This window comes from Malaclemys terrapin, chromosome 13 (assembly GCF_027887155.1).
Source record: "Malaclemys terrapin pileata isolate rMalTer1 chromosome 13, rMalTer1.hap1, whole genome shotgun sequence".
NCBI lineage: Eukaryota > Metazoa > Chordata > Testudines > Emydidae > Malaclemys > Malaclemys terrapin.
This window is the reverse complement of record NC_071517.1, coordinates 38,838,760-38,906,937: the sequence shown is the minus strand read 5'-3', so window position 1 is coordinate 38,906,937 and position 68,178 is coordinate 38,838,760. Positions and strand designations below refer to the sequence as shown.

The following is a 68,178-nucleotide window of genomic DNA, read 5'->3' as shown; positions in this document are numbered from 1 at the left end:
GGTGGGATGGTTGCAAAACGGGAGGGATGGGGTTGTGGTGGAAAACACTCCTGGTCTGCTTCCTCTGGGGGATGGTTGCAAAACGGGAGGGATGGGGTTGTGGTCGAAAACAGTCACGGTCTGCTTCCTCTGGGGGGGATGGTTGCAAAACGGGAGGGATGGGGTTTGTGGTTGAAAACACTCACACTCTGCTTCCTCCTGGCTAATGTGCCAAATTGATCTATTGCATGATTGATGCATGCTGTTTCACTTTTTTTGTGTGAATCCGTGAAAAGGGATTTTTTTGACTTTACTCTTCCAATTTGCATGATATACAAAGCAATTTTTGGGGCCCCTTCCATAAAAAAAAGTTGCAATACTCTAGTAACATGTATTTGGAAATGTAAAAAATAACCAGTGAAATACATTCAAAAATTAATTTGTAATAATTTGAAAATACACTAAATCCAACATTTGAAAACATTAAATGCTTTAATGGGATGTAGACATTTGCAGTTACATAATGGGCTCTCGCTGGGTGATGGTGATGGTTGGTGCAAATGGGCTGTCGCTGCCTGGGGGTGGTGCTGCTTGCCCAGGGCTCCGTGGGAGCTGGGCTCTGGGTTGGGGGGCGCCCGGCTCACAGGGGCTGGGCTCAGGGATGTGGGGAGATGGGGTCACGGGGGTGTCCGGCTCAGAGGGGCTGGGCTTGGAGCTGGGGGTCATGGCTGTGGGGGGATGGGGTCAGGGGGTTGTCCGGCCCCTCCCTTACCATGCCGCTTACCCCCTCTACCGGAGCCTCAGCGTGCCACATTCAGGACGCCGGGGGATGGGATGGGGGAAGACGGAAGTGTGGGGAGTCTCCGACATACTCCGGGCCTGGGGCAAATTGCCCCACTTGCCCCCCCCCGGCGGACCTGCTGAATGGTGGTGACTGGGAATGGGCAGGGCGGGGGGAGTGTAGCAGATGACAATTTGAGGTGAATATTCTCTTGGCCAGATTCTACTGGGTTATGGTGCTGTGTGCTATGGACTGGAGTGAATAACCAAGAATCTGATTAATAATTATTCTCTAAATTCAGCTTTCTTCTTTCTCTCTGTGTGAATTATCACTAATTCAAAATAGTGGTGTGCAAGTTGACTGGATAATGATAATAGCATAATCTCTTGTTAGAACATTGTAAACCCTACTACCTGATTTTTATATAATACACTCACTATACATAATACAAGAAATCCCTGATGTTAGAACCTGGCTATGCCGCTGCTGTAGGGGGCTCATCACCCAGCAGCTGGGGGCCACCATGTGGGCTCGGCAGGGCTGCTGGCCACGGGGCCAATGGCTGTGGGTGGGATCTCAGGAGTCATGTCCCAGGGATATGCCCCACTCCCCAGCACTGCTCCAGCTCTGAGCTGTCTCCACTGCCTGGGACCTGTGGGGCCCCACCTGCCTCCCCAGGGAAAGAGCCACCTGGGATTGGTGCAGAGGCTGGGCCAGTCTCAGCCAGTCCCAGAGGACGGCTGGGGGAGGGGGACAGTGTGGGAGGCTCAGCTGGGTCCTGCCAGGCATGTGGGTCCTGAGGGAGCCTGGCCTGGGTAGGCCCTGCTCCTGCTCCAGCCTGGCTGATTGCACCCCCAAGGGCTGGAGTTATCCTGCCCCAGGACAAGCTCTGTCTGCGCTGCCGGCTCAGCCTGGCAGACACAGTCACTTCCCATCAGGGCCGGGTATTGTGGCTGGGGGTTAGGGTGTGGGAGAGTAGGTCTCTAGTGGGTCTGGGGGGGTGCTGTGCAGTGGGGGGTGGAGAGATCTGTGTGTGTTGGGGCACTGGGAAGTGTGCAGGGGTCTGGGTGGGGCACTGTGCAGTTGTGGCAGTGGGGCGGTGGGGGGCACTGGGCAGTGAGGGAATCTGTGGGGGGGCTCTGGGCGGGGAGGGGCAGGGCACTGTGCAGTTGTGGGAGGGCTGTGGGGGGTCTACAGCTAGGGGGCACTGGGCAGTGAGAGGATCTGGGGGGGATTCGGAGTGGTCTGTGGGAGAGCACTGGGCATGGGGGATAGTGGGGGTCTTTTCACGTATTCACACACAAAAACGTGAAACAGTGCGCCTCAATTGACCAATAGATCAATTTGGCACATTAGCCAGGAGGAAGCAGACCGTGAGTGTTTTTGACCACAAACCCCATCCCTCCTGATTCACAACCCCATGGACCAGTGACAGGTGCATGAGCAGACAAGTCATTGGAAATAAGGAAGGCGGAAGCCAGTGGAAAAAATGAAAGGGGCCACTCTGGTATGACCTTGGGCTCAGGGGCATGCTCCGTACCCCCAAAGCTTACCTCCCTTTTCACGGACTCACACACAAATACGTGAAACAGCGCGCCTCAATCGTACAATAGATCAATTTGTCACATTAGCCAGGAGGAAGCAGATCGACCAAAGGGGCCACTCTGGTATCACCCTTGGGGTCATGGGCCCGCCCCGAAGGGGAAGAAGCATGATGGGAGCACAGGGCCGGGCTGGCCAGTGTGCGTCTGGCAGCTCCCGGTTTGTAAACAGTGCCATTGTACTGGGCTGGGTGGAGCAGGGTTGTTCCTGCCGTGCCATGACCCATCTCCCATTGCCCCCGGACAGCCCGTCGCTCTGAGGTCTCTGCCCCCCATGCCCCATGTCCCCATTTCCCCCCTGGGGGACCACAAATATGTTTAGCACCAGGCCCACAAAAAGTTAATCCAGCCCTTTTTGGGGTGCAGGCTCTGGGATGGAGTTGGGGTGCAGGAGGGTTGCAGGCTATGGGTAGTTTGAGTGAGGGGTGCAGACTCTGACCTGGGGCATGGGATTGGGGTACAGGAGGGGGTGCAGACATGTGGGCTCTGGGAGGGAGTTAGCAACTCAGCACATTATACAAGAGAAATGAACTGCAGTGATTTCATATAGGCATAGAAACTGATAGAAGACACTTTTACATATTCAAAATGTGAGAGGCAGAGTTGGAGGGAGGGAGTGTCTGTACAATATTTCACCGCATTCAGTCTCCTGGCTGGATCAGTAACGTAGCCGTGTACAGGGCTGCCCAGAGGATTCAGGGGGCCTGGGGCAAAGCAATTTTGGGGGCCCCTTCCATAAAAAAAGTTGCAATACTATAGTAACATGTATTTTGAAATCTAAAAATAACCAGTGACATATATTCAAAAATTAATTTGTAATAATTTGAAAATACACTAAATACATTATTTAAAAACATTAAATGCTGTAATGGTATGTATACATTTGCAATTACATAATGGGCTGTTGCTGGGTGATGGTGATGGTTAGGATGGGGTTGGGGGGGTGCCCCACCCCTTACCATGGCGCTTACCCCCTCTCCTGGAGCCTCAGCGTGCTGCGACCAGGAGCGGCCCCGGACAGCGTTGGAGCCACCCCGCTGCAGTGCGCCAGGGCCGCTCCCAGACGCGGCACGCTGAGACACCGGGGGAAGACAGAGGCGGGGGCAGCATCCGACATATTTGTGGGGGCCCCTGCGGAAAATTGCCCCACTTGGACCCCCATCTGGGCGGCCCTGGCCCTGCAACACTTGTATAGGATAGAGAGGAGCTGCGTTGATTAAGCTTTGACAGGCTAGGAATTGGAGGCCTGTGCCTTTAAGACCCCAGCCCCAGGAACCCGCCCCCTGCTCCGAGGCTGACATGCACCATCCCTGTGAGAACAACAAAAACAGCCTCTGCCCCCCCCCACCCCACCCCTAGATTAGCGAGCACAGTGGGTGGCTCATCCCACGGGGTCACTGTTCCCCCCCCTCCCCCTCCCTAAACGGGGGTTTTGTACCCGCACGGGGTCTGGCAGCGTCTCCCCTCCCCCGCTTAACCCCGGCTCCCACCCCCCACCACCGATTTTTGCCCTTCAGCCCCTCTTCTGCCGCTAGCTACAGTAGCTTGAACCCCCCAGGCCAGTAAAATTCTGCCCCCTGCTCAGACCCTGACAGCCCCCCGCTGCGATTTGCCCCCCTTAATCCTTTTAAACCCCCCCAAAGAGGAGGCAGCAAATCGTAAGTAGAAGTAAGGGCAGAGAGAGGGCAGTGGCTACAACGAAGGTTACTGGGCATGCTCAGTTCGAGTGAGCATGCTCAGAACACCCAAAGTAGCAAAACGGGAGCGAGAGCACTTTGTGCTGATCCACCGGCTCTAGGCACCAGCAAAGCAAGCAGTTGCTTGGGGCGGCAGATTTGCAAGGGGCACAAGAATCCAGCATGGGAGCTAAGAACCAACAGGGGCCCCTGGGAGCTGTAGTTCCTTGGTTAGCTCCCTGCCTATAGAGCCAGCCCTGGAGCAGGGAAAGAACTACATTTCCCAGCATTCCCTTGGCCACTAGCAACAGGAAGGGGTGTGGGAAAGGAGTATGGAACTGAAATCTGCAGCTTGCTGTGAATGGTAGGAACAGAGTCAGCTCTAGGTTTTTTGCTGCCCCCCCCCCCCCCCGCTGCCCCAGCTCTTCCCCCCACCTGCACCTCCTGCTGCCCCAGTCCTGGACTCTTCCCCTCTCCCCCGCACCTCCTACCACCCCAGCTCTGGCCCCCACCTGCACTCCCCTGCTCCCCCAGCCCTAGGCTCTCCCCCGACCGCACTTCCTGCTGCCCCAGCTCTTCCCCCCACCCACACCTCCTGTTGCCCCAGTCCTGGACTCTTCCCCTCCCCCCCCCGCATCCCCTGCCACCCCAGCTCCCCCAGCCCTAGGCTCTCCCCCGACCCGCACCTTCTGCCACCCCAGCCCTGGCCCCCACCTGCACCCTCCTGCTGCCCCAGCCCTGGGCTCTTCCCCCCACCCGCACTTCCTGCTGCCCCAGCTCTTCCCCCCACCCACACCTCCTGTTGCCCCAGTCCTGGACTCTTCCCCTCCCCCCCCCGCATCCCCTGCCACCCTAGCTCTGGCCCCCACCTGCACTCCCCTGCTCCCCCAGCCCTGGGCTCTCCCCCCATCCACACCTCCTGCCACCCCAGCCCTGGCCCCCACCTGCACTCCCCTGCTCCCCCAGCCCTGGGCTCTTCCCCCCCCCACCCGCACCCCCAGCCCTGGGCTCCCCCCCCACCCACACCTCCTGCCGTCCCAGCCCTAGGCTCTCCCCCGCCCACACCCCCTGCAGCCCCAGCTCTGCCCCCACCTGCACTCCCCTGCTCCCCCAGCCCTGGGCTCTTCCCCCCACCCGCACCTCCTGCTGCCCCAGTCCTGGGCTCTTCCCCTCCCCCCCACACCTCCTGCCACCCCAGCTCTGGCCCCCACCCGCACCCCCTGCCGCCCCAGCCTTGGGCTCTTCCCCCCCCCCCACCCGCACCTCCTGCTGCCCCAGCCCTGGGCTCTCCCCCAAAGAAGGAATTGGGGGGACTAAATGGACGGTGCACCTCTCTATCTGAAACCTAGCAAGGGAGGTATGTGGATCCCACTAGAATTTAAAATGAAAAGTAAGGGAGGGGAGGCTCTGGACCTGGGCAGCTTTAGATACAGTATCAGGCACGTAGGAGGATTTACACTTCTGAGCCATGGAAGCAGAAATTGACTTTTCCTCTCCAGATTTAGCTAATATTCAGAAAGGGAATCTAGCACCTGCCTTCCAGATTTGAACACCCTCAAAATTGAGTGCTCAAGCTCAATTTGGGCAGCTGTTACTTCATTTCCCCCAAATCAAATATACTGATCCACTGTAACTTGCTGTAGAAAAAGTAGGATAAAATTGAGCAAGAAATGCTTCCCGGTGGTTATTAGGACTGGAATTGCTATTTTCAACAGCCATTGCTTTTGGTTTTTTTTGTTTAAAGTTTTAGTTTTATTTGTTTAAAAGAAAGACCATGATATTCCCCATAGAAACAAAGAATGGGGCAAAAGAATGATAAAGGCACCTCAACTTTTCCTCATTTATGTAGGACAGTCTTATAATATGCATCCAGATATCCTCCAATCACACAAGCTGAAAATGGTTCCACTTTACTGCAGTTCTGTAACCATATGGGAACCAATCCTGTCTGTGTTCTGTGCACATCCAAAATTCCTGCTGAATGACCTGCCCTGGGAGCAAGTTACCAGTGACTCAGGGCTGGGGCAGCAGGAGGGTGCAGTTGGGAGGGGGAGAGCCCAGGGCTGGGGTGGAGGGCAGCCAAAAATGTTTTGCTTGGGGCAGCAAAAAACCTAGAGCCGGCCCTGGCAGCAGCAGTGACAGCATCTGTCCTCCCCCGGGGCAATGGCCCTGCAGACCGGGGTGCGGCTGGGAGGGATTCACTGAATCTGGAAATAACAAGGGGGCGGGGGAGAAACCATTCCCTGTGAATAGTTTGCACCATAATTCCCCAGGTCACTCACCGAGGCTGCAGCCCCAGTGCCGCACACGGGGTCATGCCGCCGGAGGGGTTGAGACCCGACCCATCATCGTTATTGTTGTGCCATTTGTAGCTGAAGTGACGGGGCCGAGCCCCCCGCCTGGGCCTGACACGCGTCTCAAAACGGGAAGTACAGAAGGGAAAGTGAAAGTACCGGTCTGTGTCCCGGCTGGTTGGGGCGGAGCAAATTCCTCTGAAATAAATAAATAAATAAAGGAAGGAAGGAAGGAAATAAAGAAGCACCAGCAAAAAGCATCACCCCGTTTGCACCACCCGGCCCCTGCCCTGCGGGGGGGCAGAATGAGGAAGGGGGGGAGCTGAAACCCGGAGTGACTGAGTGGGGATGGGTGGAAAGCAACAGCTGATCAATGGGGGCGGGGGAGAGAATCAGAACGGACTGGATGTGACTCGGGAACTGCCCGGCTGGAGCTGGCCCCTCCTTGGAGGGAGTTTTAATGGCCAAGTCTGAGCTTCACTGAAATCTCGGAGGGGGGCTCAGAGCTGGTGCTGAAGGCGAAGGCTGGGAGAAGGCGCCGGGGGGTCCCCTCCTTACTGTTGTGCTGTAATCAGCAGCCCGGAGAGGAGGAGGAGTCCGTGGGGCTCCCTGGGCTCTGAACCCAGTGGCTGGATTTTGATAAATCACATGAGTTCCCCTCCTTCCAAAACAGGAGCAGGCGGGGGAGCATCGCCCAGATCTGGTGCCGTGTCCCTGCTGCTCAAAGCAGATGCTCTCAGTGACCGACACCCCCTGCAACCCCCCCCCCATCTCCCCAGCAGCCCTTAGTCACAGCAGCAGTGACTCCAACATGATGTGTGAAATGGGAGGGTTTGCAGGATCAGGCCCTCGTCGGCTCTCTCATATATTATTGCGCCATATTCCATGCAGCAGGAGGAGGGATCCCGGAAGGGATCTGAGCGAGGTGGGAAGGGGAAAATTCCAGCTCAAGTGGGGAAGGGACTGAGATCCAGGCAGCTGAAGCTGGTCAGCGTGTCAGGAACTGCTTCCCAGAGGAATTTGCTACCAGTAGCAAGAACCGAAACTCACTTGATTTGGAGCCTAAATTTTCGCAGTAGCAGTCCTCTAACTGCCTATGTTTTTGCCTGTAGACATGTGCCCAATGCCTCCCACACACCTGTGTCCTGCCCAATCCCTAACACTCATGAACCTGGGGAACATAGGTGCTCCTCCGCTTTTATCTTCCCTTCAGGACCCAATTCAGGAGATCTGCTCAGAGGCAGACCAGCAGAACTGGTCCCATTCAAAATGCGGCCAGAGGAGGCACTACCTGTCTCATTACATTCAGGCCAATGATTAGAGCACTCACCTGCAGTATGAAGGGACCCAGGTTCACTTCCCCTCTGTGTGAGGGAGAGAAAGGACTTGAACTGGGGTCTCTCACATGTCATAGGAGAGTGCTCGAAATATAGGTTCCAGCAACTGAAGTTACGCTGACTGGTCTCTAGTTCCCTGGGTCTTCTTTGTTCCCCTTTTTAACGATAGGTACAATGTTTGCCATCCTCCAGTCCTGGGTCCTCATCTCTCCTCCATGAGTTCTCAGAGATAATCATTAACAGTTCTGAGATTGCATCAGCCAGTTCCTGAAGTGCCCTCAGGTGAATTTCATCAGGCACCACCAACCTGAATATCTAACTTATCTAAATATTCTTTAACCTGTTCTTTCCCTATTTTGGCTGGTGTGCCTCCCCCCTTGCTGTTAATATTGTGTTGAGTATCTGGTCACAATGAACCTTTTTAGTGAAGACTGAAGCAAAATAGGCATTAAACACCTCAGTGTCAGTGACTGGGACATGGGTGATCATGCCTAGTGGTCAGAGCAGGAGTCAGTAGCCAGGAGTCAAAGCCCAGGGTCAAAACATGAGTCAGGGGCTTGATGCCAGAGCCAGGCATCAGAGCTGAGGTCAGACATCAGGAATCTGAATCAAGGGGCCAGAATTGGGTTAGCTAAAACAAAGCAAAACGGGGCAAGGCTAGAACAAAGCAGGAGGTATCACCATGCTGCTGGGCTTAAGAGCCGATCTACTGAATTTGGCAACCAATCCAGTGCTGTAGACATTCAGGAGCCTAGTACAGGCCAGCTGCACTTATTAGGTTGCCCAGAGACTGGCTCTGCTGTAGGCCTTGATTCCTGACACAGCCTGCTTGAGGTTGTCAGTTATTAGCTCTCCTTCTTTGCTAAGTAGAGGGCCTGCACTTTCCTTCATCTTTCTCTTGCTCCTAACATATTTATAGAACCTTTTTTGTCCCTAGCTAGGTGTAGCTAATTTTCTGACTTGGCCTTTTTCCTTTTGTCCCTATGTGCTTGTGCTAGTCTCCTGTACTCATTCTTAGTAACTTGTCCATGTTTCCACTTTTTCTAGGATTCCCTTTTGATTTTCAGGTAATTAAAAAGCTCCTGATGGAGCCATATTGGCCTCTTACTGTTCTTCCGATCTTTCTTTCACATCAGGATAACTTGCTGGTGCACCTTTAGTAGATTCTCTTTGACAAACTGCCAGCTCTCCTGAACTCTTTTTCCTGTAGATTTTCTTCCCATGGGACCTTAGCTGCCAGTTCTCTGAGTTTGTTAAAGTCTGCCTTCAAAGTCCATTTTCCTTATTCTGCTACTCTCACTCCTTCCTTTCCTTAGAATCATGAAATCTATCATTTCATGGTCACTTTCACCCAAATTGCCTTCAACCTTCAGATTCACAACCAATTCCTTCAACCCCATTAGTCAGAATCACATCTAAAACAGCTGGTCCCCACCCCTTACTTCCTCCATCTTCTGAAACAAAAGGTTGTCCCTGATACATTTCAAAAATGTACTGGAACCTTTTGTGTTGTGCCATATTGCTGTTCCAATAGGTATTTGGGCAGCTAAAAGTCTCCCATTACTACCAGGTCTTGCGTTTGTATATTTCTGTTATTTGTTCTAGAAATGCTACACCTACCTGCTCTTCCTGATTTGGTGGTCTATAGTAGACCCCTCTCATGACATAACCTCTGTTTTTTCCCCCTTTTATCTTAACCCATTGTATGGGACCAAGACATAGTTTTGCCTGCCAGTTTTACCTAACAGTCACAGCTGGGCTGAGGTCTGCCCATGAGGGAAGGGAGTTGCTGTGTCAGAATTAGAGGAATCACAAGGCCAGGTTCTGTCAACAAGAGTCAGGGTTAGAATCAGGCCAGGTCAGAGACCAGAGGCAGTACCAGGTTAGGATCATGAGTCAGGGTCAAAGTCAAGCTGGAATCAGCGATCAGGAGATGCATTATAGTAGTAGCCAGCTAAGATCTATGTGGGTGCCCAGATATCTTCCTAGGCCAGCCCCTGGGGTTAAGTAGGGGCACCTGTCCAATCAGAGGGCTGCAGGGTACTGTCATTCTGGGTCTTGTGGGCGGTACTTTCTGCAGCACCTATTCTCCATAGTGCTCCCTGGCCATATTTCTGCAGGGCCTTCCAGTGGCACTGTGGGAATATCAACTGCCCCAGGTGCTACAGACCCACATTCTAATCCCTGGGTCCTTACACTCATAGACTTACAACAGGTCTGCCTCTCACCTCCTTCTAGACCTCAGAACAAGTGAATATATTCTTGATGTATTACATAGCACCTCATGGGCAGCAGGTGGATCCCCCCCTTTGGGGAGGCTAGCCCCCAGCTCCACCCCTTCTGCCCATTCCCTCCTGCAGCCAGAGCCCCCAGACCTCCTGTCCCCGCTGGTCAGAGCCACAAGCCCCTCCCCCCCACTAAGCCCTGAGCACCACCCCCCTCAGCCAGAGGAGCCCCAGGCCAGCTGCACCTCCCCTCCCCAAACTGCCCCAGGGAAAAAATCTCTTCCAAAACACTTTTATATGCCCAATGCAGGTTCCGGGATGGTTGAGGAGGTGCTATGTGCTACACGGTTTCCTGGGTTCCTCAATAATCCCCCTGGAGTCCTTGGAGATTACTGAGGAACCCAGGAAGCTGAATAGCACATACTGCCTCCTCAGCCACCCTGGAACCTGCATGGGGCATAATAAAGGAAAAACTTTGCCCTGAACCTCGCAATGTGGGTCCTGCGGCAGCACCAAAGGAGGCAGAAGCTCCTCTGGCCTATTACACCCACCGCCCATGTAACACCTCATCCTTTTTTCTCTGCCTGTCCTTCATGAACAAGCAATACCCCTCTATACCAATATCCCAGTCATGAGATTTATCCCACCAAGTTTCTGTGATGCCAATTAAGTCATCGTTTGGCTCATGTCCTAATACTTCCAGTTCATTCCCTATACTCCTTGCATTTGTGTATAGACATCAAAGACACTGGATAAATTCTCCCACTGTTATCCCTCTCGCTGCTCCTAGGCCCTCTTGTAATTTTCCATTTCCTGAACTGTGTTCTAATACCTGAACTCTACACAGTATTCTAGTATCTGTCTCTAGTATCTGTCCCATAGGCAGAGGTAAATTCAGCTCAATGAGAGGTAAATTCAGTGCCATAAATTCAACTCCAACTCACTACGCCCCTGTTTATACATCCAAGGATCACATTAGCCCTTTTTGCTACAGCATCGCACTGGGAGCTCAGGTTTAGTTACTTGTCTTCTAGGACCCCTACATCTTTTCCAGAGACACTGCTTTTCAGGATACAGTCCCTCATTCTGTGGATAGGGCCTACATTCTTTAGGATAAATTTTCAAAACTATTTAGGCACCTCAAGATGCAAATAGGTGCCTATAGGGTTTTCAAAAGTAACTAAGCAGGTTAGACAAACACCTGTCAGGGATGGTCTCTACTGAATCTGCCACAGCACAGGGAGATGAACTCGGTGGCTTCTTGTGGTCCCTTACAGGCCTACATGTCTATGACATCTATGAAGTCATAGGCGCCGACTCCGTGGGTGCTCCGGGGCTGGAGCACCTACGTGGAAAAATTGGTGGGTGCTCTGCACCCACCGGCAGCTCCCCGCCCCACACCCCCGCCCCAGCTTGCCTCCACCTCCGCAAACAAGCTGCGTGCCCACTTTTCCCCCCTCGCTCCCAGCGCTTGCCGCCGCGAAACAGCTGGGAGGGAGGGGGTGGAGGGGGAATGCGGCGTGCTCGGGGAGGAGGCGGGGCTGGGATGGGGATTTGGGGAAGGGGTCCAATAGGGGCAGGGAGGGAGCGGAGTTCGGGGCGGAGACTTTGGGGAAGGGTTTGGAATGGGGGCGGGGCCGAGGGGCGGGAAAGGGGTGGAGCTGGGGTGGGGTGAGCGAGGAAAGTTGGCGCCTATGTATGAAATCATATGATAAAGAAAAAACTTGTGCTAGAGGAAAAATAAAAAGAAAAAAAATTGTGAAATAACAATTGTAAATTACAAAATCCTGGTAAGAACACAGGAAATGTTCTGCTACAAGCAGGGTAAGTGATTGCTTAAATACTAGCCTCAATTACTATTTTCTGTGATTATTTATTATTAAACTGTACACTCAGCAGTACAATGACATCCATGTGCGCCATGCTGACTGAGGTGTGCTAAGGAAAACAGGAGTAACCAAAACACTGCTTTTAAAAGTGAATTAAAAATAAATAAATAAAATGGAGTGAAATTGCATTTACAGTGGCTTATAGGAAACAGTAATTTTCAGGCAATCGGAACAGACCCACATCAAGTGACAATGAATTATTTTATGTAACAAAGACATATGGGGCAATGTGCTTTAAACCACAGCCCTGGGGAGGGGGTGCTGAGATGGGTCAGCAAGGAACACAAACCTCTCTGCCACTCAAGTCCTATTTTAGCATCCACTGCAGCAGACGGCTCACCCCATTGTGGTAACTTTTATCCCCTCTGCCCCTTGCTATCCCTGGGTTTCCCCTTCTGCCCCTGTCTGGCAGCGCATCTCCCTCTATCCTAACTTGGGTTCCTGTGCCCTCTCCCTGATGCTGTCTACCTGTCTCCCTCATTCCCCTGTCTCCACCAGCTGTTCCACCCACCTCTGGACATGTTTTGGACCCTGCACAGATACTGTCTATTCCTCCCACCCACCCCTCCGCCCCATAAACAAGGGGCCCCTCTGCAGCCCTTCAGCTGGGAGGAGATTCTGATGGCAAGTGTGAGCAGCAGTTTCAGCAGATGTTCCTGAACATGTTCAGATCACTCCAGCCTGCTCAGTGACAGCTCAGCAAGGTGGGGAAATTCCTGCAGGGTCTCCTCCGCCCCTTTCCTGGGTTACAGGCAGGGCCAGCTCCAGGCACCAGCAGAGGAAGCACATGCCTGGGGGGGCACATGCTAAGGGGTGGCATTCCATCCACTCTTGTGGCAGCACAGTTTGCGGGGCGGCAGTCCGAGAGGCTTTTGTTGTTGTTGTTGCTTGGGGCAGCAAAAATGGTAGAGCCGGCCCTGGTTACAGGCTGCTGCTGCCACCTCCATTGTGATCTGGGAGCCTGAGCTGAGCAGCTGCTGCTCCCCAGTGGGGTCTGTCCAAGCCCCCTCTGTGCCCAGCCCAGTGGGGGACTTTCTGTAGGCACTGGAACTAGCCCCCTGGGGCAGCCCCGGGCTCTGCCCACACCAGCCCCTGAGCCACAGCCTGCAGGTGAGGGGAGACCTGGGGGAAAGGGCTGGGGCCAGGCAGGACAGTGACTCTGCACAAACGGCCCCCAGGAGCCTTAGATCTCTCTGCCCCTAGGAGGCGACTGACTTGTTAAAGCTCCTGCCCTAGCTCTGCCCTCAGCTCCAGTCCAGATCTGCCACAGGGGACAAAGTGGAGGGAAGGGCACAGGGGGTGCAGAAGGACTATGGAGCGGCCCCAGCGGGGTTTCCCCTTTGTCTCTGGGCAGTGAAGTTGTCAGGAAGGTGAAGGCTGAGAAATAAGGAGGCTGTAGTCAGAAGGAGGGAGCAGAGGCAGGAGACATGATGAAATGTGGCAGTTAAACATCTCTGCCCAGTCAGGGCTAGACTGCACTAGCAGCACCGCATCTGGCTTTGTCTGAAACCCAAAATCTGACTCTCTGTGCCAATGAAGAGAGCTCTCCTGTCAGCAGAACTACTCCATCTCCACGAGAGGGGGAAGCTGTGTTGGCGGGAGAGCACCTCCCGCCAACATAGTGGCTGCTCTGGACAGCGCTTATGTGATAAATGAAGGGATGGAGGGTAGCTCCCTTTTATGGACTCCCAGCCAGCCAGTAGCTATAAAATCCCTCTTAGTGGCTGTTCTCTAATTGCTCTACCTGTAAAGGGTTAAAAAGTCTAACTGCATACATAGGTAAAGGAAGTAAGTGGGCACCTGGCCAAAAGAGCCAATGGGAAGGCTAAAACTTTTTAAAATTAAAACAGGACTCCCCTTTTGCCTGTCTGTTGTTGTTCTCAGGAAAAGGCAGACAGGGAGCAGTGATGCTGTGAGAAGCTTGGGCCAGGTATTGTTGTACTTAAAGTACTGCACAGGATCTTTTCAGGGGGAATAAGACAAAACGCCACATTTATTAGTAATACATGTATTCATTAACACTGTATCATATGCATATAATATATTACACTTACACTCACACACACACACAAACACACTCCGTCTTGTTGTTACCAATTAGTTGCTCCCCTTAACTTCACTGGCCAGGTGAGTTAGATGGGGGAGGGGGTGGAGCCGGGCTTCTGCCGATCTGGATCGATGCTCCCATGTTGACAAGACGAGACCCGGGGTCCTCTGCAAGACACCTCACAATTATAGCAGCTTTCCTCTTATGCAAATTTATACCAGATTCAAACTCTGTGTCTGTGTCCATTGGTCCTTTGTGCTGCTTTCTTTTGAGTGTTGTCCCAATGCTGCAAAGAGGGTGTTTCCAAAAGAAGGTGCTTGCTTCTAACCCCCCAGGCCGTCAGTATGTCTGCTTGTCTTTAATGAGCCCACTTGACATGTTTTATTGTCCTTGGGTCTGGCTCCCAGCCCCTCTCCAACAGTTGAAGCTGTCTGGAGGTGCTGCCTTCCATGCCTTGCTCATCCACACCTCATTCATTCAACAGGGCAATTGATTAAGGGGGGCGGGGGAGAGCTCTTGTTCTACTGCTAGCAAAAAGAAATTTTTCTTCTATCTTATTCTATCCTTAGGGGCTATAATATTATACCAAGGGCAATGCAAAGTTTCTAAATGAGGCTTTGATACAAAGTCCCATGAAAACAGAGGTCACACGTGGGTAGACCCACCACAAGGTTATATGAAGAGGCACAATGTAAAGTCATATGAAAATTATCAGAGATATATCTACAGTATGAAAAATCATCAGTATCATACCTAAAAACTACTCATCTAAAACCCCAGATATGTAAGTAAATCAGGAAATGTCTAGAAAGACACACTTAGGTTTATCCCTTTTATTTCTTTATGGCATGTGGAATCTTCTATGCTAACCTCAGGTGCTTTTGTTTTGCTTGTAACCTTTAAGCTGGACCTCAAAAAAGCTATTCTTAATGCTTAATCCTTGTAATTTTTTTTTAATCTAGCAAAAAGCCTAAATTCCCAGCTTTCTTTTTTCTTCTTTTTTGTTTATTAATAAAATTTACATTTTTTAAGAACAAAATTGAATTTTTTTCTTGTGCACATGTTGTTTAATTAACTGGTGGCAACAGATAATTTCCTTTTTTTCCCTTTTCTTTCTCAGTTCTTCCCGGGGTGTGTGTGTGTGAAAGGGCTTAAGGGTACCCCACAGAAAGAAAATCCCAAGTGAGCCTTCCTGGTCTCTCAAAGGGTTTCTGCACTTGGGTGGTGGCAGCAACTACCAATCCAAGTTCAGAAAAAAAAGCTGTAACTTTGGAAGTTTAATACAAGCCTCAAGTGGCAAGTGTTAAGTTTTAAAGTCCTTGCAGGCCCCCACCTTCTGCACTCGAAGTGCCAGAGTGGGAAATCAGCCTTGACAGCTTAGGTTACTGTAACGTGTGTCACTCAGGCGGGTGACGTCATTACACTCCTGAGTGACATAAGTTATATCGACTTAAGCAGTAGTTTAGACCTGCCCTTAGGGAAGTAACAGGAGAGAGGAACAGAGTGGTCAGCACAGAGGAGTCGGGAGAGCAAGAGCTTATTTTCTGATGTAAAAGTTTCCCCGCATTACCAACCCCCTCAGAGATAAGAGGTGGGGTCCACTTCATCAGGTAAATCTCCCCTGTATTAAAGTGCTGAGAGGTGCATTTTTGCTGCAGCAGCTACAGCAGGCCTGAAAGGACATGGACTGGGTGTATTTGTATGAACATTTTCAGACAAACCCTCTTTCTTATAACTAATGTGACACCCCCTTCAATGAGCCTCATGGAGCCCTTGGAAGGATTGGGGCACTTGATGTTTTTGCTCAACTTAGTGAAAATACCTATTTCTTACTGGGAGCTCTAGCCATATGCACAGAAGGGAGGATTCTTAGTTGGTTTTGCGGGAAATATTTTGTGTTTCAAAAAAGATTTTTGTTTTTTTTTTACAAAAATTAATAACTAGCTGTTAAACACTCCCAGGACTTCCAAACACTTTTTTTAAAAGGATGTTTTGCTAGGGAGAAAAGGCCTGTCAAATTTAATCCCCAATGAAGTAGATTGGATTCTCCATCATTGAAATGACCTTGGCACAAACAGTGGGAGTGTGCTAATAAAATTTGCGGATGACACAAAATTGGGAGTTATTTTCAACACGGAGGATGACCAGAATGTCATACAAGAAGATCTGGACAACATTGAGAGTTGGAGTAGTAGAAATTGGATGAAATTTAATAATGCAAAATGCAAGGTCATGCACTTAGGGACTTACAACAAGAATTTTTGCTATAAGATGGGAATGTATTAGTTGGAAGTGGCAAAGGAGAAAGACCTGGGTGTATTGGTCGATCACAGGATGACTATGAGTGGCCAATGTGATGCAGCTGTGAAAAAGGCCAGTGCAGTCCTAGGATATCAAGTGAGGTATTTCCAATAGAGACAGAGACGTTTTAATCCTGTTATACAATGCACTGGTGAGACCTCATCTGGAATACTGTGTGCAATTCTGGTCTCTACATTGAAGAAAGATGAACTCAAACTGGAACAGGTGCAGAGAAGGCCTGCTAGGATGATCAGATAAATGGAAAACCTACCTTATGAGAGGAGACTCAAAGAGCTTGGCTTGTTTAGTCTAACCAAAAGAAGGCTGAGGGGTGATATGATTGCTCTCTATAAATACATCAGAGGGATAAATACCAGGGAGAGAAAGGAGTTATTTAAGTTAAGTGCACATGTGGACACAAGAACAAATGGATATAAACTGTCCATCAATAAGTTTAGGCTTGAAATTAGAGGAAGGTTTCTAGCCATCAGAAGAGTGAAGTCCCAGAAGAGCCTTCCAAGGAGACCAGTGAGGGCAAAAAACCTAAATGGCTTCAAGACTGAGCTTGATAAGTGTATGGATGGTATAATGTGATTGCCTAAAATGGCCTGTATCCGATATGCGAGTGCTAGCAGCAAGTATCTCCAATGGCTGGTGATGGGACACTAGATGAGGAGGGCTCTGAGTTTTTCCAGGTGTCTGGCTGGTGGGTCTTGCTCAAGGTGTAAGTGATCACCATATTTGGGTACTGGAAGGAACTTTCCCCTGGGTCAGATTGGTAGATTCCTGGGAGTTTTTCACCTCTGCAGCTTGGGCATGGATCACTTTCAGGTTTAGACTAGTGCAGGGGTTCTCAAACTTCATTGCATGACAATCCCCTTCTGACAACAAAAATTACTTCATGACCCCAGGAGGGGGGAATGAAGCCTGATCCAGCTCAAGCCCCACTGCCCCGGGTGTGGGGGCCAAAGCCCGAGTCTCACTGCTCCGAAGAGGGGCCAAAGATGAAGCTCAAGGGTGTCAGCCCCAGGCAGGGGGCCTGCAACCTGAGTCCTCCGGGGATGGCAGCCCCCTCTCTCCACTGCTAGGTTGGGGGACTCTGGAAAGTCTGGAGGATGCAGCCACATTTGCCTCCTCCCTCTTCAGATGCAGTTGGTGGGGACAGAAATAAGGACACCCTTGGAAGGGATTCATACAGGATATCATGCAAGGCAAATGTCCTGCTTGGATTGGACTTAACTTTACAACCCCTGCAATGAAGTGAACCTGAGGGGATGGCTCCCTGTTAAATCAAACCCTTTGCATCTTTCCCCATGTTAAATACAGCTGAAGTGTTTTTAAACATTGGCCAAGCTAATTGTTTATCATTATCTGTATTTATTATTGCTGCACAATAAAGCCTCTAATCAGCTATAACAAGTGCATATGTGAACTAATGGATGACATAGTGCAGCAATGACTTCTATTCACCATTGTGCTGGCACAGCGTCTGGGGTGGCAGGTTTGTACAATTTTTGGTGGTGTCCAGAACAGGTCCAAGTCCCTCCCCCCACACACACACCTGCCTTGTAAGCCAATCTATATTTTTTAAAATAATGTAAAAGTGGACTGGAAACAGTGTTTAACAGTTTCCCTCTATTGCACAATATCACTATCATAAGAAAAATATATTCAACTAAGAATATCAGCTTGATTAATACTCTTTTGAATATGGAAACAACCAAGCACTCTTTGATCAATAACCTTCAGAAGCAAATATTTTCTAAAATTAAAACAAAATGTAGCCCCTTCTTTTGCGATGTTCATCAGGAGGCAGCAAACACTTTTCATGGTTGTTCAGTGGAGGATGGGGCTGCCCTGTACCCAGCCTGGGGCAGGACTGGTGACTGTGGGTGGGGACGGGGGGGGGAGGGTGTCACAACACTCACTCAAGATCCAGCTGCTCAGGTCCAGGAAGCCCCCTCGCCTCTGTGTTTTTTGGTGCAGGGGGGCTGCCCTCATGTGTGCACCTCTGCCCCTGCTGCTGCCCCTCACCATAGCCTCACTGGCGGTGGGGGATGGGGCTGCCCCTTGCCAAGCATGGGCAGGAGTGGTGATTGCGGGCAGGGGGCAGGGTATCACGAGTCCGACACTCAACCAAGTCCCAGCTGCTCAGGTCCAGCATCCAGGAAGCCCCCTCAGCATCGGAGTCACCTCCCAGTGGGTGCCAGGGGTGGGAATGGGAGGGGGCTGCCATTACATGTGCTCCTCCTCTCCCCCTCCCTCAGCCTGCCGCCGGCGCTGGTCCCTTTTTTGTAGCCAGCAGCAGCAGTGGCCGGTGAGGGAGCACAGTGCGGAGCAGCAGGGCAGCCAACTGCTTCCCAGGGTGCAGGAAGGGGCGTTCCTGGGGAAAGACCTGGCCCCGAACATTGGTGGAACCGGGCCCCTGGGCCCTGAATATTGCTGGAGCATGGGCATCACTGGCCCATATACCTCCCCGCCCCTGCACAGCGTATTTATGCAAGTTTTCAGTTGCAGACGTTCAGCCTGTATTTATTTACTTCTGAAAAACACCAAAAGTTAGATTCTGACTGTGTGGAGACAGCAACTATTATAGAAACCACATTATAACATTTACTTTGCTTACTATGTATGGGATTATATTAAAAATGTCATAGGGAAGATCCAAATGAGAATTCTAGCCTGTGTTCTTGCACATAGGTTGTTAAACCCTGGGGATTGCTGAGAGCAGATTTAATCAGGCTCTATCCAGTCCCACAGAAGCAATACCAACGTGTCCTGACAGTTACAGATGATTTTTCAAAATAGGTAGAAGAATTTCCACTTAGATCTATGACCGCACATGAGGTGGAGAAGAAGACGTCTGACATTATTTATCAACATGGCTGTCCAGAGCAGATCCTGGCAGATCTAGGTTCTGAATTGAATAATGAGGTAACAGTTTACACTTGTTATTATTTTCACTAGATGATCAATTTCACAGTCATGGCAGTGTGACAGGCAGTGAACCCTTTGGAAGCCGGCACCCTGGTCACTGAGCACACGTAGGGCACCGGGTGCAGTTAGAGTAGCAGGGACTGAGTAGTTTGGGTTTGGAAGGGCAGAGGGGATCACTTGCCCTTGTAGGGAGCCTGATGAGGTCACTAGCTCAGCACTGAGAAGAAAGCAGAAGTATAAAAGTCTGAATCAGGGAGCAGGAAGGGGGCTCCTTGTAACTGTGATGCACCATAAAAAGTCATAAAGACACTTGGTGGAGGTTCCCTGGCAGACCGCCTGCTGCTTCATTCACACAGAGCTCTGCCAGCCAGGGGTTGCAGGAACTGATGGGGGAGCCCTTTCATAGTTAGAAATTTAAAAATGAACATTGCCTGCAATCTCTTCATGATACTTCATGCTGTACATTGTGAGTAACAACACATTTTTATGTCTTGTCAGATAGTAAAAACCATGTTGTATATTAACCTATATGCCAAAATATTTTCCCAGTTAATAACACAATAAGATTGGATAAGAAAGCACAGTAATTACACATAATTCAGTGAGAAATAGGGAAAGAAACAGAGATATTTCTGAAGGAAATTTTAGTGGGAAATTATCTATTTTTAGATTAACATTTCCCTGTGTTAGAAACTAGGAGAAACAGATAGCTTCAGCAGCCCATGCCAGCTAGACCCCAGCAGACTGGATAAAAACCACAAAAGAATCCAACACAAGATAATTTTAGGGTATTTATTTTCAAATAATCAAGGTATGTTTAGGGCACTCTGCCATGAACGGCATATTGTGAATAAATCTTCAAAACTGCATTATTATATTGAAAATGTTCATAACACATCACGTTTAAAACAAAAAAATAGTCCTAGCAATGTCATGTGATGTTTAGATGCTTGTTTCTGAGATACTGTTGAAATGTAAATTAAAATATTCTTTTATTTACACTTTGTTACATTAATATTTTCTAAATTAGAATCATCTTGTTTCTTTCATATTTTACATTGAGATTTCACAGCATTAGAAAATTCTGACAGGAGTGAATGACCCCCATCCACCCGCATCTACTACCCCTGGGGCAGGAGACGGGGAAAAGTGAGGGCTGGGGGTTGCCAGGTGTCCGGTTTTCGACTGGAACCTCCACTTGAAAAAGGAAACTGGCAGCGTCCGGTCAGCACAAAAACTCCAGTTGTCGGCAGTAACTTGCTGTCACCACTGTGGGCAGGAAGAGCAGCAGCACTGGGAGGGGACAGTCTGTGCCGTGGGGTCACTGTCAGGGACAGAGATTCCCTCCGGCCTCAGCTGGGACCGGGCAGATTATCATGGGAGCCATGTTTTTACCCGAGCGACAGGGATGGAAATAAGGGCGAAGCATTCCGGAGAAGGTGTCAGTGAAAGTGAAGAGATGGGACCTGTCAGTCACATTGTAAAATGAGACCTCGCCCGCCTCATAGTCCAGGAAAATCCCCACCCGGTTGGGCCTGATGCTCACGGGGAAGGAGGTCCGGGGGGAGGTGCTGGCCTTGTATTCCCCACCCCTCAGCCACATGACCCAGTATCCATTCCTAGGTGTGTAGGTGACCTTCCCCTTCCTGCGCACAGTTTCCCTACAAACCCCCAGGTCCCATCTCATCTTGTGTCCCACCTCCACCTCCCAGTAATGCTTCCCACCCGTGAACCGCTGAGTGCCCAGGACACAGTAACAGTGATCAAATCTCTCAGGATTGTTGGGCAGATCCTGTTCTGTGTTTCCGCGTCTCACATGTTTCCGATCCTCAGACAGGACGAGTTTGGGATTTGCCGTGTCTGGATCCAGAGTTACGTCCACTGGGGAGAGAGTCACAGAGTCAGGGCCGGGGGCTGGTCACTGGGATCAAAGGAAATTAACCTGCGTCCCCATTAATCACTGTCGGGGGAGAGGCTGGGTTGTTGCCTGAGGGGAGTCAGGGCCCATCTGCCTGTGAGGAAACAATGAGGAGGAAAGGGAAGGAGGAGTGGGGGAGGGTGGGAAGGTGTCATTGAGGGTTGGGGATGCGACAGGCTGACGTTGGGAGAGGAAAGGGGAGGGGCAGGTGACAGGAGTAGAGGGAGGCGGGGCAGAAGGGAGGGGCAGAGGGGAGCAGCAGGCACAAGGGCAATGGGGGGGAAAGAGGATCGGACACCAGGAGGGCAGAGGGAGTGAAGGGAAGGGAAGGGCAGGTTCCCGGGGCTGCAGGAGGTGAGGGGAGGGGTGGGCACCATGGCAGAAGAAGGGGATGGACCCACAGGGAAGCAAGGGAAGGGGTAGGCAACAGGGGGCAGAGGGATGTGAGGGAATGGGGGGGCTCCAATGTGGCAGAGGGAATCAAGGGGAGGGATGTTGCTAGGGGGTGAGGGGGATGAGTAGTGGGGTAGGTGCCAGGACTACAGGGCAGGGGGAAGGAATTGGCAGGCACCAGGGGGATGGAGTGATACAGGAGCCTGGGGGCACAGGGTGTGGTTGGATGAGCGCAAGAGGATGGAGGGGCAGGTGCCAGGGGGTTGCGGGGTGGGGGGAGCAGAGGAGCATGTGCCAGGGCAGAATGGGGATCTGAGGGGCGGGCACTTGGGGGGAGCTAAGAGGGAAGAGGAGGGACATGCATCAGGGCCATAGACTATGAGTGAGAGGCAGGACTGGTGCCAAGGGAAAGAGAGAGATGAGGGGAGGGTGGGCTAGAGAAGGGGTGGGCAGCACTGGGGGATGGCGGGCTTGCAGCAGGGGATGCAAGAGGTGAGCAGAGGGGCAGGTGCAGGGCCAGCTCTGGCTTTTTTGCCGCCCCAAACAAACAAAAAAACCCTGTGGGGCGGCCGGAGCCACAGTGCAGGGGGACTCCCTGCGCTGCAGACATGCCCCGGGCTAGCAGCAGGGAGGGGGAGCGAGCAGGGGGGGAGAGAGAGAAGGGGGTCAGTCAAGGCTTCCTTTAGTGGTGCACTCGCCCCGGGCCCTCCCACTGCGCCGCCTGCCGGGAGGGTTCCGCGCCGCTCCGGTCGGCGGGGAGGGAAGGATGCGGGCTGCCCTGCCGGGCTTGCTGCAGACCTGGCACCAGCTGGAACAGACGGAGTGCGCAGCCCTCTCCCATAGGGCACTCCCCTCCTCATTGCCACTGCCCCCTACAGGATGGCTGGAGTGGCGAACCAAAAAGAAAAAAAACCTGCGGGGAGGCCAGAGCAGCAAACCAAAAAAAAGAGGATTGGAGGGAATGCCGCCTGTTAGAATCTTGCTCGGCTGGTGCCTGGTGCCGGCCCTGGGCAGGTGCTAGGCAGACAGGGGGGGAGTAGAAGGAGGGGCTGGCACCAGGGGAAAAGGAGGGGGTTGGAGAAGGCGCAGATGACAAGGGGACAAAGAGGGGTGAGCAGTAGTACATGTGTCAGAGGGACATGGGGGGGAAAGGGGTAGGGCAGACCCCAAGGGGCAATAGTGGAGCGAGGGAAAGGGCAGTCATAAAGCAGAAGAGAGGCATGAGGGGTGGGTGCTAGGAAGACAGAGGTGGGACGAGGGAAGGGGTAGTCACCAGGAGGGATTGTGGGGGAGGAGCAGAGGAGTAGATGCAAGGAGGGGAGAGAAGAGAGGGGCGGGCACCAGGAGGCAGAAAGTGGGCTGTAGAGAAGGGCAGGCCCTAGGGGCAGAGGGGTGTGGAGATGTGGGCACCAGGGGGGCAGAGGGAGGGTGAAGGGAGGGGCGGGACCCAGAGGTTAGGAGAGGGGGAGGGTAGGGCAGGGACAAATACCAAGGGGCCCAAAGGGGGGCAAGGGAAGGGGTTTGCACTAGGCAGGCAGAGGGGGCAAAGGAAGGGGAAGGCACCATGGAGGCAGATGGGGGCAATGGTAGAGATGGGCCTCAGGGGGGCAGAGGAGGAGTGAACAAAGGGGCTGGCACCAGGGGACTAGAGGGGGGTGAGGGGCACAGGTTTCAGGGAGGCAGAGGGCGAGGGGAGAGGAGGGGGAAGAACTAAGGGGAAGGTGGCAGTGGGGGGGTGCAAGTGAAGGGGCAGCCAACAGGGGGTGGAGTTGAGGGAAGGGGCTTGTGCTAAGGGGAGAGGTAGGGGCCAGAGTGGAAGAAGAAAGGAGCAGGAACAGGGGGCAGAGTGCGGGAGAGACAAATGCTGGGGGGACAGTAATGGTGCGTGAGAAGGGAAGGCACCAGGGGGAAATAGCGGGGGTGAGGTAAGGTGTGATCATCAGTGGGTGGGAGGGCAAGGCAAGGGGTGGGTGTCAGGGGGATAGAGGGGAGGGGTCAAGGCCGGGGGCACAAGAGGGAGAGCAGACAGGCAGGCAGCAATGAGGCAGGGGGAGGGGCAGGCACCAGGGGGACAGTGGTGCGAAATGGAATGGGGTGGGCACCAGGGAGAACAAGAGGCAAGAGGAGGTATTGGGGGTAGAGGGGAGCAAGGGAATAGGTGGGTGCCTGAGGGACAGGGGGAGGGGCAGGTGCTGGGGGAGAGAAGGGGGAAAGAAAGGGGCAGACAAAAGGAGGGAAGGGGGTGGGGAGGAGTGTGTGCCAGGAGATGGGTGGTGAAAGGAGGGGTGGTCATGAGAAAGGCAAGGGGTGCGAAAAGTCATAGGTGATGGGGGCAGAGGGGCATAAGGAGAGTGGAGTCAGAGGGGCAGAGAGAGTGAGGGGGGTGGGCACTAGGGAGGAAGGGGCCGAGGGGAGGGGCAGGTGCTGGGGTGCAGGGAGAGTGAGGAAAGGGGTTGGCACCAAGAGGATGCAGGGGGTTAGGGAAAGGGCAGGTGCCAGGGGGATTGAGGGGGTTGAGCAAAAGGGCAGACACAGGGAGGGCAGAGGAGCGGAGGGACAAGCACCAGAGGGCATAGTGGGACAAGGAGAGAGGTAGAACAGGTGGTAGAGGGAGGTGTTAGGAGAGGGGATTGAGGAGGGGCAGCAGACAGAAGATGAGAGTGGGGCTAGAGGAGGGGTGGGCACAGGGGGATGAGGGAAGAGGTGGATGCCAGGAGTCAGAGAGGGTGGGGAGAGGGACTGGTACCAGGCGGGGCTGAGGGGAGTGAGAAGGGTGGGAGCAAAGACAGCAGAGGAAGATGAGGGGTGGGGGGGCATGAAGGGGCAGAGGGGGTGAGGCAGGGGCCAGGTGGGCACAGAGGTGAAGGAAGGATAAGGGCGGAGCGGAATCCAGGGGGCAAAGGGCCATGAGGAGATTGGCAGGCGCCAGGAGGGCAGAGGTGGGTGGAGGGCAGCGGCACATGCCAGGGAGACAAAGTGGGTGGGAAGGGGCAGGGGTCCATGGGAGCAGCAGGAGTTTGGGGTGAGGAGGAGGGGACAGGATAGAGGCAGGGGTCAGGTCGGCACAGGGGTTGAGGGAAGGCTAAGGGAGGGGCAGGTGCCGGGGGATAGAGGGAGGTGAAGGGGGCAGGCCCCAGGGAATCTCTGTTGCTTTGGGGCCTTGTGTGGCTGGTTTGTTGCTAAGAGCAGGTTGGTGCCATCCCCACACACACTGGGAGTGCAGCCCTGTCCCATGGAGTGCAGCTGGGACTCTCCATGCTACGGCATGAGTAGGGTGTCTGGGCTTGCTGAAAGGGGGCAGGGTAGTGGGGGGATGGGACTTGAGGGGTGCTAGGGGGGAAAGGGGCCATTGCTAATGAGGCTGGGGCAGTGGGGAGGGGAGGGGGCATTTCACCACTTGCTGCCCCCTCCATCTGGGAGAAGCTGCACCAGGGGCCAGTCCCAGTTCACACCCACACAGTGCACCTTTACTAGAGGTTTGCATTGGGGCACTGACAAGCCAGAGACACTGCTGTGCCAGGGGCCATAACATCTCCCCCCACTGGTATTATGGATCAATAATTACAGGGTCACTGGAGCAGGGGAGCTGGACTCTGGGTTCCCAGGTCGGGGGCCGACCCACTGGGCTGCAGAGTCATTCTTACTGCCACGCTCTGGCCCAGTGCCCATGGCAGTGTTTAGACACAAGGGAATTTCTTCAGCAGGAGAGATTGAGGGAGCCCCACATCAGATACCCAGAGCCCAGCTATTCCAGCCCTAACCCGGGGGGGAGGGGGAGACCCACATTCCAATTCTTTCCCACATCTCCCAGCTGAGGACCTAGCCACTGGGCTAAAGGCTAGAAGGGAAGCAGCAGGTGGCACCTTTTTCTGTTCATTGAAACTATTCAGCAAACTCGACAGAGACTCAGGAATAGTTTCAGTCGACCCAAAATATAATTTTTCAGCAAATAAACTATTTACCCCCAAAATTACCCCCAGCTCTATTTCAAAGGTGTCCCAGCAACTTAGGAGCCCAAATCCCAGTGACTTGCAATGAGAGACTGTCAACATCCCCAGAAACGCACAAGTACGGGCAGGCCAGGCTCAGGACATCAGCTATGAAACACTCCAGAGCTGCTGTTAAATTTGCCCTTGGTAGAATAATTCCCCCTCGGGCTCCCATAGCTCTTTCACTGAAGGCTGTGGGAAAAAAGATATGACCAGTAGTAATTAGTGACAAGAACAAGGAGCTAGTCTGAATGAAAGAGACCTTGGAAGAGACTAGCTGCAGATTTATGTGAATTCAGGGGACATCTTTACCTGGTAGCCATGGACTATTTTTACAGGTATATAGAAATAGTGTATTACTAGCAGCCCATATTACTCACAAGCGAATGGAGGGGCTGAGAGCTGTACAGACAGACAAGAATATCCTTTGGCAGGAAGATCCATTCTTTGCTCTACTGAGTTATAGATCAACACCAATAGCAGCTACTGGATATAGTGCAGCACAACTCCTGATGGAAGACAACTCAGAACGACCCTCCCAACTTTGGAAAAGAATCTATCTCCAAAGTTGCCAGACATGTAGAGAATAACCAAATCAAATAAAAAGACAAAAAGAGCTTGCAAACACTTTTACAACAGACATCACTCAGAAAACTACCAGATCTAGAACCTGGTGACCATGTTTGTGTCAAACTGGATGGAGAAAAAGAATGGAATACTCCAGCTGTTGTAAAGAAAAATAATTCAACACCCAGGTTGTATGTGATCAAGACCAAGAGAAGAGAGTTGAACAGAAACTGTCAACATCTACAGTTTGTTCCTCAGAAAGAACAATCAACTGAGCAAACTCTAAAGATGGTGGATGCAGAACAAGAAGATGACTCAAGGATTCCAGACTGACCATAGTCAGTCAGTGGAACTAATGGACAACCAGATGACCAAGCTGTTACCTGTTTGGGTCATGTAATTAGAAGACCAGCACCATTCAGAGATACCTAACAGATTGATCCGCACTGAACTTCAAAGACTGTGATAATGTAAATATTATAAATGGTAGGAATGTAGAACTTAAAGGGGGAGATGTAATGGAACGCTGAACTGAATTATGCTGTTCAACCACTAAATAGCGCTGTGTGTAAAATACCATATTTAAGCTGACCACAGCCATATTTGGCAGAACATTAAAGGATTTTGTGATGAACACATCTGGTGTGTATCTGGCTGAGAGGGAAGCTCTGTAGCCAGCACATATCTGCTACAGGAACATCACACCAATAATGAAAGCCCAGTGCTATTGACTATCTCTGCTATGGCCAAAGAGTTGTTCTGAACTATGACATGCGGAAGACTTTGGGGGATTTTATCCACAACATGAGCTACATAGAGAGTTGGGGAATCAAACTCCTGGTCTCTTCATACTTCAGTGACAAGAATAAAATTATGGCCAAAGGCCTTGCAGATTTCCTTGAGGCAGCAAGGCAGGAAGTACCCCCCACCTCACCCCGGCTGCAGAACATAACCAAATATCAGCCATGGTCAAGCCTCCCTTTGAATACAGGTTGGCTCTTGGGGTCAGGGGAAATGTGTCAAGAGGGCTGGCCCTTTTAGGGGAGTTAGGGACCAGACTACTTGTGACAGGCTCCTGTAAGGGAGGATGAGACAACCCAGACCAACCTGCAAGTAATTAAATCCCTAGGTGGCTAGTTGGCAGCTCAGCTGAAGGGATCCTAGGGACAGGAAGCTGCTGATGAGAGGAGCTCCCAGGAGAGCTCACCAAAGGAAGGAGCCTGGAAGGGGAGCTCCTAGAGCAGTGGTACCCAATATGTGGTTCCTGCCCCCCTAGAGGGTGTGGAGGTACATTTGGGGGGACATGGCAGGGCCTGAACCAGCCCTCATGGGTGACGGGAAGAAAATGCCACCCAGCCCTGCTCTGCCTCCAGCTCCACTCCAACCCCATCCTAAGCCCCAGCTGCAGCTCCAGCCCCGGCTTCCGCCACTGACTCCTGGCCCTGCTCCAGTATATGACCCCAGCTGCAGCTCCAGCCACAACCGCGGTTTCACCCCCGGCTGAAGCTCCCAGCCCCAACTGAAGCCCCAGCTGAAGCTCAGGCTGCACCAGCGGCTTCACTTCTGGCTAAAGCCTGTGACTCCTGGCCCCAACTGCAGGTCCACTCCCAGCCATGCCCCCAGCTCCTGGCCCCAGTTGCAGCCCCATTCCTGGCTAAGCTCCCGACCGCAGCTCCCAGGGTTGGGGCACAAACCAAGTAAGGGAAGGCATGACCAAAAAAGTTTCTGGACCACTTCCCGAGACAGAGGAACTCCCTTGGGGCAAGAGCTGCCAGAGATGACAATGACAGCAGCAGCTGGAGCAGGACAGAACCCTGGGGAGCTGCCCCCGGCTGGAGAAAGTGGATGCAGAGAATAAAGGCACAGTCTGAAATGACCCCAGCTCTGGCAGGGAGGGGCTGGAGTCATCTGATTCCACAATGGAAACTAATCCAAGCCCAGCTCCGGGAAGGAGGACTGAGGACTCCTGACTTGATGACAGTGAGGAGCTTGAGTGAGAGCTGGAGGCTGGAGCAGAGTGAAGGAAAAGATTTTATTTTGGGGTTTACTTGGACTCAGAGCAGACCCCAGGAGGGGACTTTTCTCTCAGATCTTTTAGACTGTGAGGCGTAATTTAAGGAGTGCTGAAGAGGGTAAAGTAAGGCAGGATCCTTGCCAAGACACCCTGAAACGACTGAGGGTGGTAGGTGAGGGCGCCACCTCATGATGAGTCTACAAAACTGGCACCCATTTAATAGAACTGCTGCTCCTTCCCCATGCAGACAGAGCCGCTCTCTTCAGCCTGTCTGCATGGGCCCCTCACCGCAGCATCTGACCCCCACAGAGCCTGCATCACAGAGTGGGAACCTGGAGTGAACACAGCACAGGGTTTTGGGCACCCACCTGGCTTACAGGGTCCCTGTCCCAACTCCCAGGCTGCTCCTGCTCCCCCGCAGCCTCCAGCTCCCCCCGACCTCAGGCTGCCTCTGCCCTGTCCTGTTCCCTGGGGGGTGACCCAGGGCCCAGCATGGAGCCATCAGGGTCACTACAATCCTGTCTACCACACCCAGAAGACAGGCACAGGATGGGCTCAGGGAGTGGCTGGCCCCACAATGGGACCCTCCTGCCCCCTTCCCCAATGTTTGCTGCTGCCCTTGCTGGGCCTTGTCCACACTCAGACCAGGAGCCCTGTGGGGCCGACAGCCCCTTGTTCTGTCTCTGCAGCGCCTGGCTCACACATGGGCGCTATATCAATAATAACACTCACTGCCCAGTCCTTAAGGGCTGCATGACAGTGCGGGGCCTTCCCCATTGCACACGGGGACCCTGGGGCACAGGGAGCCCTGGTTACTCTGCCCCACACATTCACCCAGCGACTCCCCCGAGCTGCCAGACCCGGGTCCCTGGGGTCAGAGCGCGGGCAGTCGAGTGGCACTGACTGTCCGGGGCTGCTGGGGTGGGTGAAAAGAAAGGGTTAATCCCAGCATGGTGGCACTTTGCTGCCCAGCCCTGGCTGGTCTCTGCCCTCTGGGTGCAGCACAGGGTGTGTGTCTCTGAGCAGGTCCCTGCCCACTCACCCGCCATTTGCCCCAGACACAGAGAATCCAGGTGCCTGCGAGCGCAGCAGCAGAGGCAGCGGCAGAGAGAGGGGCTCAGCCATTGAAAGCAGCAGCGTCCCCACCGCAGGGGAGGGGTCAGCGCTGGGACAACAGGCCGGCCTGGGTCAGGGGCCGGGAGCTCTGGCAGCATGTGCGGTGCCAGCACCAACAGCCCTGCTGGAGACCCTGGGCCTGGCCAGCCTGGAGCAGCCAGCGAGTGGCTCAGTGCCTTGCCCTGCCATTCTGTTCTGATTGCTGCCACCTAACTCTGGCCCATCACATAAAAAACTATAGCTAACATTTTAGGTTGTTTTGCAAAAAATGATGTAAGTATATGAATATGCAGATAGACATTCTGTAGTATCTCTATCTAGCTTCCTGGGTTGGGATGTTTGTGACTTTGCTAAATATATTAATAAATGATTTGTAAATATAAAAGAGTTCCTATAGTTTGAGTGTTGCAGCTGTGCACATCGGGGTTCCCAACTATATAATAATTTAAATAATGCTGGGCCTGATCTTGGGACAAAAGCCTGTTAACCCTCAAAGTAATAACTAAAGATTCTTAAGTAATCAACATAGAACCTATAGATCGGATTACACACACCTGTGACGTTGCACTCCATATGCTTTATGGAAGTATGCTTATGCATATGACGTAACTGGCATATGCTTTACGCTAAATACCCCTTCTATGGTGTTATTAGAAAGCTTGTAATCTACTAAGTGTGTTCATCCCATCTGTTTGCATGTATTATTTCTATACTATATTCTGGAGTTAGGAGAATAAGATATAAACTTGTATCACTGATGTAAACATATTAAGTGCAGGCCATTAAGGATGCTCCAGAAACAGTTGTAAATGGCCTTAGTTATTTGAAAACCTTCTTGAGCATGTGTGGGCCAGCCCATGGGGAACAGAGACTAGGGGTTTTACAGAGACATGTAACCATGTCACCTGATAAGGAAATCCATCTTAAATCTGGTACTTTTCCATTTAGAAGGAGGGGTGAGGACCCAGAGAGACAAAAGTTTCCCACCTTGTGCCAAGGCTATAAAAGGGGGTGGAGCAGGACAAAGGAGGCTGCCAGTCATAAGAAAACCCCTGCTTACCACCTAAGATGTCTGCTGGACCTAACAAAAACTGAACCAGGGAAAGGAATGCGCCCAGACTAGGAAGGCATCTAGTCTGTGAAAGAAGCTTATTGGAACATCTTTGAGGGTGAGATATTACCTGTAATCAGTTTCTTAATGTATTAGGCTTAGGCTTGCATGTTTTGATTTATTTTGCTTTGTGACTTTGTTCTGTCTGTTATTACTTGAAACCACTTAAATCCTCCTTTTTATACTTAATAAAATCATTTTTGTTTATTAATAAACCCAGAGTAAGTGATTAATATCTGGGGGAGCAAACAGCTGTGCATCTCTCTCTCTCAGTGATATAGAGGACAAAAAAAATATGAATTTACCCTGTATAAGCTTCATACAGAGTAAAACAGACTTATTTGGGGTTTGGATCCCATTGGGAGCTGGGTGTCTGGGTGCTGGAGACAGGTGCTGAGCTGTTTTTAGTTAAAGTTTGCAGCTTTGGGGACATGGCCCAGACCCTGGGTCTGTGTTGCAGCAGGCTAGCTTGTCTGGCTCAACAAGGCAGGGTTCTGGAGTCCCAAGCTGGCAGGGAAAACGGGCTCAGAGGTAATTTCAGCACATCAGGTGACATTCCCAAGGGATCTCTGTGACCAAACTCATCACAGCCCCTTCACACCCATTGCCATACCCTTCATTGGCTCCAATCCTTGTCCCCACCCATAGGATCTGCCCGCCCACTCCTCACCTGACACCTCCTGCTGCTCCCTGACTACCAACCTCACTCACCACCTTTCTCCCTTTGTTCCAGGCCTAGTGGGAGCTGGTGGGAGAAGGGAACAAACTCCCTGCTGCTAAGCATCATCCAACCGCCGCCTCCTCCTTCCTTCCTCAGAACTCTCTGCTCTCACCTGGCTTCCCAGCATCAACTCCCCCCTCCTGTGCTGGTTTAATTCACACTGACTCACCCAGGCCCTGGGCACTAGCACAGTGCATATGTGCAAGGTCCATGTCCTATGGTAGCACATTAGACCCAAGCTCTGTGACAGTCCCTTGGCGTTACGGGGCTTCGCTCCCCAACCCCTCCCCTGTCACTGCCTCTCCATCCAGTCCAGTTCAGTGTCCTGTCTGTTATCGGAGCAGTGAACGGATGCTCTTGTTGTTAAAGTGCTGACCTAGGAACCAGCAGGACTAGGCACAGCTTTGTCACAGCAGAGGGTAGTCAGGGCTTGTGGGTCCCCGGGAGGGGACCTGAGGGGATGCTTCTCCTCTTTCCCTTGGGAGTAACTTTAAGGGCTCGTCTACATGAGGAAAAGCCCTGAGTAGCTAGTGCAGAACAGCTAGTCAGCACTGGCTGCCTGTGTGGACACTCTTATTCCATGCCAAGAGTGTCCTTGTCTCGTTTGTGTTAATCCACATTGGAAGAATATGAATGCAGAATATTCCACACTAGCTATGCTGGGCTTTTCCCCAGGAATTCCCCACGCTGACATGTCCTAAGTGTGGGGAGAGGAGGTTTAAATTCCTTTTTCCTCACCCCAGCAACCCTTCTAGAGCCACCAGCTGCCCCTCTGCCCTCCATCCACTCTGCCATTGCATCAATGATGAGAATGATAAGCTCATCAACTGGATGTTTCTGCCAAAAATGGTCAGTAGTGAAATAAACAACTCATTGACTGGAGGTTATATCATAGCAACAGAGAGCAGGAAAACCATTGTCTGTTTGCACCAGCTCCCCCTCACAGCAGGTACCCTAGCGGGGGTGTGACTAACCAAGCCCTCAGACTTTCACATGGACAATGACATTTTCCCCGACCCCTTAGTTACTGTGAGACCTGTACGAGGACTGAGCAGGGACCGAATATCCCAGGGGAATGGGACTGAGAGTGACTGAAGCAGTATCAGCGTTAGTTACCTGCATATCTTCGGGCTCTGATGAGTCCTGAAATAATCAGACATGAGAATTTACAGAATGGAAATACAGACTCGACAAGTTACATACTGTGAAAAACAAACTCCACAAACCAGAAACGGAGCTTACCCAGTTCTGCCAGAGGGTCCATGGGAATGAGAGGGGAGAAAAGAGAAAAAAGAACATAAATGAATCAATAGGAGAGATTCTCAATTACATAAGTGCCCCGTTCTAAACCCAAATTACATTGCTTCAGAGGGAATTTTGCCTGAGTAAGGACACCAGGATTAGGCTCCTAATCTGTAGTTAGGGCTTCTGCTTTATCGTACCTGACCCTGCAAACCCTCCCCCCAGAAATCAACGGGACTGCACCTGTGAGGCTCACTCATGTGAGTCAGGGGGGCAGAATGGGGCCCATAGCGATAAAGGGTCCAGTTCTCTCCCCTGCTCCGGTCACTGTGTGCAGGGATGGCACAGACTGGCAGGAACTAGGCCCTGGATACCAGAGAATTCCCCTGGTGTAGGGAGAGCTCAGCTGGGGTAAAGCAGCATATCTGGCTCCTGTGCCAACTCTCCCGGTGTAGGAGGCCTGTCAGGGTGGGAGGGGTTAGGAGGAGGTGTGCTGGGGCAGAGCAGAGCACAATCACCAATCTCAGGGACCACAGCCAGCTGCAGCACATTAGAGCAGCCCCTGGGGCAGTCTGAGACTAGGGAGCCATAACCTGCTCCCTCACTGCCCCCACCCCCTACCCCAAGCAGATCCTGGCACAGCAGAAAATCTGGGTCTCCAGCTCAAAGAACTCTTCCTTTAGAAGTGTTTCCATAATGTGGATGATGCAGGAGTAACACCAAGAGGTGCTGAGCGCCTGCAACTGCTGCTGGATTCAGTGGGATCAGACCCATGTGCCTGATCCTACAGCTGTTGTGTGTGGAAGCCAACAGGGCTCAGGGGCCCAGTCCTGCTCCAAGCAAACCAGTGGTGTGGGAGCATGTCAGTGGAGAACTCACACGGCTGGGCCCTATTGGTATAAATAATTATTGTTCTTGTTACTGGGTGTCCGTGGTGTCAGGGAGTGAAGTTTGTTTGTTCGTGTTTAAGAGTATTTCCAAGGGTTGATGTTGTGAAAAATAAAACTGTTAATATTCATATTTCAATACCACAAATTTTCCATCCATTATTTCTGGATAATATCTGGATTTCCCCTTGTTGTGTACGGTACCTGTGACAGTAACACATTAATTTTTTACACTAACATTTCTTTGCACACCTAGTTCTGAGTGTTCCTTTTCTAATATAAAGCATAATCAAAACTAGTAAAAACACACATCCCTTTCACTGCCTCATATTCCGTTGGAAAGTAAAAGATATCATGAGTTAAGGTTGAGTCTCAAAATTTAAAGCACAATAGTCAAGCTAACAGCAATGTCTTCCTCACTGGTGATACGAATGTTTTGCAAGATTTGTCCAGAAGACGCTAAGCAGAGCACAGCACAGGAGCTGGCTTCTTATGGAGGCAGGGACCCAATCTTTCTAGGGTTGCCAACTTTCCAATTGAACAAAACCCAACACTTTCTTCCTGAGGTCCCACTCCTTCCACAAGGCCCTGCTCCCCACTCGCTCCATTCCCCCTCTCTCCATTGCTGGTTGTCCTCCACCCTCACTCACTTTCACCGGGCTGGGGCAGGGGCTTGGGGTGCAGAAGTGTGCTGAGGTCTCTGGCTGGGGCTAGGGATGAGTTGTCTGGGGTGGGGGAGAGAGCTCTGGGCTGGGGCACGGGTTCAGGTGCGAGCTCCAGGTAGGGCCAGAAACGAGGGATCCATGGTGCGGGAGAGGGCTTCAGGCTGGGGCAGGGGATTGAGGTGTGAGGCGGATGAGGGCTCTGACTAGGGGTGCAGGCTCTGGGGTGTGGCTGGGGATGAGGGGATTGGGGTGCAGGAGGGGCTCCGAGCTTCAGCAGGAGGTTGGGGTTCGGGAGGGGTGTGCGCTCCGGCTGCCGGTGTGGGCTCTGGGGTGGGGCCAGAGATGAGGGGCTTGGGGTGCAAGAGGGGGCTCAGGGCTGGGGCAGGGGCTTGGAGAGTAGGGGTGCAGGTTGCAGGCTCCAAGAGGTAGTTTGAGTGCAGGAAGGGACTCAGGGCTGGGGCAGGGGGTTGGGGTGCAGGAGGGGGTGTGGGGTCCTGGAGGTGCTTACCACGGCTCTCGGAAGCAGTCGCCAAAGTCCCTGAGGCACTTAGGTGTATGAGTGGCCAGGGACGCTTTGTGCACTGCCCTTGCAGCCGCAGGTGCTACCCCTGAAGCTCCCAATGGTCACAATTCCTGGCCAATGGGAGCTGCGGAGCCGACACTTGGGGTGTGGGCAGCGCATGGAGCTTCCCTGGCTGTCTATGTACCTATGTGCCTCAGGGACCTGGCGTTCACTTCTGGGAGCCTGCCTTAGCCCAGGGTCCCCGCTGTGCCACTGACCAGACTTTTAATGGCCCGGTCGGTGGTGCTGATCAGAGCTGCCAGGGTCCCTTTTCAACCAGGTGTTCTCGTCAAAAACCAGACGCCTGGCAACCCTAAACCCGTCCTGCCCCAGCTGTTACATATACTTGTTATACACCTCAGATACTGCACAGATCAACATGGACCAGAGAGCAGGGCATCCTGGCTCCACATCACTACTCTCTGTCCCTTCCACACTGATCCCTGCAACCCCCCCACACCTAACCCTCTTCATCCCTGTCTTCTGCACAGACACACACACCTTTAAGCCCCATCCCCTGCCATAACTCCATATCCCAGGGCCAGTCTCCTGCCCCACTGCACATTGTTATTTGCATTCCAGTAGCATCTAGAGGTCACACTCAGGGCCGGGTCCTACTGCACTAGGTCCTATACACACACACTCAGGGCCAGGCCCCACTGCGCTAGGTCCTGTACACACACACACTCCAGACTGGAAGGTGACACAATCCCTACTCCAGAGAGTTTACAATCTAGGGTCCTGACCCTGAAAATATTTATGCCCATGTCTAACTTTACTCAGAAACCTGCCCCTCTTCCCCGCCCGCCCCTCCAGGTACTGTCCCCTCTCCCTCCTCCCCTTTATCTCTGAACTCAGTGAATCCAGTCTGCAAACAATGCTTATGCCTCCAACTGTCTTAGATCCCTTCCAGTCTGACGTCCCTCCTAACAACTGTAGTCACACAGCTCTCACTGGGGTCCCTCATGATCTTCCTGGCCAAATCTCAGTGCCCACAATCTCAGGGATCTCAAATCTCCCTGTACAATGAATGGGGAGAAGCAGGCGCCTTAGAATGGGATCCACAAAACCCAGTGTGCTAGGAGCCATGTAAGCCAGCCAATGGGAGATGCCAACAAGAGGGGTATGTGCTAAGTCCTGCCCCTCTCAGGAGTTTGGAGCCTCTCTCTCCTAGCAATCCATATCCAGGAACCTCTCTTCTGGAGCCAGGTGGCTTAGGCACCTCAGTGTGTCTTGTGAGACAGAGTAAGGCACCTGCCGTGCTCCACACAAGATGGCAGAGGGGTTACAGAGTGATTCTCAATTAATATTTACTTGAAGTGTAACAACTTGAACAAAAGAGACTGAAGGAGACTCACATCAGAATGTCCCATAGCCCAGTGCTTAGAGCATTCTCCTGAGAGGTGGGAGATCCCTGTTCAAATCCTTTCTCTTCACCTCGCAGTGATGGGGAACCTAAACCAGAGCCTCCCACATTCCAGCTGGGTACTGTAACGCCTGGGCTAAAGGTTATAAGGGAGGGTTGCCTCCTCCCTGTCTCCCACCTCTGTTCTGTGTAGTGTTGGGTGGCATCTGAGCACCTCTATTGGATCAGACCCCATGGGTGACATAAAGGCTCCTCCACCCACCTTCTCATAGTTTATGTGTTGCTCTGGGGCACAGGAGGGAGACAGGTCCCCAGACATGTAGAATGAGGCAGCAGTGTGCTCCATGTGCCATGAGGCACAAACTTAGACACTGAGAGAACTATTACAGAAGAGATTTATGTTCTAAGTGAGTTTAGGCACCTACAGGGTTAGGTGTCAGCCAAGTGGGAGGTTGCAGATGATGGTGGCTAAAACTGGGATTGAGTCGCCCATGTCTGGGGTGTAGGTTTTAAATCTCCTTATAGATCTGGGTCATAATGCACAATTCAATTCCTCTTAATATAAAGTTAAGATTGAGAGGACGTATACTTGTAACTTAAGGGTAAAAATACATTACAGGGATCCTGTAATTATCCATAAAGTGTTATACACCCAGGAAATACAGAACTAAGGTTAAATTTAAAAGAAACCCAAACATGCTCTGGTCCAGAAATGCAGCTAAGGCACCTAAATAACCTTAACTCTGCCCTGTAATAACAATATGACGGGAAAATTGAAAAACATTGTGTGCCTTTGAAATCAGTTTTATTTAATGTAGAACTTCACAGACTGCTCTGCATTAATCAGACCTGTGTGGTTATTGTACGGAATCGCTGCAGGGTGGAGCTGAGAGTGAAATCCTGCCCCCTCCCACATTACCAGGGTATGGAAGGACCAGAACACAGGGAAATCCCCTCTGAGGATCCTGTTAAATATTGGACAAGTCTCTGGGTTCGTCTACACTGCAAAAAACCCCTCAGCAGTGGGTCTCAGAGCCTGAGTCAACAGTCTCGGCTTGTGGGGCTCACACTATGGGGCTGGAAAAGAGCAGTATAGACATTCCCACTCAGGCTGGCACCTGGGCTCTGAAACCCAGCAAGGGGGAAGGCTCTCAGAGCCTGGGCTCCAGCCTGAGCAGGAATGTCTACATTGCTAATATTTAGCCCTGCAGCGCGAGCCCCAGTCAGTTGACCCAGGCTCCAAGACTCGCAGCCACAGGTGATTTTTTGCACAGTAAATGTGCCCACAGTCTCCATCAATGAGGCTGACTGAGCTGGGCTGATATATTCATGACCCTGGGCCCAAGGTGCCATTTCTGTAATTCCTGTGAGGTTTATTAGGACAAATGGTCCCTTCCCCTTCAGAGCCCGTCTGTGTCAGCATTAGAAGCCCCTGAGCTCACTGCTTGGGCTCTGGCACCGATATGGAGATGTTCTCCATCATTCATTAAAACAGGCTGTAACTCCACCTGTTAAAATTGAGCTAAAAGTGTTAAACAGTGGCTCCACATCATTAAAAGTGGCTTTCAATTCAGTTAAGTTGGCTCAAGTGAGTTAACTCGACTGACGTGACATGAAATCTTCAACCCATCCCATTGGTCCCAGACACTGACCTTTCTGTCTCTTCATGTCAGATCGCAGAGCCTCTAGGGGGAGAAAAAGGAGAGACGTGAGATTTCCCCCTGTCATGTTTGGGGATAATGTTAATATCAGTTAATGTAACTGGCCCAGACAGCAGGGTCTCTAGAGAGAGAACAGGGCGAGAGGACATCAATTTATAGAGTCCAAGGCCAGAAGGGAGCATTGTGATCACCTAGTCTGACTCCTGTATAACACAAGCCCATGGGCTTCCCCACAACAATTCCTAGAGAGGATCTTTTAGAAAAACATCCAATATTGATTTGAAAACTGCCAGTGCTGGAGAATCCACCACGACCCTTGGGAAATTGTTGCAACAGTTAATTAATAATGGCGAGATTTCACCCTGTCGTGTTTATGGGATAACTCTACTGTCAGTCAATGTAATGAACCCAGACATTGACCTTTCTCACTCTCCATATCAGGTTGTACGGTATCTCAGGAGAGAAAAGGGCGAGAGGAGAGATTTCACCCTGTCGTTTTTATGGTGCGGTTCCTGCTATTCATGTAATTTTTCTGTAATTATGAAAGCGAGGCAGACAGACTGACAAACAGGACACACAGACAAATCTGTCTCATCATCCCTGAACTCAGCATCCCTGCTGCCTCGGCCCCACTGACCATCATCTCTAGGGGCTGCTCTAAGTGTCTCCCTCAGGAGCCATCCCTGCTGCCTGGACCCTGTCACACTCCTGTCTGATCTGGCTGCTCCCCTCTGTGCCCATCCCCTGAACAGCCCCAGCTCTCCCCAGCTCCTGACTGTGGGGATGAGGGTGGGAAGTGAGCAACGGGAACGGGGCACTGACCTGGGATGGATAAGGGACGGGGCTTGGTTGGCTCAATCCTAGGCCAATTCCTGACCTTGTAGGTGGTACTTGCCCCTGATCCTAATCGTAAGTGGTAACAGCTCCTCCTAGGGTCTCAGTAGATGGGGGGGGGGGGCAAAATGGGGTGGAGGGGTCTTTCTTTAGCTAGATGCTCAAGTGAACAGGATCTCAGGCTGAACAAGTCTTAGTGTAGCTAAGATAATTGCTAATCTGTCATTTTCACAGCCACTGCTTTGCCCTTCTGCAACTCCTACTCAGCTAGACTGAGTGTGGTGGTTCAAGCACCAACTGGGGAGCAGAATTGGCCCTAAGAAACCCCCCTCTCTTCTCCTTTGCTTTCTGTTTTTCCTGCAAGCAGCCAAGTTACATATATCGATGCTTCAAGTCCAGCTCACTGAGCCCCAAATAGTGTTTGAGCCATGCTTATCACCGTGGAACAGTTCAGAATCACAGTCGATCGGGATCCTTGAGTGAGATTTGAAGGGATGAAACCACTTGACATTTCTTGGTTCAGACAAAGTCATAATTTATTCAGCTCCCCCTTCACCCTCAGCCCGGCTCCCACTGCCTGATACCTCCTCCAAACATTGAATCCTTGTATCTGTTAGGGTTGCCAACCCTCCAGGATTGGCCTGGAGTATCCCGGAATCAGCATTGACCTCCCAGTGACTATTGAAGCAATCCAAGAGATTTTAATAGGCTATTTTAAGAAAATGACATTATGTCATGTTGGGAAAAATATCTCCCAGAATAGCTTCAGTCACAGTTGGCAACCCTAGTATCTCTACTTTTGTTTTTGTTTTTCAATCAATCAATCAATTTCTCTCTCACACACACACACACACACCCCAAATTCCCCCCTCTTGTTACTTCACCTTTTGCTCTGTGTTGCCTCCAGAAGCAGTAACCAGCCAGGGGAAGGAGAACAGCCAGGATCACACCCAGAGCCACTATCCAAGGATTGACTCGTGGGAAAAACAGCTCTGCAAGAGAAAGTGCCATTGACTTGGGAGCAAACATGCGCAGAATGAAGGCAGGACACAGTGACAGTGGTGACACTGTGACTAGTTAAAAAGACTCTCACAGGGAAATACACAGTGAGATGTGGTTCCTCTGTGCTTTATTATTAAACCAATGAATGTCCAAGCTTTAACGTGAACATGGTTAATTAATGGGAGGGGGCGTGTCGTAGGTAGGGAGGGAATAGGGTGGAGCTCCGCTATGCTACAGCTATCCTCCTGTAGCCAATGCTGAAATGTATCAGATATATTTAGGATATAGAGGTGAAATATAAATATTAGGGCTGCTGATTAATCACAGTTAACTCACGCAATTAACTCAAAAAAATTAATCACAATTAATCGCAATTTTAATCACACTGCTAAACAATAGAATACCAATTGAAATTTATTAAATATTTTTGTATGTTCTTCTACATTTTCAATTGCAACACAGAATACAAAGTGTACAGCACATGTTGTTCATTTTAAGAACACTTTCACTGCAGATTTGACAAAACGCAAAGAAGATACCAATGTGAGATTTCTAAAGATAGCTACAGCACTTGACCCAAGGTTTAAGAATCTGAAGTGCCTTCCAAAAGCTGAGAGGGATGAGGTGTGGAGAATGCTTTCAGATGTCTTAAAAGAGCAACACTCCAATATGGAAACTACCAAACCTGAACCACCAAAACGGAAAATCAACCTTCTGCTGGTGGCATCTGACTCAGATGATGAAAATGAGCATACGTTGGTCCACGCTGCTTTGGATTGTTATCGAGCAGAACTCATCATCAGCCTGGATGCATGTCCTCTGGAATGGTGGTTGAAGCATGAAGGGACATATGAATCTTTAGCTAGGGTGACCAGACATCCCGATTTTATCGGGACTGTCCCGATATTTGCTTCTTTGTCCCACGTCCCGACCAATGTTTGGTCGGGACACTGGACAAAAAAGAAATTTTGCTCTCTGCTCTGGCGCTCGCGCCCCCCCCGCCCCCCGCACCAGCTCCGCCCCCTCCTTCCCCCATTGGCTCCCTCCCCAAATCCCTGCCCTGGCCCCGCCTCTTCCCCAACCACGCAGCATTCCTCCTCCCTCCCAGGCTTGCAGCATGGCAGGGCAAGCCTGGAGGGACGGGGTGGCGGCGGTGCTTGGATCCTGGAGCTGGTGAGTCAGCTCCGGCACCCCGGCACCGGGTGGGCAAAGGGGGGCTGGCAAGGGAGGGAGACAGGGGGCTCAGCTGTGAGCCCCCCCGCCGCGCCAGAGGGCTTCTGCCCGGGCTGCTGCACCCGGGGCCGGGAGCGCAGCCTTGAGACTACTCCAGCCCTGCAGCCCACAGGGCAGCGCGGTGGGTCCGGTCGGGGGCAGCGCGCAGCGGGCAGGGGCTGGGTGGGTGGTGCGGGGGCATAGGCCAAATACCTACTGCTGCCAGGGAGCCCCGCGCCTCTCCCTCCCACTCGCGGCTACGGCTCCTTCCCGGTGGGACACGCCCCCCGGCCTGCCCCGGGCACATGCGGCGCACGTCCAGCCGCTCCTTCCCGGCGGGAGGGAGACTAGGCACGGGGGACGCGCGCCGCATGTGGCCGGGGCAGCGGGAGGCGCGTCCCGCCGGGAAGGAGCCACAGCCGCTAGCGGGAGGGAGAGGCGCGGGGCTCCCTGGCAGCTGCGGGGATTCGGCCCCTGACGCCCACCAGGCTCCTGCCCGCTCCGCGCTGCCCCCGCCCGGACCCACCGTGCCCTGCATATCCCCGTGGTGGGCTGGGGGGGGGGCGAGAGGCGCCGCGGGGAGGGCAGCGCGGGGCCAGGGCTAATGCCCCAAGCCCCTTTAAAAGTCTTTTTTTTTTTTCTCCGCCCCCCCCCCCCTTTTTGTTTTGCTTCGCCCCCGTCCCGATATTTTATACTGCTAATCTGGTCACCCTATCTTTAGCACATCTGGCATGTAAATATTTTGCAATGCTGGCTACAACAGTGCCATGTGAATGGCTGTTCTCACTTTCAGGTGACATTGTAAACAAGAAGCGGGCAGCATTATTCCTTGCAAATGTAAACAAACTTGTGTGTCTGAGTGGACAAGTAGGACTGAGTAGAGTTGTAGACTTTGTTTTATTTTTACATTGTTTTATTTTTAATGCAGTTTTTTTGTACATAATTCTACATTTGTAAATTCAACTTTCATGATACAGAGATTGCACTTCAGTACTTGTTGTGACGTTCCCCTCTGGTGTTATCTGGACCAGTGATCTGCTAGGTCACTCCAATCCTTGACTCTGGGACCCAGCCTTACCCTGCTCTGCTGTGAGAACCCCCACTCCTGGGCTGTTCACGTAAAGCCTCTGGCATGTAAGCTGCTCCCAGCTACTTGCAACTGAATGACACTAGCTGTGACAGACCCAGACCAGTGGGGTACAGGAGTCTGGCAGAGGGCAAATATACTGGTCACTGGATGAGTCGTTTTCTGTTCCCTGAGTGACCAGAACAGAGGCTGCACTAGAGTAATCAGGAACCTGCTAGAACCAATTAAGGCAGGCAGGCTAATTAGGACACCTGGAGCCAATTAAGAAGAAGCTGCTAGAATCAATTAAGGCAGGCTAATCAGAGCACCTGGGTTTTAAAAAGGAGCTCACTTCAGTTTGTGGTGTGAGTGTGAGGAACTGGGAGCAAGAGGCACAAGGAGCTGAGAGTGAGAGGGTGTGCTGCTGGAGGACTGAGGAGCACAAGCGTTATCAGACACCAGGAGGAAGGTCCTGGGGTGAGAATAAGGAAGGTATTTGGAGGAGGCCATGGGGAAGTAGCCCAGGGAGTTGTAGCTGTCATGCAGTTGTTACAGGAGGCACTATAGACAGCTGCAGTCAACAGGGCCCTGGGCTGGAACCCGGAGTAGAGGGTGGGCCCAGGTTCCCCCCAAACCTCCCAATTGACCTGGACTGTGGGTTCTTCCAGAGGGGAAGGTCTCTAGGCTGTTCCCCAACCCACGTGGTGAATCTCTGAGGCAAGAAAATCCGCCAATAAGCGCAGGACCCACCAAGATAGAGGAGGAACTTTGTCACATAGCCAATATCTCCAGTCCCAGACACAACCCTAGCAACCTCCATCTTGCAGTGTCCAGTTATGCCCGATGGATGGTGTAAGCTTATATTAGTTCATAAATTTAACAAAGAAATTGATATGTACCATGCTTGTTATCCCAACGGGAGTCTCTGACACACTTCAAACCAAATGCACTGCTTCAGGCAGAACAAACAAACAGATTTATTAACTATAAAGATAGATTTTAAGTGATTATAAGTCAAAGCACAAGAAGTCAGATTTGGTCAAACAAAATAAAAGCAATATACATTCTAAGCTGATCTTAACACTTTCAATGCCCTTATAAACTTAGATGCTTCTCACCACAGGCTGGCTGGTTTCTCTTCAGCCAGGCTCTCCTCTTTGATCAGTGCCTCAGTCGCTTGGTGTGGTGTGTGTAGATCTCAGTGGAAGAGAGAGAGACCACGCGTGTGCATGGCAAACGTCTCTCCCTATTATGTTCTTTCTTCCCTCTTGGCTTTGCCCCACCCACCTCAGAGTCAGGTGAGCATTATCTCATCGCAGTTCCAAACTGACCAAAGGAAGGGGGGTGACTCCCTTGAGAGTCCAACAAATCCTTTTGTTGTTGGCTAGGACAGTGTCCTTTGTTCCTGTGAGGCTTGGCTGGGTTTGTCCCATACACGCCCTGATGAGGTGTGAACTGTCTTTCTGTTCTTGGAGAGTTTTTGCCTGGGCTTGCTTTAAGCCATGAGGCTACATTTTCAGCCTTGTAACTATATCCATGAAATTATAACCTATAACATTACTGTATTAATTACTATAACCACCATGCTCAGTGAAACATGAGCCTTTGGAAGACACCCAACATGAAAAACTTTGCATGGGAAACCACATAATCATTTTATAAAGATGAACATAGGGTGTAGGGTGTTCCCCCAAGGTACAGAGTGTCACACTTATATTAGGTGAATTGAAAAATACTATCTTTTGTTTTTACAGTGCAAATATTTGTAATAAAAAATATAGTGAGCCCTGTACACTTTGTATTCTGTGTTGTAATTGAAATAAAAATATTTGAAAATGTAGAAAACATCCAAAAGTATTTAAATAAATGATATTATATTGTTTAACAGTGTGATTAATTGTGCGATTAATCACAATTAATTTTTAATCGCTTAACAACCCCAATAAATATTAATCAATGTTGTAACACAGGCCTACTGGCCTCAGGCCTGTAAAATATTGGACTTAGCCAAATTAGGCCTCAGGACTTAATGTACTTATGATAGTGTACACTAATAACATACCTGCTGTGTTTGTGGCTGTTTGTGATATGCTGATGTTTTGAAAAGAAGTGCTGAGTTTGTATTATAATGTCTATGAGAAATCCATACACACCACAAGACAACTGCTGGTAGCCAGGGTGAAAGACTTCTGCCAGTTACTATACTGATACGGTGATGTAAATGTTAATCAATATAAAGGGGAACTAATGAGTTCACTAATGAGAAATGGAGCACCACAAAAGGAGTGAGGTATGGAAGTTGAAATAAGGAATAGGGGTTAAAGCCGTCATAAATATGTTTGAACTCCAGTGGGCATCAGCATAACGATGATTACGTGGGGGGAGGGATAGCTCAGTGGTTTGAGCATTGGCCTGCTAAATCCAGGGTTGTGGATTTAATCCTTGAGGGGACCATTTAGGGATCTGGGGCAAAAATCTGTCTGGGGATTAGTCCTGCTTTGAGCAGGGGGTTGGACTAGGTGACCTTCTGAGATCCCTTCCAACCCTGATATTCTATGACAGGGAAACAAGTCTTGTGGGTGGGGGGAAGCGATAGATATGGTATATCTTGACTTTAGTAAGGCTTTTGATACGGTCTCGTATGACCTTCTCATAAACAAGCTAGGTAAATACAACCTAGATGGATTTACTATAAGGTGGGTGTATAACTGGTTGGAAAACCATTCCCAAGAGTAGTTAGTGGTTCACAGTCAAGCTGGAAGGGCATATCAAGTGGGTCCCACAGGGATCAGTTCTGGGTCCGGTTCTGTTCAATACCTTCATCAATGACTTAGATAACGGTATAGAGAGAGCACACTTAAAGTTTGTGGACGATACCAAGCTGGGAGGGGTTGCAAGTACTTTTCAGAATAAGATTAAAATTCAAAATGAACTGAGCAAACTGCAGAAATGGTCTGAAGTAAATTGGATGAAATTCAATAAGAACGAATGCAAAGTACTCCACTTAGGAAGAAACAGTCAGTTGCACACATACAAAATGGAAAACGACTGCCTAGGAAGGAGTACTGCAGAAAGGGATCTGGGGGTCATAGTGGATCATAAGCTAAATATGAGTGAACAGTGTAACACTGTTGCAAAAAAAGTGAACATCATTCTGGGATGTATTAGCAGGAGTATTGTAAGCCAGTCATGAGAAGTAATTCTTCTGCTCTACTCTGCGCTGATACGGCCTCATCTGGAGCATTGTGTCCAGTTCTGGGTGCCACATTTCAGGAAGGATGTGGAGAAATTGGAGAAAGTCCAGAGAAGAGCAGGGCCAGCTCCAGGTACCAGTTGAGCAAGCTGGTGCTTGGGGTGGCAGATGGTACGAGGCGGCATTCCATCCAATCCTAAGGCAGCACGGCTGTTTCCCCCACCCCACCCCACCCCGCTCCGGCCGCCCTGTAAGGGGCGACGGCGTGGAGGAGGGGAGCGCCCTGCAGCAAGCCCGGCAGGGCAGCCCACATCCTTCAATCCCAGCAGACCGGAGCGGCGCAGAGCCCTCCCCGCAGGCTGCACGGCAATCGGGGCCGTGTGGGGAGGGCCCCACTGAAGCCCTGGCTGCCCCCCTTCTCTCTCTCCCCCCCTGGTCCCTCCCCATCCCCTCTCCCCCCCTCCCCCCCACTAGCCGGGGCACATCTGCAGCGCAGGGAGTCCCCCTGCATCCTGGCTCCGGCCGCAGGTTTTTTTTTGTTTTGCTTTGCTGTTCTGGCCGCCCTGTGGTTTGTTTGTTTGGGGTTTTTTTGGCTTGGGGCGGCCAAAAAGCCAGAGCCAGCCCTGGAGAAGAGTTACAAAAATGATTAAAGGTCTAGAAAACATGATGCATGAGGGAAGATTGAAAAAAAAAATGGGTTTTTTAGTCTGGAGAAGAGAAGACTGAGAGGGAACATGATAACACTTTTCAACTACACATAAAAGGTTGTTACAAGGAAGAGGAAGAAAAATTCTTCTTGTTAACCTCGGAGGATAGAACAAGAAGCAATGGGCTTACATTGCAGCAAGGGCAGTTTAGGTTGAACATTAGGTTAAATGTCCTAACTGTCTGGGTGGTTAAGCACTGGAATAAATTGCCTAGGGAGGTTGTGGAATCTCCGTCATTGGAGGTTTTTAAGAGCAGGTTAGACAAACACCTGTCAGGGATGGTCTAGATAATACTTAATCCTGCCATGAGTGTAGGAGACTGGACTAGATGAACCCTCAAGGTCCCTTCCAGTCCTACGATTCTATAACAGTCATGTCATTCTGAGCATACCAAGAGGTTATTAAGCAGTGCAGCACTTTGAAATCTCAGATGAAGAGTACTTTACAAATGCAATATTCTTATTATTACAGTGATGAAATATTCATTCTGTATTAACAGTTATTTGATAGATAATAATACATAAAACATGAAACTTTTCTAAAAATTAGGATGCTCTTACATATTATTTTGTTTCTGAATATTTTGGGCCTGATCCTTTATTGCCAGCACTCCCAATGCTCCCACCGACTTGGTTATGCAGGAAGGCAGGATCAGGCCCATTGTGTGACTGTAAAGTGAAACAACTATAATGTATATTCACAGGGGAGATCAGAATTATGCTAGCCACGAAGCTCTGCATTTCCTGCCTTCTGTGCAATTAAATATAAGTTACAACCTGATCTTCAGTTCTGACTCCGGCAAAACTCGCATTTAAGCCAATGGGAGATTTGTCAGAGTCTAAACTGCAGGACAGAGCCCGTAGTGCAGCTCTCACACTGATGTGGTATTTTCAGATGTCACCTAAGCAGCAACGATCAGATCATAACCAGGACTCTTGTGCTAATCAGGAAAAAGGACTTCATTAGCCAGATTTTCATAAATACTCAGCACCCAGCAACTCTCACTGAGAACAAAGGAGAATTCCCTCCCCCCCCCCCACTGAGAACTGTGATGGTCACAGCACATACAGAAAAGTTAGAGACAAACATAAATACTCTTGCTGGAAGGTTGCAGCGTAACACAACTTTATGTCTTAGAATCCAGAACCTTAACACACAAGAACCCAAACCAGAGAGGGGCTGCTCGCTAAGGGCTTGTCTTCACTACCCACCCGGATCGGCGGGTAGAAATCAATCTCTCGGGGATCGATTTATCGCGTCTCGTCGGGACGCGATAATCGATCCCCGAATTGACGCACGTACTCCACCAGCCCAGGTAGGAGTAAGCTCCGTCGACGCGGGAGCCGCAGCGGTCGATTTGCCGCCGTCCTCACAGTGGGGTAAGTCGGATCAGATACGTCGAATTCAGCTACGCTATCCCCGTAGCTGAATTTGCGTATCTGAAATCGATCCCCCCCTGTAGTGTAGACGTAGCCTAAGGCAGTGGGCACAACTCACCGCACCTTGCTTTATGTTGACTCATCTACAGGAACAGTTTGTGAACAGCAAACTGGGGTGTAAATCCACCTCACACTAGCCTGCTGCCCACTAACTAGCCTTGTGGGCCATGCTGCCATTCACTGAAAGTTTCCTGGTGCACATTGCTCTGTTCCGGTTTCAAAGTGGGGTCGTTCAAAGCGTTTCATTTCAAAAGGGAGAACTATGCAAAAATTAGGGGGTTAGTTAGACAGAAGTTAAAAGGTACAGTGACTAAATTGAAAATTCCTGCAAGCTGCATGGGCGCTTTTTAAAGACACCATAATAGAGGCCCAACTTCAATGTATACCCCAAATTAAGAAACACAGTAAAAGAACTAAAAAAGAGCCACTGTGGCTTGACAACCATGTAAAAGAAGCAGTGAGAGATAAAAAGACTTCCTTTAAAAAGTGGAAGCCAAATCCTAGTGAGGTAAATAGAAAGGAGCATAAACACTGCCAAATTAAGTGTAAAAATGTAATAAGAAAAGCCAAAGAGGAGTATGAAGAATGGCTAGCCAAAACCACCAAAGGTAATAACAAAATGTTTTTTAAGTACATCAGAAGCAGGAAGCCTGCTAAACAACCAGTGGGGCCCCTCGATGATTGAGATAGAAAAGGAGCACTTAAAGACAATAAAGTCACTGCAGAGAAACTAAATGGATTCTTTGCTTCAGTCTTCACAGCTGAGGATGTTAGGGAGCTTCCCAAACCTGAGCCGGATTTGTAGGTGACAAATCTGAGGAATTGTCACAGATTGAAGTGTCACTAGAGGAGGTTTTGGAATTAATTGATAACTTAACATTAACAAGTCACCGGGACCAGATGGCATTCACCCAAGAGTTCTGAAAGAACTCAAATGTGAAGTTGCGGAACTGTTAACTAGGGTTTGTAACCTGTCCTTTAAATCGGCTTCTGTACCCAATGACTGGAAGTTAACTGATGTAACGCCAATATTTAAAAAAGGGCTCTAGAGGTGATACCGGCAATTACAGACCGGTAAGTCTAACATCAGTATCAGGCAAATTAGTCGAAACAATAGGTAAGAATAAAATTGTCAGACACATAGAAAAACAAACTGTTGAGCAATAGTCAACATGGTTTCTGTAAAAGGAAATTGTGTCTTACTAATCTATTAGAGTTCTTTGAAGGGGTCAACATGTGGACAAGGGGGATCCAGTGGACATAGTGTACTTAGATTTCCAGAAAGCTTTTGATAAGGTCCCTCACCAAAGGCTCTTACGTAAATTAAGCTGTCATGGGATAAAAGGGAAGATCCTTTCATGGATTGAGAACTGGTTAAAAGACAGGAAACAAAGGGTAGGAATTAATGGTAAATTTTCAGAACGGAGAGGGGTAACTGGTGGTGTTCCCCAAGGGTCAGTCCTCGGACCAATACTATTCAACTTATTCATAAATGATCTGGAGAAAGGGATAAACAGTGAGGTGGTGATACTAAACTGCTCAAGATAGTTAAGACCAAAGCAGACTGAAGAACTTCAAAAAGATCTCACAAAACTAAGTGATTGGGCAACAAAAATGGCAAATTAAATTTAATGTGGATAAATGTAAAGTAATACACATTGGAAAAAATAACCCCAAGTATACATACAATATGATGGGGGCTAATTTAGCTACAACAAGTCAGGAAAAAGATCTTGGAGTCATCATGGATAGTTCTCTGAAGATGTCCACACAGTGTGCAGAGGCAGTCAAAAACGCAAACAGGATGTTAGGGATCATTAAAAAGGGGATAGAGAATATATTATTGCCCTTATATAAATCGATGGTATGCCTACATCTCAAATACTGCCTACAGATGTGGTCTCCTCATCTCAAAAAAGATATACTGGCACTAGAAAAGGTTCAGAAAAGGGCAACTAAAATGATTAAGGATTTGGAACGGGTCCCATATGAGGAGAGATTAAAGAGGCTAGGACTCTTCAGCTTGAAAAAGAGGAGACTAAGCGGGTATATGATAGAGGTATATAAAATCATGAGTGATGTAGAGAAAGTGGATAAGTAAATAACTTTTCCTTATTCCCATAATACAAGAACTAGGGGTCACCAAATGAAATTAATAGGCAGCAGGTTTAAAACAAATAAAAGGAAGTTCTTCTTCACCCAGTGCACAGTCAACTTGTGGAACTCCTTACCTGAGGAGGTTGTGAAGGCTAGGACTATAACAGCATTTAAAAGAGAACTGGATAAATTCATGGAGGTTAAGTCCATTAATGGCTATTAGCCAGGATGGATAAGGAATGGTGTCCCTAGCCTCTGTTTGTCAGAGGGTGGAGATGGATGGCAGGAGAGAGATCATTAGATTCACTCCCTCTGTGACACCTGGTATTGACCACTGACAGTAGACCGGATACTGGGCTAGATGGACCTTTGGTCTGACCCAGTACGGCCATTCTTATGTTCTTATGCACTATGGGATTATTAGTCCGTGTTGCAGGGTTAACACAGACAGTGCTCAGGAGGCCAGTGTGAGACAGATTTACACCCCAGGTCACCGTGAACTAACTGTTCCTGTAGACAAGCCCTGATTCTGCTCACACACTTTCCTACAGAGCCCTTTAACCCCCCTCTCTTCAAGTGATTGCTTGCAATTCCAACACAGTCCTCTCTATACCACAAGAACAAAAGAGAATTCCCTCCCCCACCCCCATTGAGAAGAATGATGATTGCTGGGTACTGAGCTGTTATGAAAATCTGGCCAATGACAGCCCAGCCTGCAAGGTGCTAAACACCCTCAGCTCCTACTGAAGTCAAAGGGCATGTCTACGCTATAATTAGCACCTGCTACTGGTCCGTGCCAACTGACTCAGTGTCATGGGGCTTGGGCTAAGGGGCTGTTTAATTGCAGTGTAGATATTTGGGCTCAGGCTGAAGCCCGAGCTCTGGGACCTTCTCACCTCACAGGGGTCTGAAGCCTGGACTCCAGCCCCAGCCCGAATGTCTACACCAGAATTTGACAACCCCTTAGCCTGAGGCCCTTGGCCTGTGCCAGCTGGCACAAGCCACCAGCCAGGGCGGCTCCAGGCACCAACGTTCCAAGCATGTGCTTGGGGTGGCCCTTCTCAAGGGGTGGCACTTCGCCTTTTTTTTTTTTTTGCTTGGGGCGGCAAAAAACCTGGAGCTGGCCCTGCCACCAGCGGGTGTCTAAGTGCAGTGTGGATACATCCAAAGAGAATTGAGGCTGCTCAGGACTTTTCAAGATGTGCTCAGCACCTTGAAGGTCCAGGCCAATAAACAGGAGACACGACGCTAAAAACTTTCCACCCATGTCTGCTGCGTCTCAGTCTATCCATGTGCAGCTGGGACGGGCACTGACCTGCTATGGAAATCGCTGATTCTCTCTCCTGGTTGAGACGGGGGTTCCTAACACAGCAGGACACTTTCTGGTTGGACTCTTCCATTATAACAAGGGCAATCTCCGCTTGAAACAGGCCATTGGACTCTTCGGATATGATTTCAGAGGCTGATGGTAAGAGCTGCCCCTGGAGATCTCTCCACTGAGCCTTGGGCTGTGGGTACCACCCGGCTGATCGACACACAACCCGGATCCCTCCGTCCTGATGTCCCTCCACAGAGATGACAGGAGCAGAGCCCAAACCTACAGAAGAAATAAATGAACTTGTGATAATCCTACAGTGACCAGTAATGAGCCAAAGTTTTATTACACTGTTATAAGAAGCCATTTCCTATTAAACTAATAATTGAATGAGTCCATGAGTGCAGCTGGCCAGTTAATCTAGTCAGATTCCTATTTAACATACAGCATGTAGAATTAATGTTAATGTCAGGGCTTTTCTATGCACAAATTTGCTCCAGTTTAGCTAAAATGATTTAGTTAATCAAGAGCAAGTCCCTGTGTGGACACTCTGAAATCAGGAAGGAATTGACTCAAGATAAATCAATATAAGCCATTTCCAAACTCATTTAATAGTGTCCACACAGAGGTTTGCACTTGTGCATTGAAACCAGTGCACATGTATGGGTAGACAAGACTTAAATTAATTCACTAATAAAAAACCTTATTATAGGGGAGTTCAGATTGCCTTGGCAGTGCCTTGTACCCTTCCAGAATGCAGAAGCAGGTAGCAGTAAACTGATACCACCATAGGTGCTGGAACTGGGGGTGCTGCAAACCACTGAAGTGGTTTCCATCATATACAGTGTTCACAATTTGGTTCAATGGATCTCAGCACCCCCACTATAAAAATTGTTCCAGCGACCCTGGGTACCTCTGAAAGCCAGGAAATGAACTCAGCGAAACAGAAACACAAACACTAGATAGCAAGGAAATGCAGGGTTAAGGTCACGCCTCCCACACTAGCTCACACATGAGGTTTTTGTTACTGATGAGCTACACTGAAATAAAAACAATCAGAACAAGGGTCTTGTACCATAACCAAAGGTGTGAATTCAAACTGATTTCATTATTGCAGGGTCAGTCTGTGTGCAGAGAGGCCATAGGGTTTTTGGAAATTTCACACAGACCACCCTAGAAAAGCAAACAACCTCCAAGGAGAGACAGAGAAGGGACGGGTGCCTGGAGCTTCCCGCTCGGATTCTTGCCCAGAAGAGCACAGGCTCAGGAGTCCTCTCCCAGAAGGGACGTGACTCACAAGGCGGCTTTGGTCCGACAGACTCATGGGAAATGCCCAAGAGCCACAGACAAGAACTGAGGTTAATGGACCTAAGGTGAAAATTATATGTAACCTCCCCCTACCCCCCAGTGCCTCTGCTCCTGTTCCTTTTAAACAGTAGTAGCCAATATTGGTTTTGTTGCTGCCAGAAGAGTGGAGCAGCTGTCCCCTGACTCCAGCTAGCTGGGGACTAACAGATAAACGGAGGGAAAAGTTTGAGCCCTTGCAGCATCTCCAAAGTAGGACATCTCCAAGGGTGGGGCCAATTCCATTCCAGGTATAAAGAAAAAAGGTGCCAAACTCTGCAGTTAGGGCCCATCTACACTAGCAGCACTACGACGGCACAGCTGCGCTGATGCAGCTGCACCACTGTAACGCATCAGGTGAAGACACTCTATGCCAATGGGAGAGAGCTCTCCCGTCTGCATAATAACTCCACCCCCGTGAGACGCAGCAGCAATGTCGGCAGGAGAAGCTCCCCCACTGACATGGTGCTGTCTTACACCAACCTAAGCGCTGGGGTACTTATGTCACTCAGGGGTGTGGATTATTCACCCCCATAAGTTATACCGAAGTAAGAGATAGCGTAGACAAGCCCGTAGTTCAACCAGACCCAGAGGGAGGTGAAGATTTTTGCCCTGAGCGTTGATACTCACAGGCCTACTTTTACTCATTGCAGCAAGAAGATAACCACAAGAAGGACACCAGCCTATTCGAAGAGCTGGGTGCTGGCTGCTGGTTCAGCTCAGGGCGGTGTCATTACATTAATGCCAAATCAGCAGTGTGAGTTTTAAATTCATAGGGTGTGTGGCCTGTGAACCCTTTAGTACTGAAGAAATCTGACACTAATTTTGTTGCTGCTGTTTGCAAAGTATTTGCTGTGTGGATGTCATGATAAGATTGTTTTCAGATTTATGAGGAGTCTCAGTTAACCCTCAGATCGTCCTCTTCTGAACCTAAAGATTGTTTTAGTTTAAGCAGCTTTACTACACTGTGGTTTCTTTATTCCAAACCGGAGCAACTCAGGGTACGGGTGTCCATGACTGTCCAAATGTGCATATTTATATCGTGTGTTTTTATCCATGGGTGGGAGTTCCGCTATCAAACCAGACTGAACCCGCTTACTCTTCTTGTAATAACATGGAATTGTAGTGGGTGCTTGTGTAACCGAAGTTTGGTAACGTTACAAGAGGGAATGATCTTGTTGGGGTTATAAAGTGAACTCCGTATAATACCCAGCTTGGCCGTGATTGGCAGCTCAGGTTACTCAGAGCTGACAGTTATTGTGCTGTGGATGGGAGTGAGTGGCTGGAAGGGTTTTATATAGAATGTAACATTGTCACTGCATTAAAACAATGAGAAACACAAAGTACAAGTGTATCAGAGTTACTGCCTATGACTGTTTCTCTGACAGTAGCGATTAGAGGCAGGGGAGGCAGAGTCTTCCCAAAAGTTGGGTGGCCAGGGCCCCCTGGCCCCTCTATGGCCCTGCATCTGCTCCACCCCTTCCACCCAAGGCCCTGCCCCCAGGAAAGCCAGAAGCTGGAGTGGGCTGGGAGCAGCGGACCCTCCACCTGCCGGGGGGCGGGGAGAGGAGGCAAGAGCAGGGCCCATGGTGAAAAGTGGGTGGGCCATGGCCCCCTTGCCCACCTCTTCTGGTGCCCCTGATTAGAGGCCCCAGCTGAGATGGGGACCCAGGTGTGTTGGGCATTATACACACGTAACAGGAGACAGTCTCTGCTCTGGAGAGTCTACAGTCTAAACAGGCAAGATGGACAAAGGGTGAGAGAGGAAACAGAGGACCAGAGACTTGCCCAAGTCCATGTACAGCTCAGTAACAAAGGCAGGAATAGCACCACTGTCCCTTGACACTCCGGGCATGTTCACACCACAAATGCAAGTCGACTTATGTTAGGTCAACTTACAGCCACTGCAGTAATTACTGCAGTGGTTCATGTCTATTCTACCCTTCTTCTGTCGGTGGTGTCTGTTGTCCCCAGGAGCGCTTCCACTCACTTAAGAGGAGCAGTGAGGAGGGCTGAGAGCCTGGGCTCTCAACTACGCATGCAGCTCCATGTACAGTTGCCCTTTTCTGAACCTTTTCTAGTGCCAGTATATCTTTTTTTTTTTAGGATTTATTTAACCTGGGGCTAACATACCTGTTCCTCACTACTTTACTGTAGTCATCTGGCCTTGCCCCATCACAACACTGACAAATTAGGTTGATGTAAGCTGTTTTACATCGACCTAGCTCTGTAGTGTAGACCAGGCAACAGTCCATTGCACTATCCACTAGGCAACCCTGCCTCTCATTTAGTGCTGTTCTAGCTTATGTGCATATACTGCATTTTCTCTAGTGATGGTGGATGAACTGCTCCATAATCCTGCAGTTTCCTGAGCAGGAACAAGGGACTGGTTCTCCCTTTGATGAACACCCACAATACCTCTCTCACCACACACTGTGCAGCAGGGACAAAATGTTGAATCAGAAGAACCATTGGAAGGAGCTGAGCACTGCTTAACTGATGAGCTGGAAGGCTAAAATCTTCCACTACTTTCACGTACAAAGCTAATTTTAGAAACATATTTGTACTCCCCCTTGTGGTTTAGAGAGCATGGCCCCTTCAAAACCGTGGGGGATGCTCAACCTCCCACTCCATCCCAGGCCCCTCCCCCACCCCACCTCTGCTCCCAAGTCCCCACTCCTACCTCGCCTCTTCCTGCCCTGCCCCCTCCCCTGAGCATGCCCGGCCATTGCTCCTCCCCTCTCCCTCCTAGCGCCTCCTGCATGCCATGGAACAGTTGATTGCAGCAGATGGTAGGTGCTGGGAGGGAGGGGGAGGAATTGATCAGCGGGGCTGCTGGTGGACAGGAGGCTAGTAGATGGCTGCCAGTGGGTGCTAAGCACCTGCTAATTTTTTTCCATGAGTGCTCAAGCCCTGGAACACCCACGGAGTCAGCGCCTATAGGGAGGAGGGTGGAGAGAGGGAGAGTGACAGGGCATGTGTGTCTGCAGCTCCCAACAAAAGAAGCAGCTGAGAACCTGTCCGAAGCCCGGGAGGGACAGAGCAGCTGACTGGGGACACCCCCCGGACAGGAGCCAGGAGGAGCATTGTGATAGGAAGGAATCACCTGAGAAGGACAAACCAGAGCTGGACCCAGTATCCCTGTCACCCAGAGCTGTATGGAGCCGTGAGTACTGGGGCTTGTGACCTTGCATTGGGAATAAAGAGGGAGGCTGTAGCCAGGTAAGGGGGAGGTTGTCGCTCTGTGGGGCTTTGCAGAGAACGGCAGAAGAAGGCACCATTGGGGTTTGCTGGGGAAAGTTCAATGGTGCCAAAGGCGATCAGGAGCACCCAAGACTCACCACTGCACTGGAACTCTGCCCAGGACTCCTGAACTCTGAGTAGACATAGTGCTTGGCATCCACCCTTTTATATTGTGCTACCACTGGGGCCTCGTGTTGGATCTCAGCCTGTTTTATCCTCAACCCCCATATTCCCCCTGTTGTTTTTCTACCTTCATCCCTCTGTAAATAAATATTTCCCCTTCCTATATTTGTTGTACTATTCCGGTGTGTGTTTATCCCAGAGGATTTCGAACAGGTTCCCCTGGGTCTGGGATGACTTGTGCCTGCCGATAGTGTGTGTGTTGGAGGCTGGGGGGGAGGAGTCAGAGACAGGGCAGCAGGGTTCAGCAGTATTACTAAGCATGCTCAGTACAAGCCAGGCAGCAAATCTGGGTGAGCACATGACCCTGCATCCTCCCGGATACATCACCTGTGCCCTGGGTTGGAAGGGAGTTACCCTGCTGCGCTCCAGTGCACTCCTGTTCTTGGCTGGAGCCGCTCTGCAGAGCGGACTCCATCTTGACCACGAGGGCTCTACAGTTACATATTAGTTCCCAACAAACACTTGTCAATGCAGAATTAAAGTTGCCCAAAAGTGCATTGTGCCTTTCCAAAATGCAGAGAGCGGCTAAACTTAAATGTCTGAAACCCAAGAGATACAAAGTAACGGCTCACAGCACCCCAGCCCTGCAACCTTAACTCTGCCTCCTGGGCTGGCAATAGGCTCTGGGAACACTTCAGTGAGGGTGTTGCCATAATACACAGGCATGAGGGAGGGCTATGGAAATGTGCCATTGCTTGTGCTGTGTTTCTTGGATTTGGATTCCAGTATCTCTCTGCCCTCACTCCCACTGCCTTCCCCGTGTTTGGAGTCACTGTAGTGACTGGTGGAGGGATTCATTTGAGCAGGCTGGCAGAGCTGTCACTGCGATATGAGGAAAGGGATCATGTTTGCCTCATTTCAATGCTGAGGTTTGTAGGCTGTGACAGTAGAAGTGCACAGAGGTGTCTTATTGCCATGGGGATTGTCAGCAGTCTGGTATTTGCTGCCCCTGACCTAAACCTCATGTCACGGTTACAGAACTAGCTACACTGGTTCCCTTGCTGGACTCTCTAGTTCAGGGGTCAGTCCCCCTGCCTTTACCCATCTGGTGGGGGGGGGGGAATTCCCCAACTCTCCCACTCTTATACCAGGCTCTGGGCTACAGGACCCTGTTCATCGACCATTATAACCCCATGGGTGCCAGATGTAAGCCAAGATCAATCCCAGCTGGTGGCATCCGTGTTGGGAGGATCTGCCATTGTTTGGCCCCAGGTGATCTCAAAAATGTTGTAATAACCACAACATGTTAATCTCACCTGACTTTTCAGGGGTGTTTGTGTATCTCATTAACCCCTTGCTCTAATGACTCAAATTTAGCCCACTAACCCCACCCCAGACTCCAATGAGTCACAGCAATTTTCAAGACAATCTGAGTATGCATGTGGATTTTAGAGACCGTCAAAAAACCAAATAGCTGTTAAACAGTAAACTAGAATCAACCTTAACCAGAGCAGAGCTGCCCCCCACCATAATGAGAAAAATCTAGTGTCATCTCACAATGAATCCTGTGACTCCACTTATTACCCTGTATCAGAACAAGTTACTGACCTGCCACCTGCAGTTCCAATAAAGCTTCTTCATAAGAGACACTGGATTTAAAAAAACACTTGTACTGTCCATCGTCAGATGGTCGGATATCATATATTCTCAGGGAAACTCTCCCATTGGTGATTTCATCTTTCAAGAGCTCAGTTCTTCCTCGATATTCCAGGATCTGCTCACCGTACTGATCTTGCCCATCACGGTACAGGTGCACGACTGCAGAGAACTCGGATCGGAACCATCTCACCTCCATGTTCTCAGCGCTCATCCTGGGGGAGAGGTGGCAGGGCAGGATGGCCTCCCCACCTAGGGAGGCAGTGATTGGATGCTCAGGTCCAGTCACTGTGAACTGTGCTGTGAAATGTACAATAAAAAATGGAAGTTGAAACCGGCAAGGGGCTGGGGTGGCATTAATTCAGCAGTAAGACACCACCCTGTGTTAGAAGTGAACACCCCATACCCAGGCAGTGCCCTAGACATGTCTGTGAGTGCAGAGAGGCAGAGGCTTGTGGTTACTGCACCTCTGACTCCCTCTGTGGCCTGCTCAAGGAATGTCCCCTTAAGTCTCAGACCTCCAGCCATCACCTTTCTCCAGGCAGTGACCCACATCCCTCTCCCTCCACACTGGGATTTATAGATGTAAGCAGAGTCAGGATGAGCTCTACCCTGACATCTGGTGGTGAATTATGGTGAGTGTGGAAAAGAACTCCAGGGGCTGATCTTGTTTGCATAGGCACACCCACTCGCCTGGCATGAAACAACAGCAACTCAAAGTGGTTACTTTGGCTGGTGTGGGATCCCCAGTTTCTCTGTTATTGGGGCAGGAAGAATAAAGTTTTGTTACCCTGATTCTGTGAATCAAGGCCAGTGGAACTGTTGTATGACAGAAGCCTGAGTGAGTCATTCACCATTACCTAAGTAGCATTTGCTTGTCAAGGGGCATGGGTTACAAAACCCAGTGAATTGAGAGAGGTTGGGGGTAGGTATTGGTACCTGCTGGTGTGGGTCCCTTTTGTGGGCCTGAAACACCAATTGCACTACCTCCTTTCTCTGCTATTGAATGTCAGAGCTAACTTTGATTCCCTTAGGAGTTTAGTTACAGGCTGCTGAGCTGAGTTTGCACTGGAGCTCCCCTACTACTAGCTGAAATCACAAAAGAGCTAAATAGCAACAGAGGGTCCTGTGGCACCTTTGAGACTAACAGAAGTATTGGGAGCATAAGCTTTTGTGGGTAAGAACTTCACTTCTTCGGATGCAAGAAGATGTCTTATGTTCCCAATACTTCTGTTAGTCTCAAAGGTGCCACAGGACCCTCTGTTGCTTTTTACAGATTCAGACTAACACAGCTACCCCTCTGATAAAAGAGCTAAAGTTATTAAGAGCTGAGATCACTGAGGCTCTGTTAACTAGTGGGGGAGCCTGAAGCTATATTGCTAAGCGGCTGGTGGAGCAGCTAGTAGAGTGGAGCCTTGCGGGGGTGAGTGGAGCGGCTCACAGGTTGGTGAGTGGAGCAGAGCGGCTGGAGGAGCAGCTAGCAGAGCAGAGCCATGCAGAGCGGAGCCTTGTGGGAGCGGCCCAAGGGACGGCTGGAGCAGAGCGGAGTGGCTCACAGGTCGGTGAGCGGAGCGGAGCAGCTGCCAGAGCAGTTCGTGGGACGGCAGGAGTGGGACTGCGGGTGGAGTGGAGCGGCTCGTGGTGAAGGCTGTGGTGGAACCCCACGGAGAAGCAGCCGGTTGGGCTCGGATCACGTAAGGTGCCCCTTAACACCCTGCTCGCCTCCCCCCCTTGAACTCTGGGGCTGCACTGATCAGGGACAGAGACTTTGGGGTTGTTGGACTTTTGGGACTTTGGTGATTCTTGGGTCGCTGGTTTCAAGAACCAACGGGAAAGGACACGGCCCAATTTGCTGGGGTGGGTCTTCACTCATGGTTTGGTCTATGAACTCTAGTTGTGGTGTTTTCCCAATTTAATGCTATGTCGTTTACCTCATGTTATTAAACATTTTCTGCTACACCGAGGCTCTGTGCTTGTGAGAGGGGAAGTATTGCCTCTTTGAGGCGCCTAGGGGTGTGTGTAAGATTTTCCCAGGTCACTGGGTGGGGGCTCGAGCTGGTTCTGTGTCACGCTGTTGGGAAGGGACCCCTATGTACTGAACCCGGCCCTTGCTGCTATCAACTTGGCCTGGCAGAAGGGTTACATATATATATATATATATATGGAGATATACCTATCTCATAGAGCTGGAAAGGACCTTGAAAGGTCATCAAGTCCAGCCCCCTGCCTTCACTAGCAAGACCAAGAACTGATTTTGCTCCAGATTCCCTAAGTGGCCCCCTCAAGGATTGAACTCACAATCCTGGGTTTAGCAGGCCAGTGCTCAAACCACTGAGCTATCCCTCCCCCCGCCTTACAGCCTCCCTGGAATTCACTGTGGTTTTCCCAGCAGGCCTGACCAAAGACCAGCACCTGCGCTTTGCTTTCTATCCCATGGCTATAGGCAGCATGTGCCAGCATCTACCTGTAACCAAACAGCTCTTCCAAAGCAAAGAACATTGAAGGCTAAAAGCTTGACAGAGAAAAGTTACCATAAACCAACTGAAGGTCTGAACATGTTACACTGATCCCAAAGGATTCTCATCTGGCACATGGGACGCTCTGGTAGGATCCAAAGTCTTTCAAACCTTTCTCTGGTTTGCCCTCTTGGTTAACAGATCCTGTTGGTTTGTAGCCCAAGATTCCAGGCTTTAGGGTTTGTACCAAAAATCTTTGTTCTCTTTGGCTTCTGGGGACCTGGTCTGAATAGGGCTCAACCCTTCTCTTGGGCACTTGGGGATAATGGATACTGGGAGGACTGATTCTCTGATACACCAAGATCTTTACATGCTGCTCCAGTGCGGGGCCCTCCCCAGCTGGTGTAGGGATGGTGTAAGGACCTGCAAGGTATAGAGATGTGAAAACAGATAATCATCACCACTCTGCAGGTGGTGGTTTTAAAGGCAAAGTCAGAGGTCAGATAACGGAGAGGGGGAAGGAGGCAGATAGAAAAGAGCAGGGGGAAGAGAACCAGCCGTTGTGGAACTGCACAGAAAGGGGGATCTCAGGGCAGAGACTCAGCATCAGGAGAGACAGAGAGAGCTGGTTCAATTAGCAGGTTGGAAACCACAGCGGGGCGGGGGGGGGGGGGGGGAAACCACAGAGCCTGACTAGCTGTGGAGGCAGCCCCAGGTGTGGAGTGGATCACTAAAAGGGCTGCACCGAGAGCACAGAATGAAGAAGCCAGCAAATACCCTCACATCCTCATTCTGAGATGAGGTTTAGTGTTTAGCCCTAGTACAGTGTGAATGACTTGTGGGTTGTTACTTCATAACCAGAGAGTCAGGGATTCATGACTTGTTTGTGGCTGAAGAGTCTGATCTGTGACTTATACGGTCCGGCAGTGCAGTGCATAGGAATTGGGTAGTGTCCCTTTAAATAGTCTGTGAGCCCTGTAATGGTGCTCACCATGTCCTATGCTTTAGAAGCCACCTGTCAGAGCAGCAGCATGTGCGAAGTAGGCCTGACAAGACTGCGTATAGATAGTAACCATGGTTCCCGGGGAGCCAGCAGTGCCCTGTGGTTTCTCCATGTGGCTGATTGTTGTATAAAGACCAAAAGACACAACAGGCAGCAGGCTGAGCAGATGCTATTTATAACACAAGGCAGTGATGTGAGAAGGACGGTAATGGCCAACAATAATAGCAATAGGCAGCAAACCCAGCAAGGAGGCCAGAGCTCCTACCTGACACCAGCCTGAGAAACTGTAGAGTGAGGCAGAGAGCGATGTAGCCAGGCAGAGCGGAGCTCACTGTGGAGCTGGGAGAGAACAAAGGAACCTTCCCCATCATTGTAGCTTGGTCTGTGAAACAGGAGAAATAACAAACCAGTCGGTGAGTGAGTGGGATGCGGTGACAGTGCCATGGGGCAGTGGGGAGGAGGTCAGATGTCCTGTACCAGGGTAGGGAACGGATTCAGACAAACAGGCATTGTTTGTACCTGCTCTGACCAGAGTTAGATGACATGGTGATTAAAATGCCACATTCAGTGGCTGCTTGTCTTCATTAGTGCTTGCACCATGGCTACCACCTGTGGAAACCAATGGCAGCAATCCAGGGACACGTTAAGAGACAAAGCCAATTTAGACAAGGCCTGAGAGAGCAGTGGCCAGAGCTGGAAGTAGAGGAGTTGTTTCAATATTAAATATACAGTTATTGTTGGGGCAAAGTGCCCCCCCAGCCACACCTATTGCAAGTGAGGGTTCTCTGGGGAGCTCCCTACGTGGCCGTGGTGATTTTATGTGTCAGTGACCCACCCTAATTGTCTCCAGCGTTGGTGCAATGTCAGGGATGAATTCAGTGAGGCATGTCTGTGCCTCTTAGGATCTGCAACATCCAAACCGCTCTGACAGACAAAGAGCTTTAGATAAAGTGTTAGAGACACTCAGGCTCACGCTGCACCCAACTGTGCAGCCCCTACCAGGCTGTGCAGTGATGTCAAGTCCTCCCAGGAACCAGACCGTGCCTGGAACTTCCCCTAGACTGGGACAGCCACCAGGGCCTGTGTTGCCCACAGAGAGACCAGCATTGGCCAGGAAAGGGCCTGACCAGAGCTCCAGGCTGCAGATTCACAGCCTCCCTCCCTCCCCATGACTCCCACTGACAGAGCTCTAGGGTAGCTGAAGCACCCCCTGTCCTGGCAGATACCCGTAGTAACAGAACCTGCCCTCCGGGGCAATGGCCCTGCAGTCTCAGGAGGGGCTGGGAGGGATTCACTGAATCTGGACCAAGGTTTTTCTCTTCTCCTCTTTCAGTGCCTCATTTTGGAACGTCACTTCAGTGATGCACGCTGGAGTTCGGTATTGTGAGCTCAGCATCACAGTGACAGCATCTATCTTTTATGTGGCTAGGAGATCACAGAGACTCACAAAGCCTGAGTTAGGTGCCCAGGACCCCATACAATAAATGGGAAGACGTAGGTGCACTAGACTGCCATTCACAAAAGCCAGCACACTAGGCAGGGAGCTGCCCAAGCTAGCCCAAGGGAGATGCCAGCCAAAGGGGGGTGTGCTAAGCCCCGCCCCTTTCTCGGAGATAGGCACCTCACTCGGGGCTGCCGGGAGGCACCTAGCTCTGGTAGCGACCAACAGTGGGGGACTGGCTTTGGAGCTGGGGACTTATGCAATTTTAGCCAAAAGCTTTTACCCCAGTAGTTAGAGCACTCCGCTGGGGTGTGGCAGGCCCCAGTTTAAGTCCCCCATCAGGCAGAACGTGAGAAGTAATTTAAACAAGGATCTGCCATCTTGCACGTCAGTGCCTGAATCACTGGGCTCCAGGATATCTGCTGTGGGGTCCCTCAGTCTGTCCTGGTGAAGCCGTTCCACTGTGTATAAATAATGAACCAATCATCAGAGTGGGGACGGGATCCTGGGTCTCCCACATCCCGGATGAGGGCTTTAACCACCAGGTTACAGAATCACACTGGAGCTTATGCTCTCCCATTTGGGCCAGAGAGAGTGAGAGCACCCACATGAGAATAAGTCTATAGCCTGGTGGGGTCATGTGCCAGAAGTGAGGAAGCCCCATATCAACATATCCCACAGCTCAGAGGTTAAGGCCCTTACCTAAGAGGTGACAGATCCCAGGTCACATCCTGTCTACCCCTTTAGATACAGGGGGGTTTGAACTGAGGGTCTGCCACTGCCCATGTGAGTACCCAAACCGCTGGGCTAAAGGTTAGAGTGAAGGCCTCCTCTTTTTGTGAACACTTGTCTGAGGGGCCCGATCCAGCAGGCAGCCGATCACCTATCTTCCCCTGGTTTGTGAATCGCTCTGGGCTCCGGTTGGAGATAGGTGTGTGGACACGGAGAGGGAGGCAGCTGGGCAGATGCCAAGAGGCAGAAACACAGGCACTGAGGGATCTTTTACAGCAAAATTTTAGGTGCTGAGTTAGTGTTTAAGCCCTTAGAGGATTCAGCTGGGGTTTTGTGCATCACAGAGGACCATAAAACTGGGACTTAGGCATGGGCGTCAGGTATCAAAGGCTAGGAGAGGCTGTGCCTCCCCAAACAACCCTGTGTGGTCCTGCCCCCGCTCTGCCTCCGCTGGCACTCTGTGGCTCTTCCCCCATGGCTGGAGCCATGGGCTGGGGCTGGGGCTAGGGACTCTGGGGGGCTGTGCCGCCTGCCTCACCAGTAATCTGGGGCCGGGGGTGCTCGGGTGGCCAGGGACCTGGTGGCCACGGAGTGGGGGATGACTCTGGGCTCCTGTGGGAAGGGGGCGGGAGCAACGGGGCCTTGGAAAGAAGTGACGAGCTGGGCTGAAGGCTAGCCTCCCCGACCCCAGGTTTCACCCTCTGCCCATGGACTTAGGTGCCTAAAACCTTAAACTAAAGCACCTAACTCCCTTTGTGCATCAGGCCCTTATAACTAAGGGATGGGAAAAGAAATACACATGCATGCACAACATACACCATCCCCTAAGGAAAATTACAAATGGACATTACTTGCCAATTATATTTAATATTACTGACTTTAGCTGATGAGTGAAAGGGAGAACCAGCCCTGTGTCAGAGTCCCTGTCTGTGTTCCAATGAGCAGAGATCTCTGAATTTGCATGGACATTTCCACAGTCATGCTTAAAATCAGAGTGAGGAGGTGCTGGCTTATCCCTGCGATCACCAGGAACGAGGCCCTTTGGCAGTAAGAGATCACCTAGAGCAGTGGTTAGGGTTACCATATTGGAGGCCCTGAAAAAGAGGACACTCCAAGGGGCCCTGCCCCCGCCCCAACTCCGCCCATTCCCCGCCCCCGGCCCTGCCCCAACTTCGCCCCTTCCGTGCACCAGCCTTGCCCCAACTCCTCCTCTTCCCCAAAGTCCCCTCCCCAACTCCGCCCCCTCCCCTGAACACTCCGCCCCCTGCTCCTCCCCCTCCCCTGCTTCCCGTGAATCAAATGTTCGCAGGAAGCCTGAAACAGGCAGGCAGCAGGTAAGCTGGGGCTGAGGCTAGGGGGAGGGCGGCGGACGCAAGGAAACGCGGCCCAGTCCGGCCCCCCTGGCCAAGCGGCTCACTCTGGCGGCTGGGCAAGAGGCTCTGGCCCTGGTCGCTCCGGCCCGGCTTGGCTCGGGCCCCAGTTCCGGCCAGCGGCCGAGCACCCCCGGCCCCACCAGCCCCGGCCGAGCCGCTCCGGCCCGGCCCTGGCCGAGCGGTGCTGGCCGAGCACCCCCAGCCCCAGCCCCGGTCCCAGCAGCTCTGGCTCGGCTCAGGCCCCAGTTCCAGCCGAGCACCTCTGGCCCAGCCCCGGCTGGCAGCCGAGCACCCCCGGCCCCATCGGCCCCGGCCGAGCAGCTCCAGCCCGGCCCCGGCCCTGGCCGAGCAGCACCGGCTGACGGCATCCCAGCTCACAGCTGCCTCTTCCCGGGCTCCGGCTGCTGCTGTGCTGGGGAGAGCGGCGGGAGCCAGGAAAGTTGAACCGCGGGGAGAAGGTAGTCCCCTTACCATGCCTCCCTATTTTCCCGGACATGTTTGGCTTTTTGGAAATTCCTCCTGGACGGGGATTTGAGGACCAAAAAGCTGGACATGTCCGGGAAAATCTGGACGTATGGTAACCCTAGCAGTGGTCCCCAAACTGTGGGGCGAACATTTGTGTGGGGTGGGCCCTGGACCATCCCCCAGTGGGGGGCAGGAAGGGAGCATCACCCAGTCCCGCTCTGCTCCCAGCTCTACTCTGGCCACGCCCCCAGCCATAGCTCCACTCCCAGCCCCACCCCAGCCTCAGCAGCGGCTCTCCTTCCGGCACCACTCCCAGCCCCGGACCTGCCCCCAGTTGTGACCTCAGCCCAGCTCCCGTCCTGACCACAGCTCCAGCCACAGCTCCAGCCACAGCCTGGCCCCCTTATACCCCTCCAGGGAGCTGTGGCCTTGCTGCCAGCCCAGCTTCCAACTGCAGCTCCTGGGGGCAGAGTGGGGCATGGAGAGGAGTAAGGGGGGTGTGACAGAAAAGTTTTTGGACCACTGATCTACAGAAGAAGTGCTGTGAGTAAGGAAATCTCAGACAGACGCGCCAGAGCCCAGAGCTCCCCTACCTGCTGCACCTTGGAAAGAAGCTGCCCAGCTGTTTCTGTCTCTGCAGGGGGCTCCCATCCACAGCCATTCTAGGAAGAGCTTGTATCATAAGTGTCCGTTTCCCCTGCTGAGGCTGTCTCCTCCATTCCGCACAGAGAGTTCCGGAGCCCAGGGGCTGCAGACTGGACTCTTCCTACTTTATTGATTCATTTAATGTATTTTTAGTTGACTGAGCGTCCTGCCTCCTGCTGCTTCCACCTGCTGCTAAAATGAAAGTAACAAAGTGGTTGGAAAGTTACGATCACAGACTCCCTGGGACAGGCTGATTACAGCACAGCGATCAAAGTCCCCTAAGCTGGGCACACACCCTCAGCAAGCACCGAGATGGCGGGTCTGATGCCAGCAGTCTCAGTGATCCATCTGTGCCCACCTGGGGCGTGTCAGTTCTGAAACCTGCTTTTCCTGCTCTCCACTGGTCACTATAACAGCAATAAATTCTGTTTGTACGGCACCTTCTGCCAGAGCTTTCTGCTCCTGAGGGAAAATAAAACAATGCTGCCTCTTTTGGCCTGAGCAGCTACTCAAAGTTTGGGCCCTGTCGGTTTTCCAGCTGGGAGGAGAAATTGAAGGTGGAATCTGGGAACTTTGGTGCAATCTTGTATATTTACAAGGAATGGACAAAACATTCCATACAAGGAATGTTTCCCTGAACACAGAAGGTGCCAATAATAGGGGACTGTGTCCTTGCTCACAGCACCCGAACCTCTCTTCAACCAGCACCTAAAACACTCTCGGGATGTTTTCCAGGATTGTGCAGCCAGCTGCTTGTACAGGCTGTGTCTGTCTGTCTGTCTGTCTGTTTCTGTCTTGCTTCTCCTCTCACCCACTCACCTGCCTCTACCCAAAGACAATACCCTGTGGAACCTCTGCCAACATATTCAAAATTGCTGTTTGGGTTGACACATACCCTTTGTCAAAGGTGAGGCTGCTTAGTGGTGTCTTACAGTTATCTGAAACAAAGGGAGGGGTCACAGCAGTTCAAATAAAATTTAATCCTAGGCCCTGTGGAAAAACAGCATGTGATCTTGTCATGAAAGTCTGTATCATATACATATGCAGAAGAGGGCTAAATTAAGGTTTCACAGGAAACTGTAGTATTGGGATTTCCTCACTTATGACTGAGAGCTTGACTTTGCAATCTGAACAGTCTTTTAACGTTATTGTTTTGCATGAAATTTCCTAGTTTTTTTTTTAAACAATCAACTGAAAAAACCCTCCAGAAATTCTATCATTGGTGCCAGCAGCCGGAGCACTGAGAGCTCAGGAGAGAGCGTCTCCCTGATCTCAGTTCAAGTGCCTGGCACCACAGGGCCCCTGGCGGTCAGGAGGTGCAATTGTAGGTAACCTCCTGCTTAGCACCTGCAGTCTTGGCTGGAGCATGCTGAGTTGCTCTGTGTGGGTGGCGCATGGGCAGTCCAGTCCCAGGTAGGAGCTGTGAGAGGCTGGAGAATGCTCAGAACAGAGAATTTAGCTGCATGTGTGAACAGTGATTTTTCAGAGGATTATGAATTGGCCAGATTTGGGTGGATTTTCACTGGGCTGGCACAAGACACATCCCTGACATCAGGGGGATTCCCCTGCCAAATTTTAAGTCCCTGCTCCAAAGCAGGGAGGCATGAGACCTTCTCAGTGAAACAGTTGTGAGATATTTTTTTTTTTTAGACAATGGCAAGTTAACGTAGAATCCCAGAATGCAGGGTTGGAAGGGACCTCGGGAAGTCATCAAGTCCAGTCCCCTGCTCTGAGATAGGACAAAGTGAACCTAGACCCTCCCTGTCTACAGTGTTGTTGTAGCTGTATCGGTCCCAGGATATTAGAGAGACCAGATGGGTGAGGCAATATCTCTTATTGGAAGAAGTTGGTTCAATAAAAGATATTACAGCACCCACCTTGTCTCTCTAGAGCATCCCTGAGAGGTGTTTGTCCAACCTGCTCTTAAAAACCTCCAATATCAGGGATTCCACAACCTCCACTGGAAGCCTATTCCAGAGTGTAACTGCCCTTAGAGTTAGAATTTTTCTCCTAATATCTAACCTAAATCCTCTTTGCTGCAGATTAAGCCCATTACTTCTTGTCCTACCTTCAGTGCACATGGAGAACAACTCATCACTGTCCTTTATACCAGCCCTTAACATATCTGAAGACTACCAGGTTCCCACCTCAGTCTTCTTTTCTCAAGACTAAACATGTCCAGGTTTTTTAAACCTTTCCGCATAGCTCAGGTTTTCTAAATCTTTTATAATTTTTCCCTGTTCTCATTCTCAGAAATGGCTGAACCATTTTTGCTGAAATTTTCCAGAAATGCTCAGCTGGAGGCAAACACCCAGCATGGAAAATTTTAGTCTTAACTGTTAAAGTTTGTCAAAGTTATCAGAAATTGAAAACAGGCTCTTATAATGGGAACTGCCAGCAACCTTAACTGCAGGCATCACTACCCATAATAATAGCTAGCCCTGATATTCAGGGTTTTCAACTGCAAATCCTAAAGTGCTTTAACAGGTGGATGAACATTATAATCCCCATATTTCAGAGGGGGAAACTGAGGCACAGAGAGGTTAATGACCTCTCCAAGGTCTTCAGAGCTCCCTGTCCTGGGCAGTGTTCAGAAGAAAGCCCAGTCTGCATCCATGGAAGAATCTCCAGCCATCTTCAAGGCTCCAAGCCTGAGAGGGCTTCAGGGCAGGTGTTGCATATTTTAGAGTAAATGTGAGACCTGCCCACCTAAGTAAGTGCCCTGATTTCCAGGGTACTGAGCAACAACTCATCTCACTAACTTAAATGGTAGGTGCAAGATCTCAGTACCTTCGAAAGCCAGACCACTTATTCAGATGTTGGCTTCAAATTTTTGTGAATTATTGTCCTTCAAACCCTAGAACCACAGTTTATGTGAGGTTTCAGAGTAGCAGCCGTGTTAGTCTGTATCCGCAAAAAGAACAGGAGTACTTGTGGCACCTTAGAGACTAACAAATTTATTAGAGCATAAGCTTTCGTGGGCTACAGCCCACTTCTTCGGATGCATATAGAATGGAACATATATTGAGGAGATATATATACACACATACAGAGAGCATGAACAGTTGCCTTAGCAACTCTGAGAGGCCAATTAAATAAGAGAAAAAAAACTTTTGAAGTGATAATCAAGATAGCCCAGTACAGAGAGTTTGATAAGAAGTGTGAGAATACTTACAAGGGGAGATAGGCCTTGGCTACACTTGAGGATTCACAGCGCTGCCGTGGCACGAGTGTAGTCGCGTTGTAGTCGAGAGCTCTCTCGCAGCGCTGTAAGTACTCTACCTCTCCGAGGGGAATAGCTTGCAGTGCTGCAGGCGCTGATTACACTGGCATTTTACAGCGCTGCACTCGCTGTGCTCGGGGGGGTGTTTTTTCACACCCCTGAGCGCAGCAAGTTGCAGCGCTGTACAGCACCAGTGTAACCAAGGCCAGAGATTCAATGTTTGTAACGGCTCAGTATATGTGAAAGTCTTTGTCCCTCCCATCTCTGGAAGCAGGAACTGATTTAATTTTCAGACTTGGCAGCAATAAAAGAAAACTCTCCTTATCAGCT

General features: G+C 50.8%; 1 protein-coding gene across 1 annotated transcript; it reads right to left on the bottom strand.

Annotated features, from left to right (window-relative positions):
* Positions 1-19,884: 19,884 nt before the first annotated feature.
* Positions 19,885-64,950, bottom strand: LOC128847369 (butyrophilin subfamily 1 member A1-like). Its single transcript, XM_054046759.1, has 8 exons — positions 64,574-64,950; positions 60,235-60,351; positions 56,463-56,810; positions 50,145-50,426; positions 38,998-39,105; positions 37,271-37,303; positions 32,100-32,144; positions 19,885-20,948 (listed from the first exon to the last, which is right to left on the bottom strand). Exons 1-8 carry the CDS (start codon positions 64,629-64,631, stop codon positions 20,395-20,397), a joined length of 1,545 nt encoding a protein of 514 aa, XP_053902734.1. The 5' UTR covers positions 64,632-64,950; the 3' UTR covers positions 19,885-20,394.
* Between the last annotated feature and the right edge of the window lie 3,228 nt (positions 64,951-68,178).

Bases quoted from the DNA above. Each gene is read 5' to 3' on its own strand.
- LOC128847369 (XM_054046759.1), bottom strand. From the start codon at position 64,631: ATGGGAGCCCCCTGCAGAGACAGAAACAGCTGGGCAGCTTCTTTCCAA. The intron at 56,811-60,234 runs GTAGGAGCTCTG...TACATTTCACAG, and splicing joins GTTTCTCAGGCTGGTGTCAG to CACAGTTCACAGTGACTGGA. The intron at 32,145-37,270 runs GTCAGTGTCTGG...ACCCTCTGGCAG, and splicing joins TGACATGAAGAGACAGAAAG to AACTGGGTAAGCTCCGTTTC.